Source organism: Rhyacophila brunnea, unplaced genomic scaffold, assembly GCF_057557595.1.
Source record: "Rhyacophila brunnea isolate RB1 unplaced genomic scaffold, BYU_Rbru_1.0 scaffold_118, whole genome shotgun sequence".
In the NCBI taxonomy this organism is placed as follows: Eukaryota; Metazoa; Arthropoda; class Insecta; order Trichoptera; family Rhyacophilidae; genus Rhyacophila; species Rhyacophila brunnea.
The window spans coordinates 1,013,219-1,085,307 of NW_028232772.1; the positions used below are offsets into that span (position 1 = coordinate 1,013,219).

A 72,089-nucleotide genomic window follows, 5' to 3' on the forward strand; every position below is an offset into this window, starting at 1 on the left:
TTCCGTGGTCGACCGGCCGATCGCGGAACACCGGAAATATGATATTTGAGAAAATATTGCCTCAATCAAATACATGGATGCGCCTTCAATATTCGAACGATCCAAATCTTTCAAACTAGATTATCTCAAAATATACAATATTCATGGATAAACAACGTCTTTGCACTTAAAACTGTATTATTATTAAATCTGATGTTCATACACACGCGGCCGTAACTCTAGCAGCGATTCTGTAATCAGTGATCACCGATGGCTTCACAACGTCTATTAACTCATTTAGTGCCAACAACGCGACTGGCGCGTTTGCAGTAGTTGGACATTAGATATAATTAACATGATATTTAAATGTGGTAAAAAAAGTAACTTAATTAACTGGTCAGCAGTGAATGTATTAAATAAAATTTTATAATCATTATTCCACATATTTTCATAAAGTCACAATTTTGTTATTATTAAACAGGTGGAAATATTATTTTATTAATATTTAATTACATTTAACTACTTTTAAACTTGTAACAAGATTGTAATAGCTCAATAACTTAAAAGTGTGCATGACATTTTTAATCGTAGTAATTATATAAACTTCCGCAAGTCCACGTCTTTTTGATTCTTTTTTGATGGTATCTGAAAAGGCAACAAATAAGGTTTTTTTGACGTGAACTTAAATGGGAATTAAACGAATCCAATATGACGTTTTAACCCCTTCGAAATGATCGACGATTTGGACATATTAATTTTTATTTCTATCATTGGTGGGGATCTTTTATGAAGCGGACTTCAGCACAAAGTAGCTGAATATTAAAAAGATAATTAATAAAAAAAAATCAAAGTGTAAAAGAATCTGTCAACAGTAGGCAAGATTTTTGCAAGGGTGCCTCTAAACACATCAATGCTTCAAGTCTCCACACACATAAAATCATTATTGCCCGCCATCATAACGATTTATGATAAATAAAATTAAATATCGATTAATTCGGAGAGTATTTGCATATCGTGTGGGTACCCGTTTTAATTGCTGAAGCCTTAAACTAAACGAATGGCTAACATTTCTATTTGTGTAATAAAAAAAACCATTTTAATACGTTCACATGTTGTGGTAGGTTTTAAACTTTATACATACACAATACCAATAAGATAATTGCCACAAATATCAAAAATTGATTATTTTAAGTAGGTAACTGATGAAATTATAACGTGAGAAACTAATGACACCTTTAAATAGCTATGTACTTACTACAAAATTATTGGATCTGTCATCGTAACTAATATTTGTATGAACATATAATTTACAAATTGATGAGGCACTTTGAAGATAATAAAGGTTCAGTTTTATTATAATATTATTAATTAAAATAAAATAAAAACAATATTTAGAATTTATAATATTCTGTTAATTTAGAGTGAAGGTACGGATATAATAATATTATAGTATAATACCTATATTACAACACAATGAGAAGTGTGTTGTTATTCCTTTCGTTTTTTAACCTTCATACCATGATATCCCATAGGGGCAGGCAGGCTATGCATTGCTTAGGGCAGCACATTCTAAAAGGCGGCATATTATGAAAGTACTACAAGTATTTCAACCATAATATAAAAGTAGTTTTGTGGCATTTTAGACTTTAGTTAAAGATGCGTGTAGTTTCCAGGCGTTAATGTATGTTTAAATCAGAATTTTTACGATTTTCATTTTATTTTTTTGGTTATGATGACCGTGAATAAATAATAAAAATATGGTAGTTGTTGAATTGGAATAAAAATATAAATGATGACACTTAGAGTTGCTTATGGGGTGAGATTTGCTTAGGGATGGCATTGCCTCCATCTAACTGGTAACATATTTCATCAGTGATAGATATATAGTACAATAAAAATTATATATACGTACCTACCCAGCTAGTAATAAAGAAAACAAAAATTAACAAGATAAATAATACAATATCCAAAGGGTTAAATTCGCACGAACTTGGGGTAAAAAGTTGTCACATGAATTTTATTCCTTTAGCGGTATGTCCAATCGCTTCCGATCGATTCGCAAAATGTCGTCTTTAAGTAGGTCAAAACACTCACGACATGCATACCTCACGTATAAGCAAACTTAATCATCTTACATTAATACAATTTATTATTTATTTTAATATACCTACTTCAGTTGTAATATTATTTTATCTTCAAAATTCTTTCTTACCTGGTGACAGTAGGTACTAATTCGTCACTGTACAGGCCAAGTAGCGTAACCCTCATATATCAAAATGTTCATAAAGTGAAAAAAACTGTGGGCATTGGATTTACTTATTATTTTATGTAATATGTATTTATTATTTTATTACAAATTGAGTGGCTTAATCTGTACGTATCCTATGGCTTACGTTTAGAGAGGGTTACAGCATTTGGCTGGAATATTTTTTGTCAAGTTTAGTTACAAATTGCTTAAGAAATAGTTTTTAATTTTATGAATTTTTTGAATTGATATGAAATATTTATTTGGGATTTATGATACTTGGCTAGTTCGTGTGAGAGTATGCAGTAATTCCATTCCCATCAAAATGTCACTTTGGTGAAAAGTGAGGGTTACGGCAATTGGCCTGTACCTACCTACAGTGACGAATTATAATCTTTGCTTAAACTTCTGTCATAAAACAAATAACGTTAACCAGTGACATTCCTAGGCAAAGTAGAGCAATTAAGCAGACTTAAAACGCCACCCCCTTTCATTTTACCACGTTTTTCTTAGCTCGTATTCATGTTTGTCCGGTGGTTGTTTATCCAGGAAAAATCTTGCAATCGATTTTTAACTAACTTCCCGACTAGCTAGACATTTGAAACTTTTAGAATATAGCAGAACACGATATCAATGATTTTTAGCCATCTTTAAGTAGAATTGAATTCATTTTCAGTTAATTCGGTGTTGTATGAAAAGTTTTTTCGGAAGAAATGCGTAATCCAATCCACTATTATTGATTTCTAAGGGGGTGGTCCTAGCAACTAAATTATTAATATATACGTGCGTTACTATGGAAATCAAAATGATATTTCAGTATTCTGTATTTCTATATTTGTTTGTTTTTTATTTACTTCATATCAAGTACAAGTTTGAGCATATTGAGCATAATAATTCAACAGAAAATTTAAAAACTTTGTATATAAAAGTTCTTTTTATCTTGTAATTATTTAGTTTGAAATTGTCTGAAAATTCATTAGGTAGGTATCTACTAACGTAGATATGTACGGTTATATTAAACAGATACATCATAAATCTTACGTTCAACTTACTTTTCAAATAATTTGCCGATATGCTTTGAAAATATTGTGGTAGATGGCACCTCATAACTTTACTTATACGAATAATAATAAATCTAATACTCGATAACAACAACTCAGCTTGCCAATGCACTTGTATTGATTGGTTTATATTATACGGCGCATATGTATAAATAGGCCGGACAATGCGACAACTTTACCATGTATTAATTATATTGAATGTAAATATATTTATTCCGACCTCGTCCAATCCTAATAAGATTATATGCCTTCACAAAGTGGAGGTTTGTATCAACAAATGTTTGTTTTTACGATAAATGGATGTTAGCCACTTGCTCAATCTATTAGGTCATTACTCTGACTCCAAATACAAAACGAATGTGTATTTTCCAGACCAAGGATTCAAGCATGGGATCCACAAAATTATAAGCCGACGCGTAAGCCACTCGCCATTGTTTTTTTTATTAGTCTCTTATCAATTAATGAAATACAATTAAAGGTAATTAAAAAATATTTTTAGTAATGCTTTAGTAAGGAGTCTACGCAATTGGTCAACTCGATAAGGTTATTTGGTTAAAAGTCGGTTATGGGGAAGCCAGGCGGGAACTGTGCTAATTGTCATAGCCGATTTTGTCAAAATTCATGAATTTCAAGAATGAAAACCTAACTTAACCTAACTTAACATTACCTAAACTAACCCAACCTAACAAATAATCCAGTATATCAGTTATTTTCAAAATGTGTTTGCCGCTGGCTTCCCCATAACCGACTTGTACCATTATTTGGGGTCTAGGACGATTTGGCGCCGGGACAACTGGACGCCACGCAATTCGAAATTAAATAGACATTAGGTACTTAAAAATATATTTAAATTATTATATTATGATTTAATAGTTGGTGAGAATTTAAATATGAACACGTAAATAATGATTTAATCGTGCATATGTGTTCCAACGAAAAAAGAGTTTTTTTATTTTATATAAAGTCTTAGGTGTAGTAATTCTCAATCCGCAATAAAAAAAACATTATATTAAGAGTGAAATGAATTAAAACTACTAAGTTGTAGATAGAAACTGATTAAAATTCCTCATCTACGTTCTGTATACGTGTCTAGGACAGTGCGGCGTCCAATTGTCCTGGCGTCTAATTATTCCATTCCCGTTATTTGTTATTATGGAGTGAGTTTTGACTTTTTATATAGGTCTACGTGTAAGGGTAAAGCATGATTTTTTTTAAATGAATAAACCTAGCCTATATGAAGTACCATTCACATTTATGTTGGATGGCTGACTAATTATTTTTTTACGTGGTTATGAAATCTTAACGATAAGGAACCAATTAAGCAAGTCGATATGTACAATTTTTTACCGACGTTCCCTCGTAAATTGACCCATCAATGGTGTCAGCGTATTAATTATTTCATGTGAAAAACATCTTTACAGGCGGCCGTATAAAATTTAATATTTACCGTTGTGTTCCTTTGGCGAACCAATAAAAAGTCTCATCAGGCAAGCACCCATCGCTAGTGATTACTTACGACACGCGAAATCGAAAAATGAAAAAAAAACCACAAAAATTTACATCTGTAAAATGAACGTAGGTTTATTACCAAATTATTTTATTTACAGAAAATAGGGGTGCCGCGAGGGGTAGTAGAAAATATGCTGTCTAAATTACACATAATCTACTTATAAAACAAAATATTAATTTATAATTAACTATTTCTTTTATTCAACGAATAATTCACAAGATTTAAGAATGTACCATTCTAATTATTGAACATACATAATTTTGAAAAACACATTCTGAGAAAATATATTATAACCAATAGGAAAAATCTTTTTGAAAAAAGTGTCCACGTCCACGACGTCGGTTAGTAATTATTGAAGTAATAGGTATCTTCTTTGATTTAATAAACAAAAATCGATTGCCAAAGTAGCTTGATTTAGAAGAGCCTGATGAGTGGGTATTACAAGTGGCCAATCGTTAAAATTTGTCACAATTAGTATGTCACTGCGTAGAATATAGGTAATGCGCGGATGGGATATGCAGGAAACCCGGGAGATGCAAGGTTCGATTCCCTGCCGGGGTGGCTTACTTTTTTGATTTTTTTTTCTATTGGTTATAATATATTTTCTCAGAAAGTGTTTTTCAAGATGATGTATGTTCAAAATATTAATTTATCAGCAATTCCTTCGCTTTACCTGTACACAACAAATTTATTTCACATATCGTATTATGTAATATTCCATATGGCAGTATATTCATGTGCAATGTATATCAACTGTCAAAGAAAATGGGTAGGTACTTTATCAAATGACGTTAATTGAGAACAAATCGATTGACTATTTTATTATTCTATTTACGAAAACTTATAAAACTCTAGTATCTATTCTTATAGACTTAATTGATTGCATTTTGCAAAACATCAAGCTTGTAACTGTAGTGATATTGTTTTTTTTAATATATTATACATATAGTACACATACATACTTTAATTTTGTGAAGAAATAGGGATGATACTTCTTAGAATACCGCATTGCATATTCGAAATAATATAAGCAACTCAACAATAAACTCTATCTATGATCGGAACTATCAATTTCGACATTTCGTTCTAACGGAATGTCTATAAAAAGCTTTCAGATCAGAAGACGTATAATAAATATTTCAGAAAGTAAAAGTTCTCCATTTTTTTAAATGTAGGTAATAATTTAATAAAATAAATTGAGACAAAGTATAAATTGAATTCAAATTCAAGTTCAAATGTATTTATTTTACATGTGATGAGCATGACAAATTATAAATTCAAAGCGTTCACGACATAGCATAAAATAAGTGTTAACAATTTTTAAAGTAAAAATACAGGGTAAGTGAGTAAATAATACAATAATAAAATAAGAAAAATAAAAGTACATGGAAGCACACAGAGTGAACTAGGTTGATAAACCCTATATTAAAAACTTATAAAACAACGTCCACCTAAATTCCTCACATAAGTGGAATATATCAATATCCGAAGCGATTTGATTAGACATAGTAATTATTGCAATACCAATTGGCGCTATTAATTTCAGGTTGATCTGGCAATGAAATAGCATTTACACTGTAGAAATCTATTGGAATTTACATATTAAAATAAAAATAACGAAATAAAAAATGGTATTATATGCACAAACATATTATCTCTTAATTAACTACCTATTTTTTTTATTCAAACGAATAATTCAAAAGATTTAAGAATGTATTATTATTTCTATTGAACAAATACGACACCTAGCAGGATTCTCTCTTTCTCAGCGCTCGAAATGGAAAAGTTTACGAACCGGAGCGCTCAACAAATTTTCTGAAGATATTTACATAGTTATCAAATCGTATGTGTATTGTACAAAAATAAATGTGTCAGATTTTCTATTCTATGGCCTATCTACCTCAGACGGTCAACACATTTTTTCCGCGAGACGGAGCGATAATTTTACAAATTTCACGAACCGGAACGGCGCTCCGGTGCGTTCCGTTCCATTTCGTGCCCTGCTCTTTCTACACAGTTATTTACGTTTTAATTAAATCTATTTCATGTATTTAAATTTTCAACAAATAAATTAACTATTACTAGTGAATTTTATCATTCTTTTTGTAGTGGGATAATATTATATGGCCCCGATTAATAGCATTTCACGTGGGAAAAGTAATAAAAGGGAGACAATAGTTATTATCCAATCCATATAATGGAATGAATAAAAGCGATTCATTTGGAAAATAGTCGAATTGTTTCAGATTTTTCATCTGCGGTAGATAATTGACAGATTGCACGCGACATTGCGTCATTCATTTGGGGTCGGGGTTTTATAGATGTTTTACGATCATTCTATTAATTTTAAATTCAATAAAATTATATAAAATGTAATGGTATTTTGATTCAATTACACATTAAAAATACCTATTTATATTTTGTTATACCGAAGCTCGATTGGATATAATTAAAAAGAATTTCAATGTATACTTCATTTTTATTTTTTCGTTTTCTAGAAAATAATAAGCTTATTATATTAAAAAATAATAATAATATCAATATAAAGATTATAGACCTAATAGGTTGATGCAAGTGGCTGATATCCATTTCTCGTAAAAACAAAATCTATTAATACAAACCTCCACCTGGAGGCTCATCTGATCTTATTAGGATCGGACATGGCTAAAAAAGTTTATCTTTGTATTATTAAAATGTGTTTAGTCGCTCCCATGATATTCTGTCGCCAAATGCTTCTAGCAACACTAAACTCCACTTTAGTTATGTCATAATTAGCTTTATAATCAATCATACGTAGATTTTAACTACCTCCAAAAGACGTTCGCTTCAAAAGTTTTTTTTTTTTAATAATTTATTGATCAAACCGTTGTCTGAGTTGGACACATACAGAATAAAAATAAAATAATATATACATTGTATAGTCGCATAAATGAAGTAATGGATTAAGTGTTTCTTTATTTGTTTACGTAGTATGTATTAAGGTATTACAAATATGTTTTGTTTTATTATGGAAAAAGATCCGGTACTTGAAAAAACCTAAATAACACTTTGTAAAGGTAAAATGTAAACCTTACGTGCATTTGTTTCCATTGTAAGAAGCAGAGAGCAGGGGTGAACTGATGGCACACTCGCCAGTCGCCACCTGTCGGGGTGCGATGCGTCGTCACGGTTCTTGACCTCGAACCTCGAGGGTTGGGGTTCAAACAATCATCCCTCCGTCATCATTTCGCCCAAATGTTTGCCACTCGCCTCTTCCTTGATGCGTTGTTTTGATATCGCAACTGTAAATATCTACGTGTGATTTGAAGAGGGTTTGTTTTTGATTAATATTGCTTAGTTAGTAGGTACTTACTGTTTCATTTTTGTCTGAGGAAGTAACTAGTTTATATTACCCTATTTATGCTACATGCAATATAATTGACCCACTGGGTCTATGTACTGGATCAATAATACACATTGAAAAATAACAGATTTTTTTATAAGTACTAAACTGTAAATTCTACGTAAAACGACTAACCGACAAGCTGGATGTTCTCGATCTTTTTTACTGATATTATTAAAATGTTTTAGTTGCTATTCTGTTCTGTAGAAACACTTATCTGCCTTCTACTTTTTTTTTAGTTCTCCTCCTTTTGTGTAGCAGTGTGGCAGTGGCAATCTGTATAGTGAAATATATTAAATTTATACGAATAATATTTTCAAGAGTCTCAGAGATTTCTTATTAAGCAGGCCCCCAGGCTAGGATGTTTGGCGGACCCCCCTACCTATCGCTAAGGGTAAAGTCAGTGTGACGCACTGCAGTAGCGTTATCTAAATTTAATGGTGTATTTTTAGCATTATTTTATATTTTTAATAATATGTACTTAGGTACATTCATTTAAATTTAATTATGGAGTTGTCGAATATCGGCATACAGTAAAAAATTGCATCGTACAACCAAATAGTCTTAATTATTAATCAAAGGAAAATAACGTCGCAGGCAACTTTTTTTACCATTAGAGCAAATTTGTGAACTGTGTTTATCTCGGTATGGTCGGCTCGTCACGCCGGGGCCTAGCTGAGCCCGGGCCTCTAGGCTAGAGCCCTGTCAGCCCCCCCCCTTGTGGGGGCCATGTTTGGTTTGATAGATAAATATATTCGCCACCAATACAAATTGATGATATGGATATTTTAAAGTAACAGGTATTATAATTCTATCAATTTACTGAATTTTACATCAAAACTACTCTCCAAATATAACACTTACTTTTCGTGTTTCTTTCATAATTTTCCATCCCTTAGTTAGAATGTATCACTCCATATCTCAAAAGCATCAGTCATTTCCAATCCACTGCTTTTGTGGTTAACGTTTCTGCTGCATTAAGACATATGTGCCGTCCATATATGACGTCATGCCCTAAGAAGTATGGAGGTGGGGGGGGGGACAAAATATAAAATCCATTTTTTTTCTAAAAATATTACTTAAGATTCGTCAAATCATTTTTGACAGGAGTATAAGAGATTTTGTGTTGATGTTGACGCACGCCAAAAATACCAAAAATTGAATAACTAAAGTTTTACATATTCATGTAATGTTTAACAATCCTTATCCGCAGTAGGTATATCGTCATGCACTGTCAGACACTTGCCCGTCTTTTTTCGCGCCGCATCACCCCTAACCCCAAAAAACGACATACTCTGCAGTCATTATTATTAACCCCCGACTCCTCTAATTATACACGTGCCACGATATGCTCTATTGAGATTTACAAAACCAAGGCTTTTATTTATAATATTATTCACCAGGCTTTTTGGTGAATCTCTTTTTAATAGTGAAAATATATCCAACTCTTCTTCATGTAGGTATTTACTTGATGCTATATTCAAGTAGTTAAATAAGTTATAAGATTTCATTATAAATGAAAGCTTCCATAAGCTCCTATGTATTAATATGCTTTACATTTACGCTAAAAATATTTTTATTGTACTAATCCCATTGTTGATATTATTTTGATCGATATATATTATATACCTACCTACCATTGGCGAAATATCGGTTGGTTTTATTTAATAATTTCATAAACTATTTTTTATATTAAATAAATAATTCATAAGATTCAAGAATATTCGAATCATTTTTTTTTTTATAATAGGTATGTTTGTGATGAATGTTCAATGAAGAATGCTACTTTCTCGAATCTTTTTTATAGTTTTATAAAAAAATATTACCAAGCGGGTACGTTAAAACTAAAATATTGAGAGAACCTCACGCCGTTTAGGAATTAAGGTAAACACAAAATCAAAAAAAACTGTCGTCGATATTAACTAAAATTGATAAATCCTCGACCGCATAGTTATTGGTAAATTTCGTCATGATTACATATGAAAGCTAATGGATGTGGGCAAAATCTCAACCATCACCAATATTTCTTCAAGTTTTATTTTCAAATATAGGTATAATATTATGTTTATGTATGTTCTTAATATTGATTAAGTGTCAAACATGTATTATAACGTCTATCTACAACATACAAGTACCTACCTACCTGCTTATCTACATACATAACGTGAAAATCTACTCACATTCAAGTCACAAATTTCATGGAATTTTCTGTGTCATAATATCTTGTAGATCCTGCAGAGAAAATCACTGCTTGAAAATCTGTCGCTTGTCGAATATGGTACTTAAGTAGAATCTAGATTTGCTATAAATACGCAATATGTATTGTAATATTTCAAAGACAAATATATATCTATATTATATATGTAGGTATACCTACTTACGTTTTAGATGGCACACTATTGTAGGTTTTGAGTATTACTGGGTGCAGGAAAATACTAAAATATACTCTGTATTGTACATCTTTTATTTATTTACCTATAGGCATTATTATGGTAATCTTTTCATTTTTTGTGAAGACGCCATGTGATAATTATTTTCTTATGCCTATTAATTTATTTTATTTATCAATATTTAATTCCGTAGTGCCAATACACTATTACAGGTACCTAAGCGCTTATAAAGTAGGTATATTATATCTACTAAGGATGGATAATACCATAATAGCGATTATTTAGAAAGTTAATAATTGTTGAGTAGATGGGCGTCGTTCTTATTTCATCTGATTGGTTGGAATTTAACAAATCATAGATTTAAAAACAGAATATTTTCTTGAAAAGCTCTGCGTGAGAATCAAAGCTCAATTTATAATAACATGCTCTGATTTTACGACAGAGACCTCAACGAATGGTCACAAACGAAAATTGATTGACTGAGATTTCCTCAAAATTGGAAAATACAATTATTTCATTCAAATGTTCATATCATGAGATAGTAAGAGCTGTGGTACTTATATTTCTTTTACGTCATATTGTTTCAGGACGTATACTTACATTATCACTGTTTTACATAAGCTCATATGTCGAAAATTGAGAAATATTATGAATTCAAAGAAGGTAGGTACCTAATAAAATATGTAGGTAATAGCTAAATTTGTGTACATTCTTTAAGCAAATTTATTAAATAATATTATGACGTATGAATGCAAATATAATACATATACGAAAACTTTATACTTCATATTACGTGACGCTAGAAATATCTTTGCTAAATTATACCAGTCTTGCCCCGCCTTCCGCTGAGAGTCAGCCAATAGCTCGGTTTATCCGAGATTGGAGGAGGAGCCAGTGAATCTAGCCTGGATTTCAAACCTTCTAAAGGCCTACAAAAGCTTTCGATATTAGTGCTTTAATAGTAAAACTACCAGCGGGAAAGTGTTATTTTGATCTGAGGGACCTATGTATTTTTGTTATTGTTTTAATCTCGTTATATTGAAATAACGACTTTATAGATTTTATTATATTGTTACATTTTATCTACTTAGATTACCGATAAGAGTGAATAGGGACTTAGGTATCAATAAGTATTTTTATTATTTTTGTAGGTATAATTTAATAGGTAGGACTATGTTCACGAAATTATAATAAATATTCAAGCAAAATTAAAATCTTAAATACATTTCGAGAAAAAATTATAAACTGTATTCTGTTTAATCAATTATGAATTATAAAGAAAATAATAATTAATTTCATTTACATTACCTACATATTCTTTCTTAGTGTTGAATATGAAACGGATTGTAGATATCAGTAGCGAAGGGTGGAGGTAGGCTGTTAAGATCCGCCATAAACAGTGTACATTAAATTTTGTTAGTCATAATTATATACCTATTTGTCTTTACAGATGGCGTTGGTTAGTTTTTAAAAATCAATTAAACCCTGCCTAAACCAAACCATGATAGTTTTGGTATACTTTGGGAAGTTATGCACACTTTTTCATTCATATTTATTTGTTTTCGTTTGATTAAGAATACATATTACACATATTGTTGGTTCATTTTTTTTTAAATTCATTAAGCCCTGCCTAAACTAAATTATAATAGATAAAAATATTATTCTATCTATAAAATACACAACGTTATGAATGATTTAATTGCATAATTTTAGATATTTTATAAATTAATCGACGAGTATTTTTAGGTATTATTTATAATGGCTTGGTTTTCGCAAGGTTTAATTGAATTTTTAAAAAATAACCAACACCGTCTGTAAATTGTAGTCTTATTTCAATGAAAACAACTACGTATGACTGACAAAGTTTAGTATGCTCTATTTATGGCTAATCTTAACAGCCCACCTCCACCCTTCGCCACTGGTAGATATTAAGAATATAAAAAAATTACATTTTAATATTTTCGAAAAATTATCGAGCTTTCCAGTTCGTAAAATTTTCCATTTCGTCATCTTACTGTCCGTTTCTTTAACGTCCAGGCTTCGACTTATTATACTTATATATTATTGTGATTATTAATTTTGACGATTACAAGAACATTTTTTATGTATAAAATTTGAAATGGATCGTGACCCGTATGATTTTACTACAGAATAGCCTTCTCAAAGGGTTGACCTCACTCCTATCGGCGTTTTATGACATGCAATTCAGTGGTTATTTTTCAAAACTGGACATGTCCACTATTCATTCCTCAGAGATAAATGAAAAAAACTTTTCAAATAAAAACACAGAGCGCAAACACGCACGCGACAAAAACCAAACTGTCAGATTGTATCACAACATACTTGGTCACGTGACTCAATACAGTCATCCCATTAGCTGAAAGTGATATGTCTCATATCGAATGTCAAGAACGTTGGAAGTGTCCCTATTTGTATGTCAACCCAATTTTTGGAACCTCTTTTCAATATGAAATTGGTGTTTTGTGGCTATTTTTGAAAGTCAATTGTCAAAAGTGAAAGTCATGTGTATGAGGTTATAGAATGATATTCTGATAATTACTCATATTCGGCATATATGGGACATGTCCAGTTTTGAAAGTTAACCACTGAAGTGGTCACTGGATTAATATTGGTGCATCCATCTGGGGCATTAAATGTTTTCTTATTCTGATGCATGCCTAAATAGCAAATGGATATTAACGATTCTAATAATTATGACGGTTACGACACGCGTATTTAGTAACCACTTGTGAAAGCGACAGTAGTCAATTAGTCGTACATGCAGGCCAAGTCTTCATCGCTAGACTCAAAGTGCGGAGTGTTTGGGTATCGTGAATGTGTCTGAAATACTAGTACCAACATAAATATCTAAAAAAATATAATTGTTGGCATTTAAATGCATGATGAATGAACAGGTTCACAATTGTATTAAAAAAATCTTATGCACAATCACTAATTATTACTTTTACGAAAATGCATTTATGCGCGAATAAAATAAATGAGTATTGAATAAAAACTGTTCAAAAGATATTCTGATATAAATATCCATGTGTTTTTAGTACGCCGCGGGTGGAAAACATTACGTGAAGATATTCATAGTACAAGTTAGGTTAAGTAATAATCATTTTGGTATTATTTTCTCTGTTTTACTACAAAAATAATGTACGGATTAAAGTGTCTCCGGTTGTTAGCTACGTGGAAGTTGAATTTTCCATATATACCGCCTTAGTACATACCTAGAGGGTAATGTAGAAGCCATAAAGGAAACAATAAAAATATTGTTAAAGAATCTTGGAATTAAAATACCTATAGGTACTTACTTATATTCAAATATATCGTCTGCACTTACTGCACTACATTTCCACACCGACCAAAGTCCTAAAATAAAAGCGAAAATTTTTAACTTATTTTCACGATATTTTCTTTACCTAAAAGTTGCAATCCGAATAAGAATATCAAAATTGTCATACAGTAAAATAAGTAGTATAATAAACTACTTTTTAAACATTGTTACAATTAAAATTTGGAGAGATCCTGATGTCAGCTATCAATGAAAGTAAATACCTACCTATTATTGGTACCTTCGTTAAAACCACAAAACCAGATTAATCAATGCAATTTGTTATACGTTTCAGATGTAGGTATATACTAGGTACTAGTTAATTTCACCGTAATTAGATAGGATACACGTAGCTCAATTATTGATAAAGCATATTGCCGCAAATTCCATGGATATGTTGGAGTCTTGCCCAACGTCGTATTTTTTCATAGGTTATAATATCTAATAAATAGTTGATGATTTCATTTAAAAATGGAAAGCATTTTTTTAATAAATTTAATGTTTTATTACGTTATTTTTTATACATAGACAAAATAATTATCTTATAATTAATAATTCTTACAATTTAGTTAATTACCTACTTAAGCAGATACACATCGTTTATAGCTGTACCAAAATTCGATTATTAAACCAACCTGTAAAATTTCATATAATGTATATGATCGTTTTTTTTAAATGAGATTCTATCAAGTACTTTAGTTTCAAATTGATTATTAAATTAACTACGTTGAAAATAACTGCATATTATTAAATGGTATGTAAGTATTATAGTTATTTTTGATTAGACCAGACTGCTTTAAAATATTTCTTTGAACAAGTGTGACGCATGGAGATGTGACAGTTTTTATGGAAATGTGATAATCGTGTATGAAAGTGAAACAAAGCTCGGCGCATCCCTTAGCCCCTCTCTCTTCATCACAGGTGATCCGTTCCCGTTGCCCCCACCCCGGTCTGATTGTCCTGGCGCTTGTTTCAGATAATATACGCGAGCCTCCTGTCTTCAGTCAGGTGTGGCGACGCACCCGAGAGACACGTGCCCCTCTGTAACCAACCACGCGATAAATTATCAACATAACATAACGATCTCGTTAATGAAATCTTCAAAATCACTAAATTGACCAACCATTAAAAATCGGAAAAGATTTTAAAATTCAAAGTGAATGAACATTTTAACACCTTATTATAAAAAATCATAATAATTCATTTAATTTTAAAACTAAGAAAATTTTTACTTAAACTATTGTATAGAAAGATTTTAGTATTTAATTTATAAGAATAACTAAACTTAATAATCATTGAAGTGTTTTTTTTTAATTTCTAATGAAAAACTTTATATAAGTAATACTTAATCGAAATATTTGAATTACGGCTAATAAATAATTAATGAACCTTTCAAAAGTCTAAATCGATGTCAATTATTACAGATTATACCTTCACAAATTACAATCGTAATAATCAAGTTTTCGAGTCCAATCAAATTAAAGCTAATCAACTTAATGTAACGTCCTGCGAACGCTATCGCGACATCAAGAATAAACAAACGAGTTTTTCCTATGCCGCCCGACAAAGCACGTAGGTAGTAAATTAAGTGAAATATTGATATTTTCATTATTGTCCGTGGTGTCTAATCGTAAATACGCGCGGTGTTATTTTGACGTAACAGTTATATCAATGTCACAAAAGCTTTGACGCGGTAAACAGACATTGTTCCTGAAAGCTTCGATAAGTTTGTTTATGATTTGCTGAGAGCTTTTTAACAATCATTGAAAGACATTGCCGCTTTATTGTTTCGTGATAAACATCATGGTGAACAATTTTTGACAGCTGCCAAACTTGTGTCATTCTTCTTGTTATGAAGTTGGTAAGATATTTTCTATTTATACATTTTTATTTTAGAAATAATTTTATTATTTAAATAAGATTAAAGTTATTAGATTATTCTGAATCTTTGGTGAAGTCAGGAGAACGTCATGGAGTCTTATTTTTCAGAGTACATTCATGTTTAATTATTATGTACTTTAAATATTATAATATATTATGTTATTCTGCAATGCAATCAATCAGTGACAGTTTTAGCACATATGTTACTTTTTAACATAATGTATTGTGAAACATATAATGTAATATTTAAAAAATTGCACTATAAAAACGCTACTAAAATGAATATATACACCTAATTAACGATATAGGTACTAAAAATATATATACCTATGTATTTGTGTAAATACTTATAATAATAATGCAAACAGCGGACCATGTTTTGTCTAATATAATAATTCAAATATAGCTTTTATTTTAAACTGAATTGAGTGCGATTTCTTCACAAGATAGATTAATAATATAGAAATGCCATGTACTGAGACTTTGATGCCAGTTTTAATTCATGACTTAATGGGGGCAAGCCATTAAACGTAAGAAATTCAGAATCTCCTGAATATATTCAAGTACCTATTAACAATATTTTATGCGCGTTGCGTTTACATGATAAAATTTTATGCATATTTTGATACAGACCTGAATAATATATTTTATAACATGTGTTTTAGTTTTTCCATTTGTTTATCTACACTCGAGATTCGTACGTTCTTGTAACCATACCCATAAAGTAACACACTTCCCATTTTTTAAATGTTTCTTGGATTGCTTAATATGTTTTTACTGTCTCTTAAAAATAAATATAAGTGTTATACTAATATAAGGTATTACTGCATACTTTTATAGATATGTACCTAACTACCTATTGATGAAAAACCTTATTGATATAATGCATCAATGTTATACATACAATTATCTAGCGTACCCAATATTTCAGACGATTTAACATTGCAATTGGATGTTTGGTTCGTCTATTATATAGTTATATATTATTTATAGATATAGGTAGGTTCTTGTAGTATATGGAAGTAATATTATACTGATCTCGACTCATAGTGGCATATAAGCACAATATGACGTATATATGAAGTGTCAGTATAAGTAGTTAATATTAAATCATGTTTAATTAATTGTGTTAACAATAAATTTTAATTGAAAACACATTGTATCTATTAATGAAAATAAAACACAGTTAATAATTTACAATTTAAGTAGGCTAAACCAGTTCTTATGATAATCAAATGTATGGAGAATAAGTACTAAATATTGTATGTTATTTTAATTATATAAAGTATATTAAATTATAGGTTAAATGGCCACGATGTTAATAATTTTTATATGCATATCTCTACATATGAAAATTTATACAAATCCATTAAATACTTAACATGGCGAATAATATTTCAATAACAAATATAATATAATCTGTTAATTAAGAATGTACTTAGGTGTCTATTATTTTTTCAGATATACCTTTGTAAGAATACATAAAAATTATTAGAATCCGTTTATCATTTGTTATTGATATTTTTACTCTCAAATTATTGATATTATTCTCTTCAAGAGGTTGACTAAAGTTTATAGTGTGTTAATGTGACATAGATTTATTAAGTACTTACCTATGCTAATTTTAGTCTCAGAGGAAATTTTAATTGTATTTGTATTAAATCTGTTTTGTAGGGTTCAATGCGACAATGAACATTATTAATACTACAATGACGATTGAACAATGTTTGACTGGTTTGAAATACAGTGGCTTCGAATATCATTTTTTTGTTCAAAGAAACCTTCAAGAAGAAACAATTACTATTTAAAATCAGCATAATATTTTGCATTTAGCTAAATCGGTCTCGAGAGAATCTGATGATATTTATTATCTACTCTATTAATCAACGAATGGTTAATTTTAATATTAATAATTAGGTACATAGCGATTCGTATCCGGAAATTTGCACGTAAACAGTTCACCGCACGACAATTATTCGTGCGTGGCAGTACGTGAAACATGAGTTCATGTAACATTAAATCAAATGACGAGTTCTTTGTTGAATATTTCCATGTAGTATATTTGTACGTATGCTACAACATGTGGAGATGCCTTTACTAGGTTAGGTTAGGTATGGTTATGGTTAATCTAACTGGAACAGTACTATTTGCAAACTATCGCCACATTTTGTAATATGTGCCACGGTGAAATGTTCAAAGAAGAACTCGTCATTTGATAAAATGTTATACGAACTAATGTTTCACGTACTGCGGCGTACGAATAAGTGTCCCACGATGAACTGCATATGTACAACTTAAATGTAGCCATAATGATTAGATAGTAATATTATTCGTAACACATGGACTTAGGAATAACCAAAACTAACAAAATTTTAATATTACGGTTGATTAGGATTCAGCTAAACAATATTTTTTATTAATTAATGAATCTTGTAATATTGTATTTTTTCTGCTCTTTATAAAACGGAACATTATATCATGGAAAACCTAAGTTTCTTTTTATTGGGTAATCCACATAATATCTATACTAAAATTCATTTCTAATTTGATGCTTTTTTGTCTCAATATTTTATGTTGATTTATGTTTGATAGTTACCCACCGATGATATTTAAGAATTTTGAATGAATAAATTATTAATCAAATATCTAATAAGTAGAGAAACGATTTTATATGTTTTATAGCGGAATCTTAATGCATTGAATTTATGAAATGATTAGATTTATTAAAATTACTATTTAAATTATTGTATTTGACCGAAACCTACAAAATATTTCTACAATATAATGATAACTTAATCATAATAAAGTATTCGTACAATAAATACGTATGTGTTTATTAATATTACTTATTTATTCATGCGTGTCCACTTTTAGTTAAAAACAATTAACTACCTAACCACAAATCGTTCTCTAATACTGAAATTTGACAAAATAAATATTAGGTTAGGTTAGGTAATTGTGTTGTTATTTATATACCTAACAATATAGTATGGCAATGGACGAGCGGACTATGCGTCAGCTTATAATTTCGTGGGTCCCAGGTTCAAATCCTGGGTCTGGAAAACACATAATATAGGGGTTGTCAATTTGTATTTTGAGTCTTGAGCTAATAGATTGAGCAACTGACTAACATTCATTTCTCAAAAAAGCATTAATTTGTTAAGTAAAACAATCTTTTACGTCGTGGATGGCCTTATTATCGTATTATAATTGGACATGGTCAAAAAAAGAAATATAATTGAATTAAAATAATATACGATATGATTAAAATTAGATTAAAAGTATTCGTCATTCGATTAATTAAAAGAATTAAATTAATATTTTAATTTTTTTAGAAGATTTATTATAAAAAAGGCCATGAGATTTTCAACTAAACAAATACCACTCTCAAATTTTTATCACATGAATTTTGTCAATAGTTATTTTCTTATGCATTATTCCACGTTGGTATAACAGCTGCACATTTTCGGCGCATTGATCAACATTGAGAGACGTTACCGAAACTATTCAAATAATCATTAAGTATTACTGAAGGACATATTTGCATATCAGAATGTCGTTCAATCGACAGCTTAACTGCGACAAAACAAACAATCACAGATGGTATACAAGACACACAACACATTAACCCAATATCAAAATTTCTTTAATACGTTGACGAATAATATCAGAGATTAACTCATTTAAGCAAAAAATCGAAAAAAAACAATTAACAATAGCAAAGATTTGATTTCAAATGATTATTTAAGGCTATACCTCAATTAAGGTCTAAAAATATCGTGGCTAGTGTTTATTGTAGATTGTGCATATGACGCGTGCCGAACGAAATATAATTTGTCATATAAATCCAACATGCGTCAATTTAATGTTCTATTAGTAACAATAATAATATATTCATTGACGTGTTTTCTTTTTCAAGTAAATTGGTAACGTGTTTTAGTCATCTTTACACGAATTAAGAATTAATACCCCCGTCGCCATCACGAAACAAATTGACGTGTTCACAGCTCGACTTTCGCTCTGCAATTGTCAGCGAGTCCAAAATTTCGTCGCACCTATAGTTGAAAATTATTTGCCGTTTCACTGAAGTAATGTATGCTCTTAACGCATTTAATTTGTAAAGAAACAATTTGCAGACAGCAGCAAATAATTTAAATCATTTTAATTACCCATAGGTACCTAAATTAGACACATCATCAGAATACCAGCAAAATATAATTCAAGTGATTTCCAGCGACGTCTGTAAGCAAAGTGACACACATAAGCTGTGTAAAAATTCCGCAAACAATATTATAAATATGTTATCTAAATTCATTACATACTCTCCTATAATGGATTAAAGGGGGGACATGCTCAGCGTAGGTCAAAATGGAGCTTTTATTCTATTTTCAAAGCATGATCCTGGACATACCTTAAACGTTGTAGATAATCTATTTATATAATTTTGAAGCCTTATTATCTGTTATATTTATTTTAAACATTTAATGACTGCATAAAGTATTTTTATTACATAAAATAGTATTCTTTTAAACTTCTCGCTTGAATGTTTAAGAATATAGTCATATTTAAGTACATAAATGTGCAGTGGTGTTAAGATTTTTTACATTTATTAATTTTTAAACGCATTTATAAAACCATCAGAATAATTTATGTCGACATTATTATAGTGAAATATGTATGATAAAAAATTATATTGATAATCTCGGTGATCCCAAATTTGACAAGAATTAGGCATTTTATTATTCAAAAAGTGGGCAAGATTAACACATTTGAAGATAATTCTAAAGATACTAATTATAAGCTTTGTTTTTGACTATTCAAGTGTGATAAACATCCTATGAATAATGATTGCTTTATAATAATTATTGACCTAAGAATAAGGTAGTGTTTTTTTTTTAAATACGCCATTTCTTTTGGCATTCCCCAGTAGTTAAGCTACAACATATGGCCGTGGCCATAAATTGACAAACTAAAACTGAAGTAGGGAGTAAGAACATGTTAACGCGCGTGTTTGAATATGTAACTAACCGGAAAAAAATCTTTTTTTTAAACGGTACAAAACCAAACGACCTTTACAACAGTCATCTTTAGGACTCGCCATTGTATATTATTGACAAAGATCGCATAACCCTTGTTCTTAGGTCTGATGGAAATAAGTCCTTTATGTGAGATTATTCCATCGCAATCTTTGCGTTTTAAATGTGTGAAAAACAATAGCACATTCTAGGTAATCGTATGTTTGTAATCCGCTAAGAAGTTCTGAATTACTACGCTCGCGCAATATCCAACCGACGACTTGATTCCGAGTTTATGACATGTGATTATTTAAAACATACGCAACTGTACGCTGTGACAATATTATATGTGAGCTTTTAAAAAAATCATTATTTTCGTACGACGTATTAAAGCTTGGTATTTGTATGATATTAGGTATTTTTAACATTTACTTAATATTAAAACTTAAATATAACTTTACTGTCCAAGTAAGTATATGTAGTTAATTTCAATCGCGAATCATTTAAATCTCTCCAACATACAATCTTCACCACTGACCTACTCTACGTTTTTTGAATACTTTTGAATACTCAGCATTGAATTTTATTGTATTTTAAGACATATGCATGGAAAGCATATTATTTAGAAAATATTGTACCTATATGGCTATGAGTATTAACAAAGGTTTTGTATTCTTATTAAAATATTAATTATCAAATATTTTTAATATTAAATATAAATATGCATATGCATATTCCTATATTTTATTTTATTTTATAATAAAATCTAAATAATTAAAAATAATAACGCATTTTTGATACTTATTATTTAAGTAATAAAAGAACAGCTAAGCTTTGGACAAAGTAAATTAAAAGATAAAAAGAACTTTTTATATAAACGTTTTTAAATTTTCTGTTGAATCATATAAACTTGACTTGACTAGCTTAAACTATTCAAAAAATTTGTACTTGATAGAAATACTGAATAATGAAATGTCATTTCATATTTATTTCCATAGTAACGCACGTATATATTAATAATTTAGTTGCTAGAACCCCCTAGCAACCAATAATGGTGTCGAAATAACTTTTCATATAAAACAGAATTAACTGAAAATGTAATAAATTCTACTTAAAGATGGCTAAAAGTATTAAAAAAAATCATTTGCATCGTGTTCTGATATATTCAAAAAGTTTCAAATGTCTAGCTAGTCGGGAAGTTAGTTAAAAATCGATTAAAAGATTTGTACCGGACGAATAAGAATACGAGATAAGAAAAATGTTGTAATAATATAAAATAATCTTCACAAAATATTAGTAAAATTCAAGCTCAAATTAAAGAAAAATGTAATAATGCTGCGGTATAATATATCGGAATACAATTTAAGCGTCTTCAATATTGTGACTTTCGCAAAATACACACTTTACTCACTGCAATAGGTGTCATTTTGTAAAATGTGGATAATAGCACTGGAATATAAAATTACATAGATGTAGAAATAAAATACCGGTAGAATATTATTGAACCAAGCTACTACTAAAGTCATTAAAATAATAAGGTACAATTGGAACTAAATCAAGAATATAAAGATTTTTATATTTTTATATTTTTTCAGTCCATTTATCGATGAAACGATTTGAATGAAATAATCCTTTGTTATAAATCAGACTTACCTATCGTTATTATTGGACATGTGTTATTCTTTTTTTTTATTAAGCTACAAAGTCTCATATTAGGCTTATTTAGCTGTACATTTATATACTAGTATTACATTTGCATTACTAATACATAATAGATAATAATATTTTATGTTAACTTCAACCATATGGTATTATAATTTGTACTTGCAGGTTTCATTCTCTCATAAACATTTGGATAAACGAAAATGCTTTGATGTTGAGCTTTGAGATATAAACATCTAAAGATTAAGTGGTAATTGATTTAAATTATCAAAAAGTCTTCGATTTTAACCATCATAAAGCGGACATTGCATGATACTCGTATATTATTATATGATATTTGAAAATAAAATCAATGTACCTACATATTATAAAGCCTAGGCATTGATAATTTGTATTATTATGTGTTCTTTTATTATAATATTATTATAAAATGACCTGTCTAAAATTTAATTAACATATTGATAGAGTAATAGAAATAATTAACAAGTAATTAAGTAGGTACATAATATATACGATATATTTAACTTATTGTACATTTTCCCACAATTGTTATAAATGTATATATTATATACAACACCTTCGTCCTAACGGACACTGGACACTTTTGTTGAAATCGATGTTCATGTTTTTAATATATACGTATAATAATAAATATAATTAAAATTCTAAAGTACTTGCATTAGGTTATAACAATAAAACATTTAGTAAGATTGAAAGTTATTATTATAACCGTGGTCAGTTTAATATTAGTGTCTTAACTGTGTCCACACCTCTAAAGCTTTTGTTCTTTGTTCTCACGTTTTATCATCAACCATAATCGATATAGGTACCCATTTTTATTTTACAATATATAAAAATGGCATTCAAAAATGAAACGATAATATAATTTTAGTGTTAATAATAACGTTATACTTAACGGACACGTGCTTTAAAAATAATTTTTAATCAAAATTATCAACATTTTATTGTCGAATAAAATTTTTAAAAGTAAAAGTAACTGACTTATCCTCAATTCTCAGAATATAACAATGACAATATGTAATGGAAAATCATTTCCATTACCACTCTACTGAAGTGCTCCAGAAACATTTCAGTCATCATACAGAACGACTTAACTCATCAAGGGATTGCACAATAATAACACTACGTGGAAGTTTTACGTTATAGCTTTCCATTACCATAAATACCATTACAGCAAATACCAGGGTTATTTTTGCGATCATTCAGATTATATTATTAGTTCAGACACAATAATTGATTTGTTACGATTTTATACACTAGTAATTTTCATAACCAAACAAAATGTTACAGTAAAAAGTAGAGAACAATAAAATGAATCAAAGAGTAAAAAAATCAATGAAAGTGTATTGCATAATATGTGAAATTTTCGCAAGAAGGTTTATAATTCAAATTATAATTATTTTGATACACGTTCATAACATGATATTTAGAATAAAACTATATCATATATTAAAAAAAGAAATATATCAGCATTAAACAGTAGAAAAGTGTTAATACAAACAAATATAAATTAGATACATCGAATGAGCTAAGCATACCCTATTTTAAGAATTTATAGACCTATCCACATCTCACGCAGGTGGAATATGTCAATATCCAAAGTGATTGGTTGAATAGATTTATTGCCTTCCCAATTGGCATTACCAATGGCAGGTTAGTTCTGCACCTTGGGAGACCAAACAATGCACCTCGACATGGTTAAGACCACCACTGAACAGAAACATTAAACTTTTTAATTAAAAAAAAGTGTTGTTAATTTAGACTCACCTAGATATAACTGTAAACCTACTAAGAATGCAAGAAATAGGTATATAGTTGTTTTAAAAATTCAACTTTTGCAATGAAGGAAAATGACTAAGCTCTGTAATTTTATTAAAATCATTTACCATAAACTTTACTAGCCATCAATATTTGGTACCTATATTATAATATGCATTTCTAATTGCATGTTGCTCTATGCAGTTTTGATTGTCGTTATTTCGATTTAAAAATCACGCTTTTCTGCCTAAATTTTAAATTAACATCATTTCGTATATAACATCAATGTTTCGTATACATTACAAATTTAATAATAAATACAGAATTTTCAATCCGCATCTCTAACTTTAGGGATTGGTAGTATTATAATAATATGGACTTACACGTAATTTTAAGAAATAAATTTAATTTAAATTTATTTATTTATAAGGAATAAAATCTAGCTACACTACTACTCTATGACGATGTATTGTCAATGAGATTTTATATTTAATTAAACATTATTTAAGTTATCTTCATTATTCTTATAACAAAAAAGAATTGATGTCTAAAATATTTTAAATTAAAAATGACTCTTTATTTGATTAAATAACTGACATCTAAAAAAACGAAAATGATTCAACAAAATTAATTTATTAATTGGTTACCTACATAGAGATTTTCCTGATTTTATGCCGATTAATTTGAAGAACTATCTCATTTCTACGTCGTTAGTTCTTAAATATAGTTATTTTCAAAACGAAATGTATCATACAAAATATCTTAGCATTTTCAATTCTGAGATTTCATGATCGCAAAATAAAGAAGTATTCCGAGATTTCAAACATATTAAAAAAATGCCATTACATAATTTTTAATTACGATGTTTTTCATTATTCACCAGGGTAGCATGCTGAAACAAGAGGCTCCCCCCTCTCCTCTTACCCCACCACCTGATACTTCTGGATTACTACTGGCGTATGAGAGGGACAGGAGACGTGGAATAGCACTGAGTGCATTCTGTGAAAGGGAGAGGGAAAAGCTCAGTGCGTTTTCCATGGTATCATCAGCCAGAGACTTTTCTTTCGGAGTCGACGGATTAAAAGAATACGCAAGGGCGAGAGGTTTGTACAATTTAAATATTCAATTCAATTTTACAATAATTATTGTGCTCATATTTGTTTATATAGTCAAATTGCATTTATATCATCGAGAAAACATATTGTTACAAATAATATTATGTTTATGACAAATTCGACAATCATGAATACCACCAAATATATTGTAATTTCACGGTTTCCAAAGCAAAGTTGAAAAACAACGTTAAAAATCCAATCGGATTTTCTAAATTTGTATGCCTATTGTGCTGATTGTGTCAGTGTCTCAGAGCCAGGGTATCTTAGGTCCGATTTCCCCCAAAAATTAGTTAATTTGTATGCTTTTCTTACCTTATTCATAACAAAAACCTAGAATTCATACAACCATAAAGCTGTAAGTCCATAGTGATTACGTGTAATAATACTATCGGCCTTTCTAAGTTTTTTTTTATGTTTATTTTTGTATCTCAGAAAAATTGTGTATTTAGTCCAATTTTAGCCGAAAATATTAAAAAAATGTACATCGATTGTCACATCTTACAGACCCAATTCATATTTTTAGTATACTCATGATAAAAATTTACAATTTCAACAACCAGTCTTTATGGTTCCATTACAGTTAAGCGCATATAACATCTTATGTTGCGTTTTATGAGTGTTCTTTTTGGAATTACGATACATCGGTTTTTTAATACAATGACTAGGTGACAAGTATTATTGATAAGCAAATATAGAATTTGTGATTATATTTGTTTTATTGTTACTAGTACAATTAATTTAATATAAATATTATAATGAAAATAATGAAATAATATAGAAAATGGAATAGATCATTTATTTCTAGCCACACTGCCCCAGTTTCAATATGACGGGTTTGGGTCAAAATCCCGAAGGCCGAAATCCCGAATGGTGAAATCCCGAATGGCCGAAATCCCGAAAGCTTAAATCTCGAAAGCCGAAATCCCGAATGCCGAAATCCCGAATGGCCGGAATCCCGAAGGCCGAAATCCCAAAAAATAAAAAAATACAGTAATACAAAAAACAGTAATAATTGTGCAATCAAGAGCAAATCGGGCAATATCGATTAATCAATCATAGAACAAATGGGTTTTTGTCTCTCCTGTAAAAAATTGCGTAATCTTAACACTTATATTGAATTGCGCAATTTTTACAAGAGAGACAAAAACCCATTTTTCCACAAAAAATGGTCTTTTGTCTCTCTCGTAAAATTTGCGCAATTCAAGATAAGTATTAAGATTGCGCAATTTTTACTGTTTGTAATTTTTTTTATTTTTCGAGATTTCGGCCATTCGGGATTTCACCATTCGGGATTTCACCATTCGGGATTTCGGCCTTCGGGATTCCGGTCTTTGGGATTTTGACCCAATCCCGTCATATTGAAACTGGGGCGGTGTGGCTAGAAATAAATGATCTATTCCATTTTCTATATTATTTCATTATTTTCATTATAATATTTAAAAACTTTCAATATTCTATTTTCCATAGCTGAACTGGGTGCCCTAATGTATTGTGGACCGCTGGGTTACCCAGCTTGTGTTTGGCCACCCTTGCTTTTACGACCGCCACCGCCACCCGCCTCACCGCCTCGGACTCCCGATAAACAAAACGACGAAGGTATGTAATAATTTTCTTGTACATGTAGTCTTTCCATATTGGTATAAGTATAGGTTGTATGTATATATATATCATGTAAATTCTAAATCAATTGAAAAGATATTTTTTTTTAATATTGCGTTAATTGTAGATACGTTTTTTATTGATTTTAAACCATAGAGGTATTAAATAAAAAGAGGGGCAAGGAATCGACTTTCTCATACAACTGAATGAAGTAGGCCAACAATAGCCGACAACTTACGAGAAAACAGCGACGCGATAAAAAAAATGCAGGGCATCACGGAGGATTTACTTTGGTCATTATAACGTACCCACATAAATAATGTTAACGCGGAAATTTTGCCGCAACTTAATCAAGTCATATCAAGATAATCATCAGCCTGCCTCACCATATCTGCCTGTTTCACCATACCTTCATATAACCTGCCGCCCCTAGTTTTAAACCATTCAAAAATATAGTTCTAAATATTCTTCTTTTTATAATTAATAATGTACATAAGTTTTTACTCCATCCCAGTCTATGGTTATTTTAGTTTTTATTTTTGACATTATTATCAAGACTAGTATATTTTTATTAAAGAACCTAGGATATTACGACCAGAACTGTGTGGTAGACATATACTTGATAATCAAATGGTTTGATAGCTAAAATAGTTATCAACAAATATTAAAAATTAAATTGGTAGTTTAATGCTTATTTAATTATTAATCAATTGAAAAATGGAATTTTATGAGGTACTTACTTATAGAAATTATACGTATTAATATAATTACTAGCTGACCCGGCAAACGTTGTTCTGCCATATAAATTATTTCTAGTGAATATTTTGGTTGTTAAATAAAAAATACCGAATTTATCGTAAGTGTGTAGGGATGGGATCTATGACAGAAAGAGAATGGAGCGCTGTAGACGATGACCGCCGATAAAAACAAAAAAACACCAACCATTCATTTTCTCAATTCAAAATGAGTAATGATGTTCATAATGAATGAATTACCTGTGACAGGATCTCGTTGTTTAATGTTTATGCAATATCCGTCTTGTCCCTTCCAGAAAATAAGCGGATATTGGAGAGCGTCGCATGAACGGTGTGCGTCAGCGATGAACTCCAGATTATTGTTTCTTCTTCGAATCACGATTTCTCGCGTCGATGTGCGGTCGCCAACCATGATTCCAGCAATGTCGTCAACAATAGGCGAATTGAATCGACACACGTGCTCTCCAGCTGGTGTTTTATCAGGATTGATAACAATAGCGTGATTGTCACTTTGCAATTCGTGCATGTGTGCTTTGAAGTATTTCAATAATTCATTGTGCTCATTCAATATGGCGTCCAGTTCGCCGACGATGCGCCTGGCATTAAGCAAATTGAAGCAACGTGCATCCACACGATTGTTGTCCTCACCGCCCATGAAGTAGATTTGTAAAAAATTATGTGGTTCGTTTGGCATTGGCAGCAATGAGACTACTTTGTGCCTTTGATTTTGAACGTAGAATGGAATTGTTGACCATTTGCCGCAGTATTGTGAACAATTTCTGTTGCTCTGAACGAAGTCATTTGGAAGCATGAATTGAATGTGCGAATGGACTTCAGGAACAGGTTTGAATCTGGAACCGTGCCGATGAGCAAGCCGTTCAATGGTTCTGGTGGTGTCTCAATTTCTGGTAGTTGCACTTTTCCTGATGCGCAACACATCCCGGCTGACTCATGTTTGAATTTGATCGCATGACAATGGGGACATTCTTTGTCCATAGCACCAATACGCACTTTCGAATGAGCGGAATATTCAATATCTGGCTCGTACTCGAATGCGAGACGAAAGAACGAAGCGGATGTAAATGCTCGATGTACCTACTTGTTGGCGTTGTCAGTCATTTTCTCTGCGTTTGTTAACTACGAACCGGCACGCTTGGCTCCGTTCCAATTGTCGTTGTTGATTTCGTTCAGCTCGTGCCTTTTGTGATTGAGATGCACGCAATTGTGACATGCTCACACGCACGTTTTTGTTATCTTGTTGGATTTGTCCGTCTGTTCTTTCTGCTCTACTATTTCACATGTTTGTTGCTTTATTCGTTCGACGGCCCAAATGGCCCCCCTTGCGTCTTGCTGGCATTGTGCACTGTAATACACGCACACAAAAATAGATAAATTAAAATAAATCGTACAAAATTTTGCACGCACTGCGTTGTGATATGCCGAATGAAATGTCAAAATGACGCGATGCTTCTCTTGAATTCTTCTCGGACGTAGCGCCATCTGTCATTCAACAACATAAATAATTTCGTTCTGTTTGAAATACGAACGACGGTTAAATTTGTTCATACAAAAATAATAAAATCGCGATTAAAAAATGGGAGGGTAGGGGTAGGAGGGTGAAAATTTGGGTTTATAAGTATTTTTTGATGCCAAATAATAAAAAAAATACAAAAAAAAATTGTCAAAAAAATAAAAGAAAAAATTTTCCGTATAGAGATACCATAATCACCTAGCGGTATGAAATATACTTGTTGACCTATTCTCATATCTAACAAATATACATAAAAAAATTCATAAAAATCGGTCGAGCCATTTCGGAGGAGTGCGACCACAAACATCGTGACACGAGATTTTTATATATATAGAGATTCTACTATTGTTTAATAGTAAATCAGTATTTTCAATGCCTATTTAGTATTATATATTTTTGCGCGATAATATTTTTAAAATATTTGTCGCTTTGAAAGAGTTGATTGTGTGCTTTATATTTTTGTATATTGTGGTTTTTATGGTGATGAATAAAATGTTAAATTATTTGAACAGTCTTTTGAGGTACCTACCTTAGTAACCTGATTCACGATTTAAATTATCTTACATGAATAAACTAATTCACTATTCTTTTAAAATATCTTTAAGTAGGTATACGTCTTATGCTGGTGTATAAAAATTTCACTTAAAAGTGGTATATTTTTTTATCATCAAACAACGGATGTTAATTAGTCAGCGAAGTACTTTGTTGAGAGCCATTGAACTTCTGATTACTTTAAACCAGTCAAAACACAAACAGATAAAGTATTTTTTTAAACCACCAGCTTACCTATCCAAATTCATAATATGGAATCATTGACACATTATTACACGGACGAAATAAAATGTTTACAAAATTTTATTTTGCCCTGACGTTTAGTCCAATAGAATAATTTTATATAAATATTCTTTGGTAATAAATATATAAATACAAACTGAAACATGGAAAAAAAACTTTATGATACAAACAAAATAGTTTTCTTTATATAAATACGTTATAATCGTATATGTAGCTTACTTCCTAGCAGCATTACTGTAGATTAAATGTGACATAAACGATATGTATATATAATATAGCAGTGACGAAGGGTAGAGGTAAGCAGTTAAGTTCCGACATAAATAGTGCATACTAAACTTTGTCAGTCATACATTTTTGTTTTTATTGAACTAAGACTACAGTGTACAGATGGTGTTGTTAGTTTTTAAGAATTCAATTAAATCCTGCCTAAGCTAAAACATAATAGTTTTGGTATGCTATTGGCGATCCAACAAAATAGAGCAAACTTTTTCATTCATACTTTTTTTTTTTCGTTGAAATAATTATAGTTACATGTTACCAACACAATATAATGTTGGTCGTTTTTTTTAATTAATTAAGCCCTACCCAAACCACAGTAGATAAAATATCAAAAATTATGTATAATTTAATCGCATTTTTATATGGTATTTTTGACTATTATCTATTATGAGTTAGAAAACTAATCTATTGTTCTAATTCTATTGTTCAATTGAATTTTAAAAACAAACCATCACCATCTAATTGTAGTCATAGTTCAATGAAAACACTTACTCACGGCTGATAGAGTTTAGTTTGCACTATTTAAGTCGGATATTAACAGCCTACCTCCAAACTTCACCACTGATATGTAGGTTTATTTCTAATCTAAATGGAATTAGTAAAATAGTTTAAAACGATGGCATCCATAGATTTTTATTCATAGATATATTTAATGATACAATAATTAAGTATGATGCTCTAATTGCTGTAAAAGTAAATTCATTACGTAACTATTTATTTTAATAAAATCAGACTTCCTTAGATAATAGATACAGGTATTGTTTTTGATTGTCATGGCATTTTTTTTATAAATAACATTAACAGCATTTAAACATACGGGTACTATAAGTTACCAAGTCGTTTAATAATTTACAAGTCATTTACCTCGCACCTTTTTCAGAATATATAGTTGAAAAGCAATTTCCTTATACAATCAGTTACTACCGGACTAACGTAAAGTCAATGCATCATTTACATTTTGATAATGATTAATATTAGTAATAAAATAATTTATTTTCATTTCTAATGATTTTTATGATAATTTGGAAGATTGATTTTAAAATAAACATATCGGAAACGTTTTACTAAATATATTGTCGTATAAATGATATTTTCTTATAATACTTTTTGATGTCATGTTATCAGTTTTATTAGATTTTTTTTAATTCTCCACAAACTTTTATGATTTAAAAGTAAATCTAATGGTAAATAATAATAATTACAAGATAAAAAGAACTTTTTAAATACAACGTTTTTAAATTCTGTTCAATCATATAAACTTGACTTGACTAGCTTAAACGATCAAAAAAATTTGTACTTGACATGTCATATTGATTTCCATAGTAACGCACTTATATATTAATACTTTTGTTGCCAGGACTCCAGACCCCCTAGCAACCAATAATGGTGTCGAAATAACATTTCATACAAAACAGAATTAACTGAAAATGATTTCAATTCTACTTAAAGATGGCTAAAAGTATGAAAACAATGCATTGGCATCGTGTTCTGATATATTCTAAAAGTTTCAAATGTCTAGCTAGTCGGGAAGTTAGTTAAAAATCTATTGCAAGATGTTTACCGGACAAAGAACCACCGGACAAATAAGAATACAAGCTAAGAAAAACGTTGTAATAAAAAATGAGGTAACATCAAGTATACTTATTATTATATTAAATTTAGAGTTAGTCCATCGATATTTCTTTAACATAGGCTACCTTCTAAATATGCTATATTACAATTCTTATTAAAAATGCATGTTTCTAAAAAAATAAATTATTCAAATTATACATAATTATGTGAACGAATCAATGAAAAATTCCTTTTCCTACCTTCTTCAATATTGACGATTTTGATTCGTATCCTACCTTAAAATTCATATCCGTTTCGACTCAGTCTTATATTTTATAAAACCATGATATATTTTTTTGACCATGTCCGATCCTAATAAGATCATAAGTGGTAGTTTTGTGTCAACAGATTTCTGATTTTTCAAGAAATGGGTGTTATCCACTCGCCCAACCTATAAGGTACATTTATTTATTTTAAAAGACACATTGAGCACATAACAAATTATTAATTCAAGACATTCACAACATGACATTTAGAATAAAAAGTACAGGTAAATCAACTTAGTAGAGAGAAAAAACAAAGCAATAAATAATTTTATAGCAAAAGAATTAAAATAAAAAAAAACAATAATTTATTTAAGTAAAATAAAATAGAATTTTAAAAACAAAACACTTATTTAATCGCTTAAAATGTCTTCATCTCTAGAGAGTGCATTGACCAGCCACTCAGTCCTCGCTATTGAACTGGTGAGCCTGACATCAGAGAAACAGCTTTCACTCAAATATCACCCATTTTCTAACACAAGTTAAAAAAAAAAAACAATATGTGTATTTTTCAAACCCAGGATTCCAACCTGAGACTCCACTACATTATGAGCTGATACATAAGCAACTCTGCCATAGTGGGTGTCAACTTATTAATTCGTCAAATTATTAATTTGATAATAATATAACATTTTACAATTAATGTACGTTCATAGCTTCTATAATAGACCTCAAAAAACTCGCATCGTCATATCAATCGACTTGAGTAAAAATATATATAGATCATTCTCTAAAGTAACCATTACTGGAATCAGATTCACCAATATCGTCAACGTATATTGAACATTAAATTTATAGTATTAGTATTTTTCATGTATATATAAGTTGCTAATAAGTTTTGTAGTCAGTCTGTAGAACAGTTTTAACCAGTGTCAGTACTCAGTTGTTATTCCTATCTATAAAGTAACACCGATTAAGTAAAAACTGAAGTGGAACACCGGCTTTTCTTTACCCACCAATCTTTTTTCACTGCTTTGAATATATTATACTGTCACTGAATTATCACTGATATGTTAAATACCAACTTTGTATCACACAACTAAATAATACAGTAATTACACTACGTACCTACTAGAAGTTACAAACCATCATAATATTAAATTTTAAGCCAAAAATGTATGTTATTACAAAAACATTATAAATAATAATAATTGTCTTGATACATAATAAATATATATAATTTTGAAAATACTTCTGATAAAATGCATGGGTCTCTTCCTTAAAACCTACTTTGATTTAAAATATATTTAGGCCGATCGCCAGTAGTAACTCAGTTTGGAAAGCGCTTCAGAGAGTATTGTAAGAGCCATTTATTAGTTAAAATTTATCGCAATTAGATAGGATAACTATTAGCATTGTGGTCAATGTGCGTGGGCGCGAAACCTGAGAGACGCAGGTTTGATTCCTGCTGGGTGTCGTAGTTTTTTCAAAAAATATTTTTTATAATAAATTTTAAATTTAATTTAAAATAAATTTATAATGAAATATTTTCAAAATTATGTAGGTAGGTACGTTTAATAAAAAGAATGTTACATTCTTAAATCTTGTGAATTATTCTTTGAATAAAAAAATAGTTAATTACATTATAAATACATTACAATGAAACAATTAAAATTATCCAAATTGAACAAATATAATATAATACTCGTCAAAACGAAACTAGTAAGGACACATTTATAATAATATATACATTTTTGTGCATATTAGTATTTCCTTAAATTTATTTCCAACGTTAGGCGCTGTGGTTTGGAATGCAACACGATTTCCTGATTCCAATATCCCAAGATCGAAAATCCCGAGATTTTAGGAGTAGTCATCATTATTTGTGCAAATAGTGAGTATTTTGATCAACTCAATAAGTAGGTAAAACTTGTATGTAAAACTTAAAATGTGGCTAATTTGAAAATATTTAAATACAAACCTGAGTACGTTGGTACCTATATGAAAAGTTACCAAATTCAACTTTGTAAATGTATAATGTTTTTCAATGTCTTTTATTTTTGAAAATTAGGTTTTATTTTTTCAACATAATTTACGATTTTTCAAATCGGTATTTCAAAAAAACGCTATTACTCCAATTCTTTTAAAAATTACAAAGACAATACATAGATATTTTATTTAAATATCATTAGATCAATCAGAAAAAAAACTATTAAACTTGCATACCGATTCACAGTATATTATATAGAATAAAAAGTGACAATAAGTGTAAAATTTTCTGTTGAATTTTATGGTTAGCATAATTTATGTAGGGGGTTTTTTCATAGCGCAAATCTTCGTGTTGCTGGGATTGTGGTTTTTCGTATATTATGTAGACATTTAATAACCAAAAGGTACCTACTTATAAACAGATAACACATAAAACAATATCATTAAAATTAGTAACTTAGAGAAAATGCTATATTTTTCTTATCGAGTCAACATGTTTGAATGCAGTTAGGTTCTTAGCTGGAAACAATAGTTGTCAACAGTCGTACTTCATAATATAACTGTTTCATTGACTGTACAATTTTAAATAGCTGATTTTGTTTAAATAAGTGACAGGTAATATTTGAATCTAGGGCATGGTGATACGAAGTAGATATTTATAACTTATCTTTGCCTAGCGGAATGCCGCTAAACTTATGCCGAAAGAATCTACGAGGGGTTCAATTAGTAGATATAAGTAAATTACAGTCGCAACAAAATTGGTGTTGCTGATTGCAATAAATATGCGAAGCAAGTGGAATATACATACATAAATCGTATTTATATATTCATAGAACGGTATTATGGTATAAACAGCGATTAGCCAATGTACTACAATACACTGATATGATATAGCAAACTGTCCCTACACTATATTTATAATATTATATTATAGCGGTAGTCAGATTTTAGACTAGACCATCTGTCAATTTCTAGAATGCTGAAGAGAGCAATAATAAGATTTCAATTTATAGGCCATCCATAGACTGAAACCGTATGCCGTTTCGAACCGTGTACCATGCTAAAGCTTATATTTTCTGTTAATGGAAATATATTTTTACAAAGTATATTACAAGCATCTAATCGTATCCGTTTATTTATACCATACACTTACAAATTTAGTGAAAATATATTTTCATGAACAAAAATCATAAGTTTAGTATGGCACACGGATCTAAACCGCATACGGTTTCAGTCCATGGATAGTCTAGCGAACAAAGTATTTTAGTGATATACATACAAAATAGTTTAGTATAATATGACCTGTATGGATGGCTGTTGTTTATTTAGTTTGTTTGAGTGAAAAAAATATACATATTCATTTTAACTGATATATTCGATATTACAAGGCAAATGGGCTCTTTTGCCATCAAAATGTTTTTTCAGTTGTTATAAATGCCTATTTTTTTCTACCCCGATTAGTGGTAAAAATATTAATTTTACCATTATTATGAGATTGAGTATTGAAATAAAGAATTTTTTTAAGATATAGTTTTTACAAAATTGTACCAATCCCTCAGTATAAAAATGACCATGTCTTTTAACTTTGCCTTGTCAACCGTTTTTTGTGTGAATCACACTCAATATGCGTGTGCCTGGCTCTATAAACTTATGGAATTTGGTTTGTGATCCACTGACAGATGTCTCCTCTTGCGACATTGAAGATTGATATATTCAACAACGTTTGTAGAAGAAAACTTGATAATAGAAAAAAATGCAGATGGACCCTTTTGCCATCTGAATACCGCAGTGATTATGTTCGTTAAATTTAATATACAATATGCTTTCAAACAAAATTTGTAACAAATGAGATAATAATGGTAGTTTTTGTATCTTTCCAACAGAAGACGAAGACCTTCCACTAAACCTTTGCACCAGACATGTCTCCACGCGCCCAAGCGGCATCTGGTCCCCGGGAAGTCTATGCGAGCAAGAAACAGACTACCCCCCGTCAGAAAAATATCACAGATATGAAAAGTATGGAAGGTCAGCAAGTCCTGAAGTATTCAGCAGACCAGATTCCACTGGAACTGGCATAGACCTCCAGACCAAAGAAGACCCCGCCAATGGAAGACGATGTTCATCCAGTGGAAGCTGGGATACGGAACCTGAAAATGGAAGTGTTATATCCACATCTATATCTATTGGACATGGAGATTCGTATTCCGGAAAGATAAGCAGCGGGGGGAAATGTGGAGGTGCTGGTGGAGAAAGAAACTTTCAAGTGAGTGATATGATTTTATAATTTATTTTTCTAGCTATATTTACGAATGCATTTACACAGCGCCATCTTTAGAGTAATAAAGCCTGCGCATATCTTTTTGCACAAACAACGAGTGGTCCACTGTTCAGCTGTCAAAATCAGATCCCAGATTGCTCGACATATTGATTCGCCCATTCTCGTTTCAAATTGAATTATAAAAAATTCTCAAATCATATATTTTAACTATCAGTGTTATTTATAAATAATATACATTCTTGTTTTTCATCAACTTTACTGTCAAAGTCAGACTAGTCCTTCACATAAAAACCGGTGATAATATCGATTTCTAAAAAAATATGTAGCATTGATCTATATATTACATTTGTAGAAGGTGTGTTAATGCTAGTGGATATCATATTGTAACTCATCTATCCAAGTCAAACCATTCTCTGTGTGGACAAGACAGACGCGTCAGTATGAGCACTATATGGAACAATGACAGGTCATCCATAGACAACAACTGGAGGGGCGGAAAAATTAGGACCAGTCGTTGTGAATGTATCGGCTTTCTACTTGAGCCGATAATGGTTTACAGCAAACAACTAACATGGAATAGTACTCGTTGAAACAAATATAATAAAGTAGGTAAAAACTTTATCACCCACCTATTAAGTCAACAAAATTATGAATAGTTGAAGTGTTTGTAAAAAACCCCTATCACTAATAATAAAATCAATAGGCGTATGCATAGTCAACCTCTTATAATAGATCATTAAATAATAATAAATAAATACTACATTCAAGACGTCTAAAATCGTCAATACTAGGAATTTAATCAAGTAATTATATATTCCTATATATATATATATATAATACCTATCAGTCTTTAAAAAGTTATATTAGAAAAATATTCTTACATGCTACCATTTTTTTATTAGATATTTTAATAAAGATAGGTATTTGGTGTAGGTATTTATTTGTCTTAATAAATAAATAATTAAATATATAAGTACGTACGTAATGAATTTTCTGACATTTTAAAACTATAGTAAATAGATGGCGGTATTCTAAGACGTTGATACGGTTCATAACTTTCTTCAAAAAATATACCAACGCATTTAAGACAGATTTCAGAATTCAAATGAAATACCTACGGAACTTTCCGGTATCACTTTAAATGTGTACTGATCGTCTGGGCAAACAAATAAATTAATTTTTGGCTGTAAAAATATTATTGCCTGTGTGTTAGAAATTTATTTTAATATTTACCATATGCGCAAAAAATTGCAATCAATAATGCTTGTTCTACCATTATTATTCATATTTTTTGATTGCATAAGTCGTTATGGCACAAAGTATTTCATTTTAAATAATCATTGTTATGTTAGTCTTGAATCCGTTTGTCCAATAAATCAATTAAATTGTTTTTTTTAGCGTTGTTATATTTAAATTAAGCAGACGTCGTGTTTTTATGCTAATTACGAATCAATATAAAATTAATATTGCATAATATTAAAATAAACCAATGATAAAATGATAATATATTTATTTTTCAAATATTTAAAAATAAATTCAAGTATTAAATCCGTTGGTAATATTATCATATATTATTAAAATTAGTACTTACCTCAATTTTACATACGACTGACTTAACTTACAAAGACGTTAACATTATGTTAAACTAATTATTTTTGAATTCGTTGTTTAATTGGTAGTTTATCAAATCAATTAATAACATGGCCATCTGATTATTGACAATTAAAAGTGTTGCCATTTTAAAATTCCAGTTTTCTCTAAATTTTTACAATATTTTTTTATTGACATACCTATCTATAATTTTAAAATATAAAACTACACAATATAAATTAAATAATTATAACAATAAAGTTATCATACACTTTAATAATTTATTGGTTGCTTCATCGGTGCTTTAATTGTGTACATACATACATCACGGATACAGTGTCCCTAGCATTATTTTATTTTATATTATTGAAACGGCAAAACTCCATACATGCTCATTATTCACAAATCTCACGTGTGCATACTAAACACATGCAAATTATTTTTTTCCAAATGTTTTTTAGTTGTTGTTTGCATATTATATCGACAACATGGTAACATGTAATTTTTACGTATTACATTTTTCCATACCACAGTTTACCATGAACTGTCTTATTGGAAAGAGGTAGCTGTACAGCATTAAGATCGAAAAATGACGCATAGTTCGTGAGTGAAACATTGGAAACAGTAATGATCCAATTTTATTAAATTCAATAAGAACATTAATCTTTTATTAATTGGTAGGTATCAAATATCTGATAATACCGCTATTACTATTACCAGATATTTAATATATTATTAAGGGATGACTTGATACTTACGAGCACCTTTCAGAAATTTATATAAATATACGTAATATAATATGATATGATTGTATTTATAATTATTTACTGACTTACAAATTTTTTCTGTCTTTTCCTTGAATACCATTAGTTTTTATTACATATTTTTACGTGTTTTATTTAGACATGAATTCGATCTAAATACTGCATATCTGCATAACTGCATATATACAAAAATCGGAGTGCATGATACGAGTACCATGCCTACATAGATTTATGGTATCAAATCAGACTCAAAACTCAGGCTCAATAATTATACAATAAAAAGTAAGCAATACCAAACTCCTACAGGTTTATGCTTTTGTTACTCTGTGGCACATATAAGCGGTTATGAGTGATGAATCTTTGTGCATGTTTTTGACAGTTGCATATGAAATCCGAATGTTTACCTGTCAAACAAATGCTGGCAATTAAACAAAATATTGAGGCATTAAGAAATTTACCACCTGTCAGGTGTTTTTGATGCAATACGCAATATTTTAATGCGCTCTGTTGCCTACCTGACAGTTGCTTTCAACTTTTTTTATTGCTATGAATCAAGTTAAATCGAAACTGATTTATTTGTTACTATTCTGGCTGTCATCGGATTACTGTAACCCAGATCTCAATAATTATAATTTACTTTATTAAATATTTATGTTGCACGTACAATCAGCCAGTACCCATATATGATATCATTTCGTAATGTTATGAGATAACGGATCTGCATTTTCATAAAATTACGAATTAATATTATTTCATAATAATTTCAATATATTATTTCATAATGCGCGGTCGATAAGTAGCCGGTCAGAATAGATTAGACATCTCACTCAATTACAAGTTTCCATTAAAGACACATCGCACTGAATTATCGTTATATTTATTATATTGCATCGATTATAACCTTGTAGTTAGGTATTTGAAACAGTAGGTAAATAAATTTAAAAAAAAAAACTAAAATAACAAAAATTGTGAGTTGTCATTTATGAACGACCCTTAAGAAATCTTAATAATTGCTTATTATAGGTACTGCAATATAATATAATAATACAGGTAACGAAATATAATATTTTTTAGTAATATGAGTCTACATAGGCACTCATTTTCCATGAACATTAATTATTAGCTATTGTTAAAACATTATTATACATATTAACTCAGTTACCTGCATGTGCGTATGTATATTGTAGTAAATGGTAATATTAGAAATTTTAATTTTCTTTGTCTTCTATAACATGAGGTCTGTTTTTATTCAGATAATGAATCCCAGCAAAATTTTCGTTATTTAAAGTATCTGCTGGGAGAGAAATGGCTAATGTGATGTATGGGATCTTAGATTATTCCATTCTTTCCACGTATGTTTTTCCAAATTTTCTTCTCTGTCTTTTCTATATAACCAAAACCTTAATTTCGTATTTTTTCTAGAATATTTTCTCAGATGTTTAACAAGATATCACATAACCTCACCTAACCTAATCGAACGTAAGAATAAACACACAATATTTGTACTTATTAGCGTCTCCCCGTACAAAAAAATAATGGATATGTTAGATATGCAATTAAGATTATAATCATGAATATCTATTAGCTTTGTCAAATTATCATTATTAAAAAAATATTATAAGCTTCTGATTTCATTCGGTGTAGTAGACTCGATTGAATTCATTAATATTTTAATTATTGTAATGTTGGCTGTGACATATTTTTAATTCAAATTTTGAGATTAATATTCGTATTAAAATTTATAAATCTGTTTATTCACTTGCAGGTGTTTAATAACGAAGATTTTTAATGGTCCATTTTTCTGAGAAAACAAATAAGCCACACGATATACCTAGTCATTCTATGTAAATGTAAATGCACCTATCATATGATATTAATTTATATATATCATATAAATTTTATGTAACATCCACGATGACGTAGTTGCTAGACCTCTTGTCTCTAAAGATATGTGCCTGGGGCAGGGAAAAAATACATAGATCTTTTTTATGTGTTCAATCGATCCTATGCAAGGACCCGATAGTTTGGTCGAAAGACTAATTTATCTAAAACAGCATTCCTTCTTAAAAAAACTTTTATAAATATAACATCATATAGATTACATAATATATAAGTACTCTAATTGGGAGCGAAATGCTAATATGCTATATTAATTTTGTAAAATTAAATTTAAAATACGTCAAGTAGTAAATTGACTTACCATCATAAGATTCGTCAAATCAAATGAAATAATTTGCCATAAAAGTAATAGTTTAAACTTAGTTTTAAAACTTACCTCAATTAAATCTAAAATATATTTTAACCTACAAAAGTTTCAGTCGGATACGGCAACAGCTCAATTAAATAATTACCAAATTAGAAATGACATTTTATATTATTTATATCACGCTACCCAAAAATCACGAAACAAAAATTGTGATTAACTTGAAACAGCTCAATTATTACAAATTTCAGTTTTGTGGGAAAATTGGTTTGTATTATATATTCTGATTGAAACATCGCGGGCTGTTAAAAAGTTTCCTATCTATATAGGAAACTTTAAATTGGTTTGGGATAATTAAATTTTTCGGTTAAATTATTGTTTAAATATTATATTATCTAGTATTTACAACTATTTTTGACTTACGTATGCCTAACAAGGTACGAAAATAAGCTAATAGACTGAAAATTATCTAGAAACTACCGTTTCTGTTTCTTGTTTCTGTCAAAGAGAAAAATTCTAGATTTTTTTAAATTTTCTTTAGTCCGTTTACCGACTCAAAAAATATTAATTAAAACCATTGTGAGATACCTTCATATCTTTTAAGCCAGATGTATAATATTTTTTTTTTGATCTGGCAATAAAAATACAATATTGGCAATACTAGTTAAATAGTGACATCTAAAAATATTATGTCTCAATAGTCTCCTTAAGCGACATTACATTTAGAAACACGGTAGATGTAAAATCAATTAATATTTAAATAACTACAAGATAAAAAGAACTTTTCATATACAACGTTTTTAAATTTGATGTTGAATCATATAAACTTGACTTGACTAGTGTCATGAATAAATGTCATTTTGACATGTCATAGTGATTTCCATAGTAACGCACGTATATATTAATAATTTAGTTGCTAGGACCCCCTAGCAACCAATAATGGTATCGAAATAACTTTTCATACAAAACAGAATTGACTGAAAATGAATTCACTTCTACTTAAAGATGGCTAAAAGTATTAAAAGAATGCATTGGCATCGTGTTCTGATATATTCTAAAAGTTTCAAATGTCTAGCTAGTCGGGAAGTTAGTTAGAATCGATTGAAAGATTTGTACCGGACAAAAAACCACCGGACAAATAAGAATACGAGCTAAGAAAAACGTTGTAAAATACCAACAATTTTAAGTAATTTAATACGTATTTTTTCGTAATGCAAACTAACCAGTGCATTCAATTAAAAACTGCTTCATTACGTAATCATTTTTTGTCTTTTTGTTTTTGATAACGATTTACACAGATGTTTTGAGTGTCATTCAGAGAATGGTGCATGAAAGTAAACACTCAAAATCCCAATGCCACTATGTAGGCCAAATTCTTTAATCATCTATACGCACGTACCTACATTTATTTATGTTGTTAATTTCTTTTTTCCGTCGTATTAATATTTATCAAATTATTAGATTCAAAATATATATGGGTTGATTTATAAATATAATCATCGCACATTTCAATTACCATTTTTTATTTCACTCTTATCACTAGTTCTCGCATAAGTGTAATATATTAATACCAATCTAAAACAATTTAAAATATAGCTATGTTAACATCGCCGGATCTTATTTCTTCACCATGAGAGATTAAACAACTGATTATCTCGACTTAATATGATATAGAAAGGACCACACAAATTCACACCATCAAGAATGACATAGTTTTCATTTAGTTTAGACTGCGCACGAGTCGACAAAATACGTACATAGCAAAATAAAGACCTCTCCTAACTTTTAAACTACATCATAATATTATAAGAGTAGGGAAAGGTGGAGGGTGGCTATGAATATCCGACATAAATAGTGCACACTAAGCTTTGCCAGTCATACTTATTATTTTTTACCATTGAACTAAGAATACAAATTGTAGATGGTATTGGTTAGTTTTTAAAATTTGATTAACCCCTGCCTAAAGCAAACCATAACAGAGTATAATATAAGATCAAAAAATCTTCTATCTATAAACTATCAAAAAGTATGCCATTAAATTATTTAATCGTTATTATTTAAGATATTTTATAGACAGAAGAATATTTTTTTCTAGCATGGTTTCGTTTAGAGAGGGATTAATTGAAATAAAAAAATTATCTGCATTTTAGGTTGACCCCTGTCTTTTTTTTAACTACATCCATACCTATACTTTTCCTATAGCCACGTTTTGTCAATCAAATTAAATTTTTATATCTAAAATGTGTGATGGAATTTTCAACACGCTATCATGAATTATCAATGTAATGAAAAGTGATGAAAAATTAAAAAATACTCGTATATCAGTCTTTAAAAGGAAGTAATTATCTACGTCAGATATAAGACTTACAAAAAACGCATTTATCTTAAATCGGTGGTTTTAAAACTTTTTTTCTAACACGGGTCCCTTATTGTCGGTATGTATTATAAAGATTTTTTCACGGTGTCCATAACAGTTAGCCTTTGCACGTAGGAAAATAAATGTGTTCTTTATTATTATTCAAAACTTTACCAGTTTCTTACGCAATTTTTGCAATAAGGGAAGGACAGTACGAAGATTTGAAAAGACAACAGCCATCGGAGAATAAAAACCTTTCATTGTAACCATTAACGTACTGGATTTTTATTGCTTTCATTTATTTAAATAATAATTACAATAATTGGCACCCTCGGGTACTAAAAATTATTTATTATATTTGTAGTGAAAAAAATATATACTTAATAATATATAAGGAGTTATATAAGTAATTATATAAGTACAAGTATAATATGGTTTTAAGGCTATAATTTTAATGACATCTATGGTAAAACCAATGTTGTTATTATGTCAGAATGTGACAATTATATTAATATAATATAATTATTATTTATGAGCCTTTAAAATTTTCCATGTGAAATAAGTATTATATGACCGTGATATATCCTTCTAACTATTCCCGGTAGGAAATATAAATTATTTCAGATACTAGAAAATGATTTGATTACTTTTTAATTATATGCTGCCATAATAACCACTCATTCCGTATTTCTGAGGGATACCTGATTAGTACTTTACTGATTACTTGTAAATAGTCCGGAAGTTAGCATGAATATGTATGAAAGAAATGTAGTTATATTTTTTTTACTATGTGGAAAACCTAGTCAAGGATTCACGAAACAATATTTAAATCCTGAATGAAACGAAGATTGGAAACTTTATGCTGGCATCTATAATTTAGTAACGTGTCTCATCTAAGACAACATAAAAAGCTTGTCTTTGTATTTTTAACTACTTTCAAAAAATATTTGCGTATATAAAAGTATTGTTTCTCTAATTAATAATTTAACGAATTTCATCCGAATGGTCTTCAAATAAATATTTTTAGTACATGGCAAAATGTTTCCCGTTATTTCAAGGAACCACCACAATATAAATTATGCACGTATATTTTTTAGAAACTGACAGAAACGCTATTGTCGTTTATTTTCTTTCATCATTTTCTTGTCATAATGTATTTTTTTAAATTAGAACTAGGTATGCTGTAAACCTTCGATGCTTTATTTTTTGTAAAATGGAAAATTATAAAAAATACAAATGTACTTGCCATATTTTTTTTCTAAAATAATTTGACTGAAAAATATGTAGGTACCAAATAATAATTCTTTAAATCGTTAAAGTCTTTTCCGTTCAAATCAGAATGTATAATCAATATAATAATAATATCAGTTAAAAATATTTTCATATTCTATACACGCATAATAATTTTAAAATTATTTTCTAGAATAGACTTGTCGTATGTACATACTCGTAGCATAGCAAAAATAGTAATAATATGCCTTCTTCTTTTGGTAGCATCTTCTATGGGAGTTAGGCGACTAAATTGTGGTACAATTTCCTATTCTTGATTAGTTATATCAGATCCCCAACACCTTAGACAGTCAGCAACTTACGAACTTTGCCAGTCAAGAACCTAGGCTATTCGTTGCTATAGGATTGGTTTCCCGAATATCCGTTTTTGTCAAAATCGACCTCTTAATGCAGAATGTTTTTTTGTATCTAATTGGACGAGAACCACCCCTTTCTTTAAATTACTTTGTAATGGTAATGAATACATCATTCATATGCTGTAAAAATAACAATTTAAATATCTCCATGTATTTAAATATAGGATTATGAAATTTGTTTTTCGTCTCCTGAACATTTGGTCTATTCGGAAAACCAATCCTACAGCGACGTATTGTTGACATATTATATTATGCACTAAATTATACTTCTCATAGCAAAAAATATAGCCAAAGTATGTCAATTTTAGACATAGTACCTAGCTTAAAGCGACCCAGGTTAGCTTTCCAAGGTACGAGTATCTTCCATCCACTACAATAGATAATCATATTTTAAAAATACAATATTTAGTATGAAAAGATAACGTATCCCTCGAATTCTCCAGACATTTTTAAACGCAAGAGGCGTTCTTTAAAGTGAACTGAGTACAAGAAAAATATTAGTCATTCGATACTTTGCCGTCCCATCCCTACTAACTTATTTACGCGGCATTAATATTATATGGGCTTCTGTCAACCCTTTCTTTGCCATGCAATTTGTTCATTACGACGCGGCATATCACTATCGGGTATTTATGTGACGTAGCGTTGAATAATAAGTAGAAAGGTACCTCTTGTCAACTGATACTTATTGATGGTAAATCAATTTTGTTTAAAGCTCTGTTAGTTATTGAATTCTGTAATTGTATTATATTTATAAAGTGTTATAGATTAATTAAAATGTCATAATAATTATTTTAAAAATAGAATTGTTACAATAATAAAACAACAGGAAGATGTTTAAATGCTAATTTGTCAACTTATCACATACCTAACTATTATATTATTTAACTCACATTCTATGCATCTACAAAAAATCTTAACTATTATTCCAATATTTCTATGAAAACTTATCAACTGTGTAGTACGAAAATAAGAACAGCATATATTATATAATAGTAAAAGTATAAATGATAGTAAGATATATCATTGATGAATTAAGTATCCGCTTTCGAAGCCGTAGGTCATTGGTTTTAAGGATACGTCTACATTTACAGCCTGTATTTAAGATTTAAAGTTGTATGGTTAATTTTCATTTTTTCTAAAAAAAAAAAAAAAGTCATTTATAAAACGGTCAAGATTCCTTAGGTACCAGTTTGTAGAGCCACAATCAGAATCACAAACATAAAATTAGGAAATTGGTTTAGTTAGAGAAATAATAATCACTGATGAATTTATAGGATACCTATATATTATTGTTATTATATTATGTTTACTAAATTTATCAATAGTGTTAATATGAAGACTGCTAATTAATTGTAATGAAAAATTATATATAACAATGCAACTAAACATATTATGCAATTTAAATGGATTTTTTTCGTTAATATATAATTGAAAGTTAAATAAATAAAGAGTTTCACATACGTGTATTATACTTATCGATGGTTCGGTTCCATAATACGATAAGTCAAAAATTTCAAGTTTTGAGTTATAATAGCCATTATATTCGTATATCGCTCATCTTCAGTTCCACAAAATTACAACTCGAAAAAATTACTAGTTGTCCTAGTAGGGCAGATGTTTTTGTCACTTTTCTATGAGTCAGTATGGGTGAGACAAAACTTTAATCAGCCATTAGTTAAAACTACTAATTCCTAGCCGTAGCACTATGATTTAGATTTATTCATGGTAAGTAGGTACTTTTAAAATATTAAAAGCATAATAACTTTAGTGATTTATTACATGATCTGATTGTTAACTAGGTGTGTATTTGCTTTATTCAACAGTGTAAGCAGTGTGGGAAAGCCTTTAAGAGGTCCAGCACTCTGTCAACCCACCTACTCATACATTCGGACACCAGACCTTACCCCTGCCAATATTGCGGAAAGAGATTCCATCAGAAGTCAGACATGAAGAAACATACGTATATTCATACCGGTAAGATTTTAACAATGTAATTAATTTAATCTTTTCTAATATATCACTAGAAAAAATACCAGGTGGCGGTGCCACCTGTCAACATTCTTAGATGTGTCGATATGCTAGTACTATACTGTAAGCATCAGGAAAACTCTGATAAGATTAAACCAGCACTTATCTTCTTTCACGATCCGATTAAAATACACGATTCCTTTATTTACGTGTACTATGTAATAATATGTTTTCTCTCACCTTAACCCTTTTAATACATCTTCTCCTTGTCTCGCTATGTCATACACATTTACATTTATATCTCTCATACGTTTCAGACAGAAAGATAAAAATTTATTGTATTAGTAAAATTATTTTTTTATTCAACAAATAATTCACAAGATTTCACAACTTTCTTCTATTGAACATACATAATTTTCAAATACTTCTAAGAAATGTATAACTCCGAGAAAAAAAATTTTGAAACAAAAAATCTGATTGTCGCAATTAGATAAGAGACGTATAGCTTAGTAGTCAGGCACACGGACGCGAATCCCGAGGGCACAGGTTTGAATCCGGCTGGATGTCGTATTTTTTCAAAAAAAAATATTCCACTAGTTCTATATTTCTCAGAAGACTCGGGATTTGAACCGGAGACCCACGACATTGTAAGCTAACACGTTACTTTCCTATTATCAGGGGCATTTATCAATGAAGATATATTGTATAAAAAATCTTTTTTGGTTTATTTTTATGTCAGAACTTTGAAATTAATCTTAAATCACAGCCGTAAATTTTACAACTACAAATTTAATAAGTTTTAAGAGTGTTTTAATGTACTCCACATTATTTTAATCATTACGTATATAATATAGCTGATATATTTTATTTAACTTCATTTTCATATACATACAACTCCATAAACATATAAAAAGCTTCTTCTTCTACATTTTTGATTGTAGTTACTTCCCAACGTCATTTTCCATGAAATTCCATTCGATTATATTTTCAAAAAGTCGACGTCTTGTAAATAATCGGAGGTCACTTGGATTGAATGCTTAACAGGTTTAGATCAGTCCACCGTCAAACAAATGATGGTTCATCGAATCCAACTTAATTTAAGAAATTTTCTTTCTTTTAGGATTTTTCAAATTATATTATATATTATAAACCGAACAATAACTAGTTTAATATTAATTCTCTGGACTGAGGTTACTTGATGGAATTTTAATTCTAATGGATTTAAGTTGTGTACTATACGTCGTTTTTGCGACCAGGATTTCGCCTTTCGGCATCTTCAGGTGCGTACTCACCAAAAGTTAAATACACACTGACAATGAATACAGTTAATTCTAATATATATAATAAATTAATACAATAAAGAAGGTAAAAACTTTATTACCTACCTATTAAGACAAGGATCGCAAAAAAAATAGCTAAAAAATTATGAATAGTTGAAGTGTTTGTAAAAAGCCCATATCACTAATAATACAATCAAAAGGCTTATTCATTATTTAAGGCATTGTCAAAACCCTAATAATAGATCATTAGTTAATAATCAATCACACTACATTCTAATTATTAGACCATTTTACAACGCTTGAATGTAGTATTAGAATCTAATACTACATTCAAGAATTGTAGAATCGTAAATAATAGTGAAACAATGACAACATAAATTGGGAGTTAACTAATAAGATATATTATCAAGAATATCAGTCTATAAAAAGTTATATTAGTTTAACAAATATTCTTACATTCTACTTTTTTTTTGCTTTTTTTATTATTTTTAATATAACAAATCCACAATAAATGGAAATTTTGTTTGAACTGGAGAGCAAACCTTTCATTTCTGAATAGTCTGTGAATATGTGAACATAATAAAACTAAACCAATGAACTAAATCGACTCTAACTAATATATTTAATAACTAAAGTTAGAACTGTTATATTACAATCATTATAACTGAAATTCTGTATAATATTAGACAGTTTAATACATGTAGGGTAATCAGTTATTAATTTATATTCGTTTCGTTTCTTGGCATTTCTAAAAACAGTTTTATTTAAACATTAATTTTGTACTAAAAATTAATGACATATGGGACATCTTCATTAGATTAAACTGTTGTTTTAACCTTTTTAAAAATGTCACAATGATAATATTAAAACATTCCTAAAACGAATTTGGGCTATTTGTAAATGGTCATGATATTAGTGGAACTATTACTTTAAATGCTTTCATTTGCCGCTAATGGGGTTCGTTATGTCGACTAATGAATGAAATGGGACATGACACGTGAATGTTGGTTTGGACACCTCAAATATCATAAAGTACATGATCGTTTTATCATTTTGGATTTATCGCCACAATCAAATTACAAAAATGGGGTGTTTGTTTCTCGGCACACAAAGAATACTAATCACAAAAAGGATTTTTTAATTAGAAGGGACAAACACTGCCTTATTTATTTTATGCTGATAATAATTGCCTTTTTACATTACATCTAATCACTCAAGTGAACATTTTTTATCAGAATACAATGTCATGTTGTTGCATTACAAAATAATATGTTTTCTCACAAAATATTGGATTATAAATTAATAAGATTTCAATCTAATACAAACTTTCTGAAAATGGATTTTTTCAATCATTAGTCATTGTATTTTAAAATATGACATATAAAACCATTTTAATATCAGTACAGGTCTAATAAACTACATAAGTCAAAATTTTCAACTTATTAAAATAAAACTCACAATTATTCTTGTTATAGTAAAGCAAATACATTAGTATTTAAGTATATAAAACGATAGTTCAAATTAATTCTTTTTTTATTTTGTAAATTGAGATGGGTAAAAATACATAATAATAATCGACACTTAAATAAGTGTAGTTCTTTGTTTTGATTTAAGTAGTATCTTTTTCACATTACTTCTTAACAGCTCAAAAATCTATTTACGTATTCTTACTCAAAAGTAAAGTGCAAAAATTCTATGAAATAGAATACCACTTTGGTGTTGGGTATATAATTAATATATCTCAAGCTAAATAAATTAATAAAAAACAATTTTACGTTTTACTCAATATAATAATATATATAGGTATCAAAATAACATTTAGATATAATCTTATATTTATAATATATGTGTTATTGGGTATTTATGCATTATCAGTCAAACTATAATTCTGTTGGATTAGTCACTAAGTATTCAGGGGTGTACTTTTAAAGTGAACTTATTCCACTACTTGACGAAAATGAGTTATGAATGCCAGAATTTAAAAGATAAGTTTTTTTTGTATAGAAGAACCTAATAAACATTAAATCCAGTAGAAAAATCAACTTCAAAATCGGGGTTAGTTACAAAAATTACTTATTCTAATACAATAAAACTTATTATGTAACATCAACACCGTAAACAGTTTTTTGGCTTTTGCCAAAAAAAATTGGAGTGGAATAAGTTCACTTTGAAAATACATGCCTAAATTATGTTTACGCTGCTAGAGTAGTGCTAGTTTAGCTATTTTTAAAACCATGGTGCAGGTTCAACTCCCATGTCTGCCAGAATTGAAATGGTGTTTGATCCAGAGTAAGGGTTCAATATCCATCATTATTATAACTAACTCGTAAAATAATAATCAACATACCTAGTCTCCGTCTAACGGATTTTTTTTTTATTTATTTGATAAATACGATTGACTAAGAAAATATAATTTATTTTGTTATTCGTTGTAGTAGTAACGCCACCCTCTGTGGGAAATGGCGCGTCGTGACGCCGACGCTCAGCTGAAGGACGCCTAATTTGACGGAATTAGAATTTGGGGTGATGCGTCAATTTTCATTTCGTGAGACGTCCGTACTATATTTTTATGAACGACAATGTCACCCGCAAACCTCGCGACAAACAAATTACTTTCCTGTCCACCGGATGGCATAAAATTAGATTTACTGTCATAGAAAGTACCTGACTAGTTGTCACTTAATGATTACATTCAGATATCGGATTATTTTAAAAAGGGTAAGTGAAGTACATATCGTAATAATTCTTTTTAATATTATCGTATATATTTGTATACTGCATAGTATATGAGAATCAGTGCCACCAACCATATTATAATAATGAATCGATTCATTGATTGGTTAAGGCCTTTCTAAGTCCATCGCCATATATGTATTTTCTCACTAAGTATTTTGCGTCTATTTTTGACTACACTTCTTCTGACGAATATTAATTATAGTATTGTCCTATAATAATTTTACTTCCGCATAAAATGTAAATTATTATAGGTAGGTACACATTTCAAGTTAAGGATTTCAAGTTAGGTATACACATTTATATTTTTTATAAAAAAATTTAAAATAAATATAAAATAATTACAAGATAAAAAGAACTTTTTATATACAATGTTTTTAAATTTTCTGTTAAATCATATAAACTTGGCTTGACTAGCTTAAACGATCAAAAAAAAATGTACTTGATAGAAATACTGAATAATGAAATGTCATTTCATATTGATGTCCATAGTAACGCACGTATATATTATTTAATAATTTAGTTGCCAAGACCCCTCTAGCAACCAATAATGGTACCGAAATAACTTTTCATACAAAACAGAATAAACTGAAAATGAATTCAATTCTACTTAAAGATGGCTAAAAATATTAAAAAATGCATTGGCATCGTGTTCTGATATATTCTAAAAGTTTCAAATGTCTAGCTAGTCGGGAAGTTAGTTAAAAATCGATTGCAAAATTTGTACCGGACAAACAACCACCGGACAAATAAGAATACGACCTATGAAAAACGTTGCAATAAAATAATAAAACTATGAATTAGTGAAAAATCTCTTAGGCGATCCTTAGTAAACTTAATAAAGTAAATTTTAATAATAAATATGACCATAAAATATAAATTAATGATAAGATAGGGTCCAATTCAATAAATTCACATTTTATTACATTTTTTACAATTGTAAGTTTATCTTTATATATAATATTTTTCTTTTTAATATTTTCAGATACATAATATTAATAATTAACACTGTTGAAATAAAAATGTCTCAAATCGCAAGCTTCGTATTATTCCGCTAGGTGCCTTGGTACCGACTTAATGAAATTGAAAACACTGTTTCCATTCAAGTATTCTATCTTATTCCGTCGTTTGCTTATCGACTCATATTGTATTAATAATACATCTTTTACCTGTGCAATTAATATTACCAACCCTCTTTATAAAAAAATATTAATCTATTGATCGCTATGTTATAATTGTAATCAAATGGTCAGTAATTTATATTAAATTGCATTTTAAATATTTTATTAGTTTTTCATTTTCTAGTAATTATAACGGAAGTGCGGCACGCTCTGAAGCCCACTTCCTTCCTGCTTTAACGCGTGTGTGTCGCGTGCCGGCAATAATGGAATTCATCTTTCCTCGTTTACTGTCATTTTTTTTTGTATTTCCCAAGCTACAATGATAATTATCAAACCGTGTGCATTTTTTACAAACCTTACAATGATTTTACTTTATATGTATCATTATTATCATCAGTCGAAGACGATTCACTACTGAAATAGCTTCCCCATTGGTTTGTCCTAATATCTCTTGTTTCCATGAACGGGTGTTAATGCAACATTGTTGTATTATGGCCTTTGGGTTCTACAATATATGTTTGCATTTATGCAGCGGTTATATTCTCGCCAATACATCAATGTGTACAACTAACCACTATTTTATCGAACTCTGTCACGTCATGCGCTTTTCTCTTAAATTCTTTTGCATTGGTCTCTTTTGTGCTCTTTCCGCGTTATACTCAAGAAGCACCTTTCCATGCCACGTTACGTTATTCGTAGTTTTTGGATTTCTCTTATCTACATAGACAGAACCATTGATACCATATAATATTATGTAAGTAGTTCAACACTCCATAAACTTTCAACTACTATCTCGCCTACTTATCATGTACACAGATACTTTAAAACGATACACCGGTGCTAAAGAAGTGATACACAATGATTATTTCACGTCTACTACTACATAACTGTTTCTTTACACTACTGTCATTGGGCCGCATGACCTGTTGTAGTATTAAAAATAAAAATATATATTATTATATACTAGTGACGAAGAATGGAGGTAGGCTGTGGAGATCTGACATAAATGTTGCACACTAAACTTTGACAGACATACTTATTTATTAATATTAAACTAATAATACAAATAGCAGACGGTGCTAATTAGTTTTTAAGATTTAATTAAACCCTGCCTAACCAAACCATAATAAATACAAAATATTCTTATATTTATAAAATAAGTATCTAAAATTATGCCATTAAATCATAAATTTTATAATTTTATACATATCATAACGTCACTGTACAGGCCAATTGGCATAACTCTCAAATATCAAATTGTTCAGGAAGTGAAAAAAACTGTGGGCATCGGATTTACTTATTATTTTATGTAATATTTAATTATTATTTTATTACATATTGAGAATTTTCTTTTATTGACACACCAGTCCCTTGTGTTTAGAGGGTTTGGCTGGAATATTTTTTGTCAAGTTACAAATGGCTTAAAAATAGTTTTGAATTATTTCGATATGAAATATTTTTTTGGGATTTATGATACTTGGCCAGTTCGTGTAAGAAAGAGTATGCAATAAGTCCATTTCCATCAAAATGTCACATCGGTGAAAAGAGAGGGTTACGCCAATTGACCTGTACAGTGACGATATTATTATAATAGGTACATTTACGTAGTTACAAAAATATTTGTGACACCTATACAATATTATATGTATGTAACCTTTTAATAATCACTTCAATTCAAATTGTCCGACAGTATCGAGTGGAATTTTAAATTTCACGTGATTTGACGACACGGGAAATAGATTTTTCAACGGTCCGAGTTGTATCATAAACAATTCAAAGGAAAAGTTAGCCCCTTCGATTATTGCTATTTTATTCACACGAAGTACATTATTGCAATGGATAAAACTTGTCCCTTTGCTCGATCACACTACGATTTTTAGATACAATTTAAAACTGTTTTATTTTTCCCTACATTTTCATATTATACGTATCACTTTGTCTGTCTCTACCCTTCCGTGATTCTCACGCCTCATCTGCTTTATAGAAATACAAGTTACCTCAACAACTATTATTAACATTGTAGGTACGTTATACGTGTTACATTTTGCCGTAGCACAATTCACCGCGAGCTGCCTTACCAGAAAGAGATGGTCATATAGCATTCAGAACGAAAAAAATACGCGTTGTCGTGGAGCATTGCAGACCAATACTAATACATATTTTTTGATACGTACAACTTGATACTTATGAGCAGCTACCAGTATTTTATATAAATTATAAGAAATGATTGTATTTATAATTTATTTACCTACACATTTTCTTCTGTCTTACATATTGTGTATTTCGGTAGATTTATTACGTATTTTTCAAATATTTTATTTGATCTCAATACTATACGGTCATATATTTCCAATACAACATCTCACCAACTGCATACGTATACATTTCCGGATGCGATAGTTTTATATTCACACAAAATTCGTATTCATTATAATTTTATCGTAAAACATTTTGTTGTGTGAAAGATGAAAATTAATAAATTGGGATATAAATTCTAATGGATTCAAGCTCTGTACTATTCCATTTAAGTCGTTTTTTGCAACCCGGGTTTCGCCTTTCGGCATCTTCAGGCGTCGTGTACACTCACCAAAGGCAAATACACACTGACAACGAACACCCTTAACTCTAACTTATATAGTAAATCAATACAATAAAGTAGGTAAAAACTCCAATACCTACCTATTTAGTCAGAAATTACAACAAAAAATACATATGTTTGCGAGCTTATCATATATATATATATATTTGGTAGGATTTGTAGCAAAAACGTATATGTCATTATGATATCTAGTTTTTTTTTCAATTTTATAATATTTAATGACCACACACATTATAAATTAATACTCGTACCATAAAATGCTATTATTGTAAATGTCATCGTGTTAAATTTAAGAATAAAGTTATGTTTGATACATCAGATGTCCGTGGTGTAGAATCTTTTGAAACTATTATTTAATCAACAGGTGAATTATTATATCAAATGCTATATTTTGTTTTATGACAGTTTTATATATTATTATCTAAAAGTATATTCAATTACTTTTGAAACAATTCAATTCTTGACTCGTTGCAGCTTCCCTGCAAAATTTTTCATCTTCGTCATGTAAATCAATCTACATGTATCTGAGACTAGAAACCACAGAATAATAATCACTACATTCTCTGGAAGTATTCTAATATGTATACTGAGCGAAAAGCTTTTCAAATCGCCCAAACCAACTCTTAGGCATATCAAGTCAGTTACTGCAAAGGCATTTTTACTAAATAGAAAATGCTTAGAATATTTTTTTAAATATTCTTTTAATTATTCTACTTTGCTCATCTCTTGCGAGCTATTTAAAAAAAAACAGCTTTAAGCGTGTGATAATATAAGTATTCTACAGTTGTTCCTACGACAATACCAAACCTAAATAATTGCAGGTGCTTGGCCTGTTGCGGTTGGCATCCACCGATTGGAGGTTATATTGACAGATTACTTTTAATCATAAACAGTTATTAGCCACTCGTCCAAGCCATTGAGCTAGTGCACTGGATCAAAAACACATATAAAAAATACAACAGCCAACGTGAGATAAAATAAAAATCCCAAAATGAATCTATCAAACATTTAGCTATGTGATATTAAATGAACCACATATATAAAGCTTCAAGATCCCTGGAGTCGATGAAGGATTAGTTTTCTAGTTCTGATTTGAATATTTTATCAAAACGGTTTAGTTAATAGATAATGATTGGGGTGACAACTTTTATAGATGGCGTGGATTTGTTTTTCGTCCAAAGTTTTGTTTTATATTGTTGAAAGTTTCACAGTTCGTGCTAAGTGAAGGAATAAGAGATTTGAGAACACGAACAAACTTTCTTTCTGATTAATTATTTAATCTTACTACTGTTCGGGGTAACTGCTTATTTACGTGAAAATTGATAATAATAAAATAACATGATATAAACAAAAATGGATTATTTTTGAAGAAACTTTTATTATTATTATGTAAGCTTTTTCACAATATTTCCGCACTTTATTATTTACTCTTATGTCAGTTCTCTACGACGTATTTAGGATAGAATACGAGAAACAAATCTTAATAATTAAAGCCTCGCCACCATTAATAACTTAGGTTATATTTGGTTGCTTTCTAAAACATTTTGTATTGTTTTTCCTGTATTAGTGATATATTATTATGTGAAATCAAAATAGCGGGTGATTTTGGTGTAAGTCGGAAACGATTTTTTAAACAAAATTGGGAAAGAAACCGCGTGAAAATAGTGAGGCTTCAAATATTGAATTAACAAATAGGCTTTGATTTTTTTTAATACAGATAAACAACAATTTTCACATATTAAATTGAATATGTCTATAAGAATGTGATCAGTAAAACTATTAATTAATTTGCCAAAAGTCGTTATAAATCCTTCTCTAGGTACTTAATAAATACAATATAATTATTAATGTCTATGATTTTAAAAACAATCAATCTTTTGAGTCAATAATGATTTATAAAATTGTTTATTTGTTTAGGTATATTAAAACGCAAAATGTCACTTATGGTGACGTTTTAGAAAATGGGTTATAATAATCAAAATTACTGTTTAAAAATTATATTAACGTTGTATTTTTTCTATTTTTTTCTCAGGTGAAAAGCCCCACAAATGCGTAGTGTGCTCAAAAGCTTTCAGCCAAAGCTCAAACCTCATCACGCACATGCGCAAGCACACCGGGTACAAACCCTTCACATGTGGTCTTTGCGAGAAAGCCTTCCAGCGAAAGGTAGACCTTCGAAGGCACCGAGAATCACAGCATCCTGACGCGGCACCTTCGTCAATTATCCACGCGTCGCGGCAGTACCACCACTTTTACGGAAACGACGCCGGAAGCGTCACGGGGGTCGCCGGATTACGGATGGGCGTCCCACCGTTGCTCGGCGTCGGAGGGCTGCGCGAAGGGCACGTCACGAGCAGTTGTTAAAGTATACATTTCCTTGACATAGTTCAATCTTATTATTACTTTAGTAATTAGTTATTGGTTTTCATACTTCGTGTTTTACTACGTTAGATAATTTTGATGATAATTTTAATAAAGCATCATAGTACAATTCACAAATAATCAGTTAAATATGTTGTGTACTTACAATAATCGATGTATGTGTTAGGGTTTGCAATCTCATTAATTTTCATATGATCAAAGAAATGACATTTTATAAACGCTGCAAGCAGTTAAATGAAAATATATTAATATTTTACATAACCATTTACCTCCCGATTTTTAGAATTTATGGGATCGGAAAGAAATATAGTTATGATACATTTCAATAAATAATAATTATTCAAGAAGGTAGTGTTAAATAATGTGAAATTTCTTGCATATTATTTATGTTGCTATAAATTCAAATTATGTCGTTTCCAGACATTTTTTTAAATCCCGGCCCTAAAAAAAAGTTTATCCCGTAATTCCTAAATTTAAAAAAATCACGGAGATTGTAATCTCTATGTACTTTAACATTCCAGTGTCTGTAACATATTATTTCATTGTATATAATTATATGTTTTTACTATTTAGTGTAAATACTTCCTTAGTATGTAATTTATATTATTTATTATTTTACTGTGTAGATAATAATGAGTGATTTTTTAACGATTATCATATCTTTCAGAGCTTATTCCTAAAACCAAAAAACCGAAACTCTAAATTGCGTTTTATAGAAATTATAATTGTTTCTCATACGATACACTGGCTAGAACCTCCACCCTTTGCTACTGCTGGCTAGGTACCAGGTACAGAGCATATTTAATTTTGATTTTATAGTTACATAATTGAAAAACCTAATCTTACTTTTAGTATTACAAAAACTTACAAAAACAAAAATAATATTTTAAATCGAAAAGACAATTAAATTGAAATAAACAGTTGTAAACATTGTCATAATAATCATCATAATAACAAACATAATCATGAAAAATTCAATCCCCAATTCTAATCCGTCCTTAACTTTTATAATGTTTAAGTTATAAGTTTTACTTAATAAAAATATTATGTACAAATCTATTTTATAATATTATAAGCCATACTATGTCCATATTGATTAAGTGCGTGCCTTATTTACCTATGTTGTTATTAAAAACAATTTTTACATTTTTTTAAATACATCATGTACTTTAACCAAAGCTTAATATGTTTGTAATAATATATAAATTATTTTTCATAATTTTTAAGTGTAAAACGCTTACTTTAGTTTTCAAATTTGATAATTAAAAATTATGTATACCAAAATAAAATGTTTGCCAGTAGTTATAAAAATATTTATCCAAATAATAGATAAGTATTTAAATTGTACATATAATTCAAAGATTTGTAGACGTCTAGTCGAAATAATGAAAGGATCTGTTACCAACAGTATGTCAATTGTATGTATTTATTCTGCGACACCACTGAATGTATTTTAGTCCAATTTAAAATAAGAATTATTAATATTTTTATTGTTTTTATTACCAAACGCCATCTACTATTTTTTTTAAAAGCAACTTGTCTTCATACGAGATTATATTAATATCGCAGTTTTCAAGAAAAAAGTTTGAATAGGTACTATATACATTTTATCGGTAAAACTAAACTAAATAACTACAAACTAAACAAAATAGCAGTGGCGAAGAGGGTAGGCTGTGAAGATTCAAGAAAATTGTGCACACTTTGTCAGTCATACTTATTTGTTTTCATTAACTGTATTGGTTAATTATGAAAATTCTATTAAACTCTTCCAAAACCAGACCATATTATATGTGTACTTCCCAGACCCAAGATTCGAACCTGAGACCCACGACGCTATATGCCAACGCTTAAGCCGTGTGGCCATCGTGGGTGTATACCTAAAAGTACCTATGTACAATTGTAGACCATCATCATCTGTAATTTGTAGTGTTTGTTTAATGAAATTACTGACAAGTTGTGCACAATTTTTGTCGGATCTCCACAGCCTATTTCCACCCTTGCCACGGTGAAGCAGAGTGTTTAGGTACCTATTTAATTTTCGCAATTCAATTACACCATTTTAAGCCAGGCATGGGTAATTTACGGCCCGTAGCTATACTATTTTTAGCTTATATAATGGGAAAATTACAGTGTAGTTTATGTAGGTTTGGTCTATGTTCAGTAGTTATGGTTCACCATCTTTGGAAAAATCTTTTTTAATTGTCTCACATGCACATTTTTTTTAAATATGTTTTGATCGGGCTTGGGTCGAAATCCCGAACGCTGAAATGCCGAAGGCCGAAATGCCGAAAAATAAATCAATACAAACAGCAATAATTGCGCAATCTTAACACTTTTCTTGAATTGCGCAAATTTTACAAGAGAGACAACAAACCATTTTTTTGTATAAAAAATGGGTTTTTGTCTTTCTGTCTCTCGTCTGTAAAATTTACGCAATTCAAGATAAGTGTTAAGATTGCTCAATTATTACTGTTTGTATTGTTTTATTTTTCGGGATTTCGGCTTTCGGGATTTTGGCTTTTGGGATTTCGTCCGGCACCCGTTTTGATCCAGTGCAAAATTACAATATCTTGGACGAATAGCTATTATTCTTAAAAAAATAACTCCAAGATTTCGAGACGCGAAAATGGACATTTTTTATAAATTATTTATGATTGGTTTTTTCAATGTTCATAAAATATTTATATTTCGATGTGTTTGAATTGTGTTAACTTTTGAATCAACAAGGTGGATAAAAACGTTGTATGTTATATATTCACTTATTTTGTTAGTATTTAATTTACGTTTATTTATTGTAAGGTTAAGCCGTGAACACACGTATATCCTGTATAATACTTTTGCACTGTAAAAATAAAAACACTCTTGTCAATTCACAGAATACGCAATAAATTAATTAATCGAACTGGTAATTACTAATACCTACTGTATATTCATTTTATTCGATCAGTGTATTATCGTAATAAAATATTCTATTAATAATCGTATTTGAAAATTTAAATATTTGTATTTTTTTTTCTTTTTTCAGGATTTGTTGTATAAAAACAGTCATACACGGCTAGATTACCAAAGATTAAAAATAATTCACTGTACTATAAAAAAAGCATACTGGATTAATTAGTAGTGTCATAATATTATCTGAAGTGTTCTTTAAATAATAATAATTGTTTGAGAAATATTTATTGTACAATATTGTGTTTTAAAGCCAAAATTAAACATATATTCCGTACTATCTACTTATAATAAATAATATTGAATATGTTTGTTTATAATAATTATTGTCTTTTAACTAATTATGTGTTTTATTTTTAATAAATTATGTGCGATTTAAATAAAAAATATGATTGACAACGTAAACATTTATTTTTATTTTTTTTTGGTTATTATTTATTTGATAAAACTTATCTCGGAAAGGACCATCAAGTTTTGCATAATATTAATATTGGCAAACTACGGTATCTCGGATATATTATTATGTTCCTTCCTTAACTCTGTATTCAATAAAAGATCAACCGTATTAACTATTCTAACTCACATTTGAAATGTTTTGCAGAAGATATTTTTGAAACAGCCTACTTCAGTTATTTATTATTTATATAGACAAGTATATGCACATTTTTTCATCAATAATCGTACTAAAATATGATGCGTACAGCGCTCGAAATGGACTGGAACGCACCGGAGCGCAGCTCCTGTTCGTGAAATCCCCAACATTATCGCTCCGTCTCGTGGAAAACTAAAATATTGCATTCCTATTCGTGTAGTATTAAAAGTAATATGATTATTTATTTTAAATATATTTTTAAAAGTTTATACGAAGCTTATTGGATGGTTAAAAAATAACGTTTATGACGTGACGTAAACCTCAATTTTCGTTTGCGGTGCCGACAATATTATCCCCCAATCTAGCATGCCACAATCCCATATGCCCGTCTGAGTTTGGCAGGTATATAACAAAAAAATATTTTATATTTTAACAATAACATTTAGTTATTTTTATATATTTTATAAAATTATTACATACATAATATGTTAGTATTTTCGAATAATAGTCAAGCGCTCCGGTTCGTAAAATTGTCCATTTCGAGCGCTGGATGCGTATTAATCCATAAAGATAATAAATAATTTCAGTAAGTTGTTTTAAAAAACTCTCTCCTCAAAAATTTCAATTGTAAGTTAGAATAGTTCTGCATTCAGCTGAAGGATGCCTACGTAAAGAGATCATCGTATCGATCTGTATTAATAGTGTGATTCAGCTAAAGCTAATGATTCTGGGGTGCAGTCAATATATTATTCAGACATGCACACAGTAATGTTTATGGTTTGGGAAGAGGTTTATTTTGAAAAAATATCCATAACATCTTTTTATTGATTTTTAAGGCGGCAGGAGGGGATTGGATTAACAAATCTAACAGGTACCATTGACTTCCACATTCACCCTCTACTAACCTACAACTGCAGAATACCGCACTATTGAGTCATAAGATAAACACTTGGCCAGTAGGTATAACTAAAGGTGTTCATCTACGTGTTATTGCAAGATGTCGCATCCACAAATGGCTATCGAATGCGCACGGCTTAAGCCGGCTCGCACATCAGAACTCGTCTCATCTGCAACGGGTCGAATACGTCGATGTGGCGTCATCGTTATTCACAAAACACATGTAGCCAAATGCACCTCCGCACATTGGTGGAATGCGACTTTTTAGTTTGAAAAAAAAACACCTAGTGCTGCTAGCAACAAATCGCATGCGCCTACGAATTGGTCATTCCTATACCGGCTCGCCGTTCGCCGCATCCCAATATATCACATTTCGAGAGGTCACATGCGTCTGTCGCTAGGTGCCTATGTGCGCGGTCTTCATATTATGTAACATTGGAGCTACATTCCTAGAAGGTTTGATTTATGGCTAGATGGCACAAGGGCGAGTTTGATGTGAGAGCCGTTCACAGTCATAGTTATTATGATCGTTAGTGTCCATTTGTGTCATTCGGGATGTCTTGTATTTTAGACATGCCGACATTAGAATATTGAAGCAAACATTGGATGCCCCAGATATTTGCATCAATTTATTAGTGCAGCGGGTCTTCAAGTGAGAGTGAGAGGAGTAGAGAAACCCATTGAGAAGGCTCTTTGACGGTTACATGTAAATTGTACGTAAAACATTTCACCGTGGCACAGTTCACCGTGTGCTTTCTTATCGAAAAGAGATGACCGTATAATATACGGTCTCTAATGTTATTAGATTCAATATGAACATTAATTCAATTTTCATAGCTGAAATAATCCAGTATATCGGCTTTTTTCAAAATTTGTTTGCTGCTGGCTGTAAAGTCTAAACCGATAAGAACCGTGCTTTATTTAGACATGAATTTTATGTCAGTACTATACGACCCAAAGACGTTGGACGGTCTTTAATATACGGCCATATATTTCTGATACAACATTTATCGGTGAAGTGTGATACGATGAACTGTATACGTACAAGTTTTCGGACATGCTATTTGACAGCCAAATCATCCTAGTCAAGATCCTCAGCCACGAGGTCATAATAAAGAATAAGAGCAACTAATATGCTATTTACCTAAATAATTTGTATTTTTTTTCATTACTGGAGGGGGTCTGGACCTGACCCCCCCCCCCCACCCTTGTATGCACGTCTGAAAATAGGAACGATTGCATTGACGTTGACCCATAAATTATTATATAAGAAGAAGAACATACTGTTCAAAGTTCACATTTGACGTATCAATGAATATTGGGTGGGTATGCGGGTACAAAAACGTGTAAATCACTGAAAAGATTGCATTACGTTTTCATTCTTCATAATATTATGACATTCATTTTCTGAATTAAGATTTTTTTAAATATTCAGTATAGTATTTTCTACGAGTATAATTACTAATTAGACTAGTTTTTGTGATTAAATAAAATTTGTAGAGATCCCGATACGATGAATATTAATATCTCGGATATATTGTGGGGTGATTGGTGAAACACATTATGACACTTTTAATTACGATTTATATGATTATTTGTTAATATAATGCTAATTTTTACGGGTGTGCATTACTAGGTAATACGCGTGTGCTCTGTTCCGAGGCCCGTTCTGGACTGACGGACACTACAAGCTAATTTATAATATAAAAATGTCGAACTTTATTTATGAAATGGTATATTATGTTGTTCTTCTTCTTCTTCCACCCTGTCACGTCCCAACATTGGGGCATAGGGCAAGCACAAGTTGGCGCCACTTCCCTCGGTCCATCGCCAACTCCTGCGCCTCCCGCCATGTCAGACCTGCAGCACGTAGGTCGCTTTTGTAGCACCGCTGCAGGGTGAGGAAGGGTCGGTGACGGCGACGGAACCCTTGAGGCTGTGCCACAAGGGTACGAAGTGCCGCACTCTTTGGTGGCATCCGGAATACGTGTCCCAGCCACGTAAATCGTCTTTTCGTGATAACTTCAATCACCGAAGGCTGTTATGTTTGCTCACGAACTCGGGTGTTTGTAACGCGGTCGTACCAATGTACCCCTGAGATTCGGCGGAAACATCGATTCTCAAAGCTCAAAAGCCGAGACTTTTGAAGCTTAATATGATGCCATGTCTCACAGCTATACAGGAGCACAGGTAGCACGCACGCGTTAAGCAAACGACATTTGGTCCTCACAGAATACAGTATTGACCTCCATACGACTCCATGGAGTCGGATGGTATATCAGTAGCGAAGGGTGTAGGTAGGCTGTTAAGATCACCCATACACATTACACACTAAACTTTGTCAGTCAAATGTAATTGTTTTCATTGAACTTAGACCACAATTTACAAATCGTGTTGGTTAGTTTCTAAAAATCAATTAAACCCTGCCTAAACCAAACCATAATAGTTTTGGAATACTTTGGGCGATACGACAAAATTGTGCACACTTGTTCATTAATAATTGTTTGTTTTCGTTGGATGAATAATACATCTTAAATATATTGTTGATTCATTTTTTTTAAATTCAGTGGGCCTGCCGAAACCAAACAATAATTGATAAAAAATATTGTTATATCTACAATGTATATATAAGATTTAATTGCATATTTTAGATATTTATAGATAGACGAGTATTTTTTGACTATTATTTACTATGGTTTGGTTTCGCAGGGTTTAATTGAATTTTAAAAACTAACCAACACCGTCTGTATATTGTAGTCTTATTTCAATGAAAAAAATATATACGTTTGACTGACAAAGTTTAGTGTGCACTATTTATGGCTAATTTTAACAGCCTACCTTCACCCTTCGCCACTGTGGTATATTATACTTCGCTATATTTATTTCTTCAAAAGTTATAAGCGGCCCAAATTTTCCTACTCTTTTAGACTATAAGCGATTAGCATTACATTTTCAACTAGAAAGACGTATTCTACGTCAAAAAAAGCGTTGGAAAAATCAATGCTGAAGCTTAACATAAAACTCATAAACAGATGCATAAGTTTCATTATATATGAATATATGTATTAAAATATATATACGAGAATGACAGTTCAACCACAGCGTAAACGACAAAATTTATGTTGTTTTAATTGTTCCAAAAAATGTTTTGGTAAATCATTTTTTGTTTAATAATCAGGTTACCAGTATGGTTGTAATAACTGGCTTCCTTCTTTGACGAAAGGAGAGTGATCAACTTTTACTTTTTGTCCATAAATCTCCGTTGATAATTTTGGGGTTTTTAATTTGACTCTTTCGTCGCGTCGGCATTCTGTCATGGACAGGGAAAAAAAGAACGAAGATATTCAGTAGTTCGGGAGAAATCTTAAGGCAGTGTGGTTGACAAAATGATTAAAAGATGTATGATATAGTTTTTGAGAATATCTTATGTTGATATTTACAAATCTAAAGGAATAAAAGGGTATTTATTATCTCTCATTCATTTTCAAAACCGCTGGTATCGATTTTTCATTGTCTTAGTCCGTAATTCAAGAATAAAAGAGCTTATAATATTTTTTATATAATAATCCACCTATTATTTATTATACATCTAATAACACTTAATAGGTATATTATATAAAAATTACGTGAAATATACTAATTATGATGCACAGAAAATAAAATTAATTTATACCTATATGGACTTCCGTGTATTATCTATAGGTGAAGTATTGCTTAGTGGTACTTCTACCTTATGTGTTAGAACATAAAACACGGAAGTCCATTTATTTATTAATTCTAAATGATTTGGTCTTTCTATCCATAATATGGTCAAAAATAAATTTATTATGAATGGTACCGTTTACAGACCCTAATTATTATAGTTATTAAAAAAGTTATAGAGTTTCAAACATTTAATCTACACAAAAATCACTCTCCTGAACAAAATTCCTAACGTGACTTCCGTGGTTTATTCTCTAATGTATTGAGTATGCTTATTAGTCTTCTTTATGTGGCTTTAATGCGCCGGCTAGACGGTATCGACTTGCCTGCGCGGTATAAAAAATACGGAACAGTGCTTTTCGATTTTCGCATACAGTTTTCCCGTCCATACACACCGGCGTCCCGATACAAACCGGTTTGCGCAGGTAAGCTTGTCGTAAAGCATGAGCATCTAACCGGCGCTTAAGGTGTGGAAATTACGCACACTGAAAGTAATAGAAAGAAAACGATTGGACATTTTTGAAATGTGGTTCTGGAAATGCTTTAATTTTTTTGCCCAACCACGCGTACAAACTGTTATGAATAAGCTGCATATTCAGAATACTTTCTCATAGTTATATGTAGATTGAAGGATGTACACCTACTAGTTTTCTTTAGCCAAATTGTCTATAGCTGAGTCGACAAAATCAAAGGAATACATCGACGACAGTTCCGATACGTTAAAGTGAGCAGGTTAAGACGTCACAGACGACTCTGGACTTGGGGTAATGGAAGGAATTGCAGAGAATCTTCCAAGGGGTGAAGATGTAATACTGAAAACAAATAAACATAATTTAAAATTAAAGAGAGAGCTGATAAAATAATACACATACTGATATAATAATATAACATTTAATCCTTTCCACGCCGACGGTACACCAGTTGTACACTTATTAATTGGCCATTCGATATAATTAGCATGCGGTAATTAAATATTAATTAAATTCTTCGCTTCCAACAAGTTTATAATTATAATATGACATAAATTTGTAACATTCTACATCTACATCCATATTGATTCGATTGTACCTAATAAAATTGTTAGAATTACATTTTAGTAAAATACAAACTATTATTTTGAGATACATATGGAATTATATACATATTTAATCAACCAGAAAATATTTTTAGTTATGCTCATTATTATCCCGATAATATATTAATTAGGTATCCATATTATGTTTTGCTTATGGTCATTAATTTATACAAGTAAATCATTTAAATGTACTATGTCTACATGTATCTACGTACAAGTATTTTTAAATCATATTTATGGCCTGGAGATAAGGAAAACTTGTTGAATTTATAATGTAGCTTCCTAATTTCGCGAATTAGATTGATATGTAATTACCACATTTACACAATTATAATAACATCATGAGATGTCAAATTCAGTCACATATTGTCATGTAACAGTTTGCGTACAGCTCGGTGGCATCTAACTCGTTGAATAAATGGTTTTATTATTTTTCTGATGTTGTTACAATTGCGTATGGTAGCAAAAAATGGTTATTTATTATCCATGAGCATCCGGCGATTCCCCTTGTGACATTGTCACTAACATAACGATTTTGTACATATACCAATAGATTGTGATTGATAAAAAAATCAATCCCGAAAGTTTCGAAATTATGTTTACTAATCCCGGGATTCATAGGTATCGAAAATTGTTCGGGATCCCGGGATTGAATTCCCTAGTCATAACAGTGTCATGCAAAATATACAATTTAATAAATAAAACATATTGGTATATTATTCTACACCCAAGGTGGCAGCGCGGCTTAAGGGGGAGAGGCACGCCAGCAGAGAACCTAGCGGAAAAATACGAAGCTTGCAATTTGAGATTTGTTTTTGATAATTTACAATTTCAACTGTACTAATTAATAAATATGTATCTGAAAACATTAAAAAGATTTTTTATTTATTTTTTAATTTAAAGATAAACTGGCAATTGTAAAAAAAATGTAATAAAATGTGAATTCGTTGCATGGTCAAATCTTATTATTACATTATATTTTATGGCCATATTTATTATTAAAATTTAGTTTATTAAGTGTTAGATTTTCTGTCGTTTAGATTTTTGACTAATTCATCGTTTTAATATTTTTTATATATATTTTTAAAAACATCGATTTTTATAAAAATATAAATGTGTATAACTTGAAATCCTTATTATTTATATCAAATCGAGCTTCAATATTGGGACCATGCCTAAAATAAAATTTGATATAAATAAAAAGGATTTCAAGTTATACACATTTATATTTTTATAAAAATCGATGTTTTTTAAAATATATATAAAAAATATTAAAACGATGAATTAGACAAAAATTTAAACGACAGAAAATCTAACACTTGATAAACTAAATTTTAATAATAAATATGGCCATAAAATATAATGTAATAATAAGATTTGACCCTGCAACGAATTCACATTTTATTACATTTTTTTACAATTGCAGTTTATCTTTAAATTTAAAAAAAAATAAAAAAATCTTTTTAGTGTTTTCAGATATATATTTATTAATTACTACAGTTTAAATTGTAAATTATCAAAAAAAATCTCAAATTGCAAGCTTCATATTTTTCCGTTAGGTGCCTCTTTTCGCCTCTAATAGTATAAGCATCCCCACTATCACGCCGTGGGTCTCAGGTTCGAATCCTGGGTCTGGCAAGTACACATATTGTTTTTCAATTTGTGTGTGAGTAACGGTATGGACCTAATAGGTTGAGCAAGTGGCTGACATCCATTTCTCGTAAAAACAAAATCTGTTAATACAAACCTCTATTATTCTACTTACTTTTTTCTGCATGATCAACGATCAGTGTTGCCATATACATTATGTAAAATGAATATATAATCATATCAGTATGCCTTGGGTATTATTGAATCTTATTTGCAAGTCCGTATTAAACATTGACTGGACATACAATATTGATACTTACTTTCAGCCAGTGATTCCCAATCAAACTTCAGTGAGACGTATCAGGAATTTCGCTAGAATTCTCAAAACCTTTCCTACAAAATATTTACAGCTGAAAACATGTTTTAGCCTTTTTTGGCCATATCTTCCCCTTAACTGGAGCATATAGATACCACGCGGCGCTTCTAAAAGTTCCTATCGCGAGGTCATAGCAGCATCCCGTAGCTCCGTCGTATACACTCTATCAGTGGCGAAGGATGGAGGTAGGCTGTTAAGATCCATCCTAAATAGTGCACACTAAACTTTGTCAGACATACGTACTTGTTTTCACTGAAATAAGACTACAATTTACAAATGCTGTTGGTTAGTTTTTAATTTTCAATTAAACCCTGCGAAAACTAAGCCATAATACATAAAAAATATTCATCTATCTATAAAATATCTAAATTGATGCAATAAATCAAACATTACTAACATAGACTCTAAACTGTCAAAAAGTGCTATGTTTTAACCGTATCCGGACATTTGTACGTAAACAGTTCACCGCAGGACACTTATTCGTGCGCCGCAGTACGTGAAACATGAGTTTGTGTAACATCTAATGAAATGACGAGTTCTTCGTTGAACATTTCACTGTGAAGTATATTTGTACGTATGCTACAACATGTGGCGAATTTTATGAGATGTCTTTATTAGGTTAGGTTAGGTTAGGGTTAATCTAATTCGAACAGTACTATTTGCAAACTATCGCCGCATTTTGTAAGATACGTACAAATGTATTCCACGGTGAAATGTTCAACAAAGAACTCGTCATTTGATAAAATGTTATACGAACTCATGTTTCACGTACTGTGGCGCACGAATAAGTATCCCACGATGAACTGCATACGTACAACTTACATGTAACCATGTTTTAACACCTCCTCTCCTGGCTGTGCTAATTTTTAGATAATATATAGTTTTGACAGTTTAAAGTTTATTCCCAAACATATTTGGCTCATTTCTCCTTCTTTAAAGAAAATCCACGCCCACTTGAAAATCTACCTTCTTTAAGTGAACAAAGATGAAGTGAAAAAATTTCTTCCGTTTACGTGTTTGTGTTTCTACCTACTGAACATATTAGTAAAAAATATTGTAAATAAGAGATGTCCTAATGCCCAAATTATAATATTATTTACTTAAGATAATCACAGAAAATTAAAATAACGAAACAGAATTAAAATAAAAACTACATATCCACTGCTTAAGAGTTTAGGACACACTTCGCCTAAGTATTTAAATGTCTACTGCTTTAATAATTTATCCTTATAGACTTTAATGTGTCACTCAGGTAGAGGTTCATTGAGATTATAAAAAATAATTACAAGATAAAAATAACTTATTATAAAAACGTTTTTAAATTTTCTGTTGAATCATATATACTTGACTTGCTACGAGTAGCTTGAACGATCAAAAAAAAAATTGTACTTGATAGAAATAATACTGAAATTTCATTTTGATTTCCATAGTAACGCACGTATATTAATAATTTAGTTGCTAGATTTAGTTTAGTTGCCCAGACCCCTAGCAACCAATAATAGTGGATTGGATTACGGATTTCTTCTGAAATAACTTTTTATACAAAACAGAATTAACTGAAAATGAATTCAATTCTACTTAAAGATGGCTAAAAGTATTAAAAAAATGCATTGGCATCGTGTTCTGACATATTCTAAAAGTTTTGAATGTCTAGTTAGTCGGGAAGTTAGTTAAAATCGATTGCAAGATCTGTACCGGACAAATAAGAATACGAGCTAATAAAAACGTTGTAATATTTCAAGGGTTACGTCATATAAAAATGTTGATATTCACTGCTTTGAGCAGTTGGGTACTAAATGATGCAGGCGTTTTTTACTCGCCAACTTCTAACGACCGAGGTTTTTTTAATCGATAAATCGTAACACAATCCGCTTGCCTCCCACACTCATTTTAATTTCTTTGTGTAGCGAACCGATAGTTGGGTCATAAGAATAATAATTGCTAAGCAGAGTGACCCGATTAAAATTTCACTAGACTATTTCCGTGTGGACTTGACCACAGTGTTTCAACCTTTTTGTGTTATCACCACACTTTAAAATTAAGATTTCACGACATACCAATATTATAAATTAATAAATGTTGCTTGAAACAGTACTTAACACATATTTTGCTCTTATTATAAATTTCTATAAATACACTGGATAGGTACATTGGTTGTTAAACACTGCCAGCCAATTTTGACTAGGTGAACACTGGCCTATTTGTACTTGCCACTTGTAGCTATTTTTGGAATATTTTTTTTCCGACCATGTCCGATCCTAGTAATCATATGGGCCTCCACATAATGGAGGTTTTTATCAACTCAGACAGTGCTGGCAACACGTCTGCCGTGTCGGCATTAGATGGCCATTAGATATTATTAGTATGAGAATTAAATGTGGTAATTAAATAGTAGATAATTAACTGGTCCGCAGTGAATGAGACTCTGACTCAAACACAAATTGAAAAACAATTCACATTTTGTGTATTTGCCAGACCCAGGATTCGAAACTGGGACCCACGACGCTATAGACCGACGCCGAAGCCACGCGGCCATCGTGGGTACACTGGATACATCGGTTGTTAAACACTGGACTAGTATTACACTGCCAGCCATTTTTATCTACACTATTGTAGGTGAGCTATTTTTTGAATAAAATAAATCTCTTAAAAATATTAAATATGTATGGCATATACCGTGACGTAAGGAACGATAGGTTCTCTTCTTAATTGTACTAATATCGTATCGGGAAGAACTTCCCAACTTGGTCGTGCAGGATGGCACATGGTGATGCAGGTACAACCTTGAACTGTACGTATTCCATATTTTAATAAGCCTTGCAGCTTAGTTTGCGCATAACATTGCAAAGTATCAGGGTAGTATGATTCAAATACAAAGACAAAGACACACAAGTCAGTAATGCTACCCAGAATGGCAGAGTTTCCATTTACGCCGTGTATAAGTCGGAAAAAATATGTAGATAAAATAAAAATCCCTTCTAAACAGCTTTAAGCTACAGTATGATATTGTAAGCATGCCTAAGATAAAATCAGTTGGATAGATCCACGGATAATAATCCATACAACCGAAAGTAAAGGAGTCTTAGGAGACGATATACGAAGAAGTGCTCGATTATGATGTAAACAAATAATCTAAAAAAGGACCAAATTGTAATCTAAAACGTTTGTAACAATTGACATTAAAGTTCACGTCTAATAAATTCCTTAATTATAACACAAATATTTACTTACCCCCATATCCTGAAGCGGGTACCTAGGCTAGGATCTTTGGCGGCCCGCCAACCTATCGCTAAGAATAAAGGCAGTGTAACGCTCTAACCCAGGGGTAGTCAACCTTTTTATACCTACCGCCCACTTTTGTATTTCTGTTAGTAGTAAAATTTTCTAACCGCCCACCGGTTCCACAGTAATGATGATTTCTAAAGTAGGGAAGTAACTTCACTTTATACAATTTATAAAGCAGAGTTACAGCAAGTTAAAGCATTAAATAATTATTACTTATCAAATACTTTGTCAGATATTCGCTAAGTTTGGCAGAATAAATCTTTATAAAACAATTAACTGTAGTTAAATCTATATTTTTATTTATACTTTGCAAATATAAAAGCATAAAGTCGGATGAAATTACATTTAATTAATTAAATTACTAATGAGATCCCTGAGGCTGATGCTTTTTTTGTGACGGGGAATTTTATGAAAATGTTTTTAAAACCCCTACCGCCCACCGTCAAAGCTGGAACGTCCACTAGTGGACGGTAGGGACCAGGTTGACTACCTCTGCTCTAACCTAACTTAACGCAACCTAACGATAGCTAACGAATGTAGCGTTTTCCAAAAAATGGTGTACGCGGTAAAATTAATGTG

General features: G+C 30.3%; 1 protein-coding gene across 3 annotated transcripts; it reads left to right on the plus strand.

Moving 5' to 3' along the window:
- The first annotated feature begins 14,909 nt into the window (after positions 1–14,909).
- On the plus strand, positions 14,910–60,398 carry LOC147078216 (uncharacterized). Of its 3 annotated transcripts, none has more exons than XM_085960574.1 (6): positions 14,910–15,768; positions 25,128–25,347; positions 26,827–26,955; positions 36,005–36,384; positions 46,785–46,935; positions 56,695–60,398. In XM_085960574.1, the coding sequence occupies exons 1-6, from the start codon at positions 15,760–15,762 to the stop codon at positions 57,024–57,026; spliced, it is 1,221 nt and encodes a 406-aa protein (XP_085816700.1). In that variant the 5' UTR covers positions 14,910–15,759; the 3' UTR covers positions 57,027–60,398. The 3 variants fall into 3 exon arrangements, with proteins under 3 accessions (XP_085816700.1, XP_085816701.1, XP_085816702.1); XM_085960575.1 differs by having other exon boundaries at positions 14,929–15,768; positions 25,133–25,347; XM_085960576.1 differs by lacking the exon at positions 26,827–26,955 and having other exon boundaries at positions 14,929–15,768.
- Positions 60,399–72,089: the final 11,691 nt, after the last annotated feature.

Bases quoted from the DNA above. Each gene is read 5' to 3' on its own strand.
- LOC147078216 (XM_085960574.1), top strand. The intron at 36,385-46,784 runs GTGAGTGATATG...TTTATTCAACAG, and splicing joins GTGGAGAAAGAAACTTTCAA to TGTAAGCAGTGTGGGAAAGC. The intron at 46,936-56,694 runs GTAAGATTTTAA...TTTTTTTCTCAG, and splicing joins ACATACGTATATTCATACCG to GTGAAAAGCCCCACAAATGC.